The sequence below is a fragment of the Lepisosteus platostomus genome, chromosome 11, assembly GCF_059453375.1.
Source record: "Lepisosteus platostomus isolate fLepPlt1 chromosome 11, fLepPlt1.hap1, whole genome shotgun sequence".
Classification (NCBI taxonomy): domain Eukaryota; kingdom Metazoa; phylum Chordata; class Actinopteri; order Semionotiformes; family Lepisosteidae; genus Lepisosteus; species Lepisosteus platostomus.
Window position 1 is genome coordinate 38,098,616 of NC_142621.1, and position 72,089 is coordinate 38,170,704.

The following is a 72,089-nucleotide window of genomic DNA, read 5'->3' on the forward strand; positions in this document are numbered from 1 at the left end:
TCCCTCATGGCAACCCATAAAACAAATTCTGTGTGGTTTCGATGTTTGCCATCTTAAACTATGGGAAAGAGAAGTGTTAAGAGGGTGTAAAATATGGACCATATAAATAAGCAATGTTACCAAAGCCATCAGCTGTTTGGAAGCTATTTACAAAAAAAACAAAACATAATGAATACCCCCCACCAGCTTTTAAAGACATTGATTAGGAGTGGAAATAATTAAACAGCAATTAGTTCTTATTTAAGAGTCCGTTGAAGATACAGTAATCACTAGTGTGCTTGTGGTGCAATTTGTAGATTTGCCGGGAAAATAACTGCGAAGCCTTTGTTAGATTCACACAAAAAAACAACCATTAAAATGTCTTGTACAACAAAAAAAAGCAAAGCAAAGCTACTACGAAATCAGAACAATAGGTTATATATTTATGATAGGCCTGCTGGTGTTTCCAGTTTTTCAATTACAGAAACAAATTGCCTTCTTAATCATTTACTGTAGGTACTAGCTTAATAACATGTGTAACTGAAGCACGCACCAGGCAGAGTATGTTTTGTCATCATGAGGAAAGATCAAAGTAGATAAAGCAATAATGATAGGTCAATGTGCAATTGTTGAAATTGTGTAACTTTGTTTGTTTTCAGTAAAAATAGCAAGCAATAATGATAGGTCATGATGTATACCTAATAAGGAAAAACTACCATACAGTATATACACAGATATTAAAATGTCTACTGTCTTTTATAGTGAAATGTATTTTCTTATTCATTTTGCATGCTTTTTGTGATATTCTGAGTCAAACTTTGCTTTTATTGTTTTGCTTTGCATATGTACTATCTCATTTAAAAGGTTTTAAAGAGGTTTACTGTATGTTTGCTTCCAGATACTGTACAGTATATAAAAAAATAAAAAGAATATTTTGTAATGTGGAATTTAAGTAATTGTAATTGTAACTTAATTCCACATTACACAATATTCTTCTTATTGCTTTAAAGTATACCTTTAGAGATAACTACAGTCTGAATAGAATATATTTATAACCCCTCTAAACCTATTAATAGTCTTTTGAATAATATACTGTATAATTTGCACAGATAAAGTATAAACTAAGTGATTAAAATAGGATGCGAAAAAGGTTATTTTCAGGTATACTCTGTAAAATTAAACACTCCATTAAACACCCACATGTAAAAATTGCATTTAAAATTAGGCAATTACTAGTACACTAGTAAAAAGCAACACTTCAGGTGATGCAGTTAAGTATACAAAATCAATTGTAAACTAACTGGACTTCCAAAAGCTTCCACTGAAATACTGGGAATCTAACCATAGAACAGCTGAAATGGATGGTGGAAGATCAAATGTAAGGGCTGTGCATGTACCGTAAGTGCAACCCGGAAGACAGTGAGTTGGGAAGCTTGCACAGTAAAGATGGGGGTGTGGAGCCAAAGAGCCTGCAGCGTGCTTCTCACCCCCAACAGAAAGACTGTGGCTGTCAGAAAAAGGCTGAGAAAAGAATCCAGATTCCATACAATGGCTCAGCTAGATCACCTTTGAGTAGTACCTGACCATAATGTGTTTGTACTGATTTTAGCCTTAATCTTTTGTTTTTTTTTTGTTCTTTTTTCCTATTTGTATTTAACACTACTGTATATAGTAAGCACCCTGCTTTTAGCACAGCTTGTTTTTGTAAATTCTATTTGAGACCTCCGACCTAAGGATGTCACTATAGCCTCCTCATTAAGTTATTAATTCAATTACACTGGTTTAATCTTATTGATTAAACAAATCTATTAAAACAAATTGCATGTATTAACATGTATTAACATTGATTAACAATGCAGCACACATGGCTAGTGACATTAAATCATGCTTTCCTGTCTTAGTAATAGATCTGATTTAGTTATATTTCAGAAAATATGACAATAAATTATTGAAATGCTTTTGGTTATCAGGCACATATACTGTAAATAATTTGTTAACATAAGAATTTATTATTTTTAAAAGATTTCCAATTTTTAATTTTTCCAATATTGATCCTTGTACTAATAATATATTGGTATGTACTGTATTAAATACAGAAATCACAAATCAATGCCAGACCACTGCAGTGGCACATTATGAAAATACATGGATGTAATAATAATTACATAAAATAACAATTCACAAGCAACACAGAGATAATCCACTGAGTTATATTTTACTGTTAAATATAAGCAATGTGAGTTTTATAAAATAATGTTCTTTTATGGATTGATGCGATTCAGTGAAACCTTGGCCAAAATACATTTTTGCATGTACAGATTAGGTAATAAAACAGACAAATATCATTCAGGCTTTCATGTTAAATTGGAAAATATAGTTTTTATTTAATGCATCATTTTCATGAATGGTCACAAATGCTATTCATATTTAACTTTATTTTATTTTTAGTCAATGTTCCTGTTCTGAGTTAATAACAATTGCTAGATAACTTCAGCTGGAGTGGCTACAGGGACCCCCATAGGATAACATCTGAACTACAGGTTAGAAATCCATGCTGTGCAAAATGCACAGCTCTTTCAGCAGTCACTTGATGATCACTTTGGATGCTTGCTACAGAAGCTTGGTAGGACAGGGAAGACTGTGCTGCAAACTAGTAAGCATAAAAGGGATCATGGTTTAGGTAAAGAATAATGGATGTGTGTGTTTCTTTATTCTGCAACTGATTCTCCTATCAGTGAGGTTCAAGGAATCAAAAGTGAGATTTGATTCCTCGGTAAACCCACAGACTCAGAGAAGGAGCAAGACACCAGCAGCACCTTCAGCTCTGTGACCATCGATGGTCACCTTAGACAGGGACACTAAGTTTAAGAAAGCATTCAATCATATTTATCATAGTTTCAGCATAATGTTGCTACATTTTTGAATGTATATCAAACAGCCATAATAAGAATCAGAAAAATAAATCTGTTCACAAAGCCTTTTGTTCTTAACAAAAGTCAACAATTAAGTCAAGCATGGTTGTTGCCATTTGTTTTTTGTTATCACACCATATAAACTTACACCTGCTAAAGAACAACTTGTTACGCCAAGCCCCCGGAGGAATTGGCATTCCACCTCGCATTCCAGCAACCCACTATCCCAATTAGCCCATTTACCCCTGCCTATTTAATGCTGCTTCACACTCTCCACTGTATTAGGTATTCCTAAGTATTAAGGTTCTTACTGGCTAGAGCTACTTCGATCCTTGTGGTTATTTACTACTTGGTTTTTGGCTTCCTGATCCTGGTTTGTTTTCGACTACGTCTCCTGGTTTTTGGTTTTGATTCGCATTCTGGTTTTGACTCGCGGCTTCCTCATGGTTTACGGCTTCGTTTTCTGGTTTGTACTTTTGCACCGGCTTATCTACCTTCGGCTTTCGGACCTCGGATTGTTCTTTCAACTATGCCTCTGGAGATCGCCCTGGGTTTCTGCATAGGGTCCTCACTACTAATTCCTAATAGAATACTGAGCCATTAACATGGACCCTGCAGAAGGTGATGAGATCCGCGGCATTCTCTCACAACATTCTAATGGGTTGACTCAGTGGCAGGCTTCAATCCAGCAGGTTACTGCTCACCTGGCTAATATGTCAACACAGCCAGCCACAGCAGCGGCAGTCCCAATAGTGCTACCGGAGGACGTTCCCGCAGCTTCCCATTCTTCCTGAGTAGCACCGTTTATCAAGCCGGTAACATATCGCTTAGCCTTCCCTCACCCATTGAAGATTCACCCCACTTTTCACATTTCCTTTCTCAAACCTTTCCGCAGATCTCCCCTTTCTACACCCCAGCTAGAGCTACCTTTTGGTTGTGGTGAGCCTGATTTGGGATCCAAACTTTTAAAATCCCAAATGCAATCTTAAAGGAACCAACATCTCACTGGGGCAGCACTCTAGGAAATAAATTATATATCAGTGAGGTACACAGAACAATTTTTAAAGTTCTTTTCAGTACAGAAATATTTGGTCAAATGCTTGTTCTAGAGACCATGACAAGTTGACAGTTGTAAAAAACTAAATAGTTGTTTTAAAAATGTTGCATCTTCAAATTTGGCCTATGCAGTAATTAAATATCTGGTGTGTTGTTATCTCATCTTGAAACCAGAAAGAACTATAACATGTTGAGCAGCTTTGCAATTCTGCTTCTAGAGGTAGCCTGACAGTATAGCTGACGGTGAAAAGGGATAATAATAAAGGAATCAAAACCTCTACCTTTAATTAACTGGTACGATAGGAAATAGATACTGTAGCGCTCTCAGGTTCACGTGGGTATGCGTCCTCACCACTGCCACCTCAGGTCAGCCCCCCACCACTGAGGACTCAAACCCAGGCCTCCGGCATCACTCAACATGGACCCAGCCTATTGAGCTAAAGGGAAATCTCCCTTCAGCCCAACAGCTGCGGTCCCTGCTATTCACAGGGAAGGGCGGTGACGTCACCGCACTGGTAAGCCAGCTCGAACAACCTGCAATGGTGGCCATATGCGTTACAATACTATGCATGCTTTAATATTACCACTAGACTAAACATGATGTGAGAATTTCAAGCTTCATGTTTGATAATAAGATATAGGGAGTCTGTCTCTGTCACAAAGCTTAGACACAGTTCAAGGGGAGAAGCAGGGGTTAGTAAAGTAGAGAAAAGGGCACCTGGACTGCACGGGGGAACCGAGGTGGCCAACTGGGTTGGCTGGCTCGGCAGCCTCTGGGGCATGAAAACATGAACACCCCTGACTCGCGGAGAGTTGCTTGAGAGGTGCTGCCTCACGATTGGGAGCTGGGCCCTCAGGGGATAGAAAAGGAAGAGGAAGACTCCCCTGACTCCATTAAGGGTTGCTTTGAGAGGAGCTGCCTCACGACCAGGTGCTGCCCTTAGGGGACAGAAAAGAGGAGACGGCCCCTTGACTCTCTGAGAGTCACATGAGAGGCCCTTCCTTAAGACTGGGAACGAATCCCTCAAGGGGGAAGAGAAAGAACCTGTGACTGGAGGAATCACTTAAGAGGCGCTGCTCGAGGGGATGATAATGAAGAGAAAGCTGCTCGAAAAGGAAGCGAAAGAAGTCCCCTGACTTGCTGAGAGTTGCTTTGAGGTGCTGCCTCGCAACTGGGATAAACCCTCAGGGGACCAAGGCAATGAGAATTAGTAAGTTAGAGTTCCCGGGAATAATGTGGCTGGGTGTCCCCTCTGGCTCATGCTTGAGAAGCTCCCCAGAAAGGGTCAAGGTGGTGCTGCAATCCTGAGGTCGGGGAAGTGAGCTTCACTTACTCCCCCAGAGGGAACCTTGATGCAAAGGCAACACGAATGAAAGAGGAGGAGGAAGGAATTCAAAAACTCTAGATTTGTGTTTTAGCAGGGTTAGGGTTTAAATAGGAAAGAGATAATTGAATGATAGAGGAAGGGGCGGAGCACCCTCCACTTCTCCCCAAGAACTCCACCTGTCAGTTTCCATTTAATGTGTGCTGCAGTATGTGTTTATTTATTTCAATATACAGTATTAAACAAACTATTAGCATTGTAACGCTTACGGCCGACAGGCACTGTGTAAGAGCCGGCGTACCAGAGCAGGTGACATCACCGCCCTTCCCTGTGATAGCAGGACTACAGCTACTGGGCTGAAGAGCCCCCGTTGCGTTACAGCATACATAATGTATATATTATTTTACAGGTGGAAACAGTTAAACAGGGATCTGGTTGGGTATGAAATGAAAGCTTTATTTATAGAAATACATCCAGAAGAGTGAGAATCAGATCAAAATGGAAAGAAAACAAAAAGGTCCAATAACATAACAAAGGAATGCACTTAGAGCTATTGTCTCTCAGTGAGTCTTCACAAATAAAGAGCAGTGAAGGAATTTAAATCAGGAGGTGGGTCCACAGAACAAGTTGATTGGCTAGCTTACCATGCATGGAAGAGACAGGAATGCATCTGCATTCTCATGCTGCCAATCAGACTGTCATTTTTTTTCAGTTAGGGCATATTAGTTTGCCAAATACTGTACCTTCACTCCAAGGTGAAGGCCAGTCTCAATAAAGGGATTTTCAATATCCAATATTGTTGACGTTACACAGAATAAAAATGAGTTCTGAAAGTTATCCTTTTTTACAATAGTTCATTTTTATTATATATATTTTATGGGAGAGATATTTTCACTGTCTTTTCATACAACTTGTTTTGTGTCTTAACAATAATGAATGAAGTACTGTTAGTCAACTATGAATATAAATTGTCCCTCTGGATTTATAGTGTCTGCAACAGGGACAATAACATATTTAAAAGATAAAATTAACAAACAGGCAAAAAACAGTTAGTGTCACAGTAAATTGCAATTACTTTGCTTTCCTGTGTTTGTACAGTAAAACAATTGTGAGGCAATTATGAATGCAAATTTAGTGACAAAACAACTATCCACTTTACATGTACTGTAGCAATAGTCAAAATTCACTCATATTTTTTAATGAAACTCTTCATGGGGGCATTGCAAGACATCCAGAATGTTTTTGAGCCATTTTTTTCTGTCTCATATTTGTAACATACTGTAGCAAAACAATCCTAAACCTTTGCATTGCTTCTTTCACGTTGTACTGTGGATTTTATAACTTTTGATGAAAATGATAAAAACCACCAGTCTTCCTGCAAAAGCTGCAAAATATGTACACATACTATATAATAATTTCATGAGACTTCAACACAAAATACTTTGTTGGTGCCAAGTATATATACTGTACAGTATATATTTCCCATAAAAGAATCATGTATGAACATTGAGATTTCTGAGGTTCCAGGTGCTTAATTGGAGCACAGGTGTCTCTCTATAGTACAGATTTTGGCTGTACTCCCTTGAGTTTAGGATATGTCACTAGCAGGAATTATTGGGAAATGCCGTTAATGCAATTACTGCTATTCCCCAATTGGCAATGGATGCTTTTTTGATTTACAGTATATGACTGAGAAGAATGCGTTGACCAGAGTATTGTCTTCTTGCTGAGCAAGTCCATTGGCTTGTTAGGTGCATAAGAGCGTGGAGTGTTGTCAATGAGAGACGCATCGCTACCTCTCCCCCAGGTGCTCCTGTGGGATAAGCAATGAACAAAATGATAGATGACACTGACTAGAAAATCTTTTTGTGGATTATGCACATGAACCTTATCACTTGGATGTTAGCATTATGGCTATAGAGTAAACCCAAGTTAACCAACAGTTGGCAATTCCAAATCAGGCACAAAGCAAGACTTTGTGAGAAAGATGAATTTGTTTTTTATTTGACGAGTCAACCCCCCTTGTCATTTGCTGTTTGTCTGGTTTCGTATAATTTGTGATGATAATAATAAGAACAAATAAATAAACATCTTTTTATTTAATTAACTCAATAACTAAAACTCAGGCAGGTGATAAAAACAAAAAATACAGTCATTATCTTAAAGAGATATTTTCATTCTGAAAAAATACTTTCATTTCCTGTTTGAACAATATTTTATGTCATAATAAGGCAGTATTCTGGGAATTTTGTAGGCTTTATTTTGTTTGAAAATTACTGTTAAGTACTGATACTATTCATCAAGTTGGTTTTAAAGTTTTTTTTACATCGTAAAAAACATTATGATGCAAAATATTGAGTTATTAATTTTTAATGTTGCATTACTGTGTTGTCGTGTTTTTGCTACATACAGTATATTACCTTATTTTGTTTCACAACCCAAGATAAGCCAGACTCCTAAGTATCTATTCCTCAAAGAACATCCTAATATTATTGCTTACAGGTGTCTGTGAAATCACTGGATTATGTAAAGTATTGCAAATAATTGGTTATAAATTTCATGTTAGAATATTAACAAAAACAATGGTAAAGTGTTACATTGTTATTATTCTTATAATTCTTCTTCTTCTTATTATTATTATTATTAGTAGTAGTAGTAGTAGTAGTAGTATTATCACTAATGTACATCTGCACTACTATCAATTTTCAGTCTTTTTGTCCTGTTGAGGTTTATGGAAAAGAAATAATTAATTATAATTGTATTTAAAATCAGCCATATTTTTAAAACTGTATTTAAACCAATTACAATTGTAAACATGATTTATAATAAAGGAACGATGTCATTAATAATAATACATCATCATAATCATCATAAAATCCTAAGAGTGTTACCAGATAAATTACATTTCATTTGAGGTTGTATTTGTATGAAAATTTTCTCTTGAGTGGAATTAAAGTGGATAAGGAAACCACTTTCCTTGAGGAAGGATGTTATCAATGCCATCGTCTAACTAGAAGTCAGAGTGAATTGCAATTACTTTACTAAAAAACCTCAGGACACTAACTTCAGGAACGTAGTTGTCTGGAGTAAACTTTGTTCCTTTATTTCCGTCTCCAAATAAACTGAATGTAATTTCCAAAAACTAAGGTACTGAGACAATATTTATTCTATTTTTCATTAAACTGATGTGTTTAAGCAGATTTTAACTTTTTGGAACTGCTTTAAAAATAGAGATCTGAACCACAGTTTTGAAAACTTTAATACTTATGATTTTATAGAAAAAAAGCATTTTGGATCTAAATCTTTCATATAAATCTTACTCCCAAGCACCCCATTAACTAAGATGAAGGTGCATTAGTTACCTTTTTTATTTTGGGGACAAATACCTCCTTTAGCATGTGCATGGAATGTTGTTTCACTAGTCTAAAATATTAATAGCTCTATCAACACTACTTTAGAACTCCTCTACAAACAGGACACTCATGCAATTATTTCAGGTGAAAATTATTATGGAGTGAATAGATGAAGTGTGTGAATGAAGCATGATTATAATTATAAATGAGATATACAATTATTACATTATTAATTATATTTATTTTATAATTATTAATTTCAATTCTTTAAAAAGACTTAATGATTAATAATGATTGTGCAAAAAACCACAACATTTACAATAAATGTATTTTAAACTTCTTTACTTCATACTAATCATGTAAATAAAAAGAATAACTTCTATGAATCCAGCATCACTATTTAGGAAGATTTCTTGCATTTATGTACTATTTGTTAATAGTAAACAGCTGAACTGGATTACGAATAGTTGCTATTCCTGTTATCAATTTTAAATTTTTCAACCACACAATGGTATTGTGTTATTGAAATTGTTCAATAATAAATCCTTTTAAAACATTTGACATCTCCAGGACTATTTTTAGGTTCAGAATAACATTATATTTATTATTTATATTTATCGGGAGAAAACAGAATTAATTCAGTTTTGTATTAATAATTTTGGAGCAGCTGAATTCTGCTTTCAATCAATAGATTAGTGTTTCAAGATGGTATCACTCATTATATTTTCTAATAAAATACTATTTAGAATATCACCCCAATATTACCATTCTGGGAACGTTTAATTTGAGCACGAAATTTATGACTCATAATATTCCACTGGCATCACAAAAAATACAAGGTAGTCATGAACTCCTTTTCCCTACTTTTAACTAAGCTCTCCAAAATAGAACACTGCTGTTAGAACTACAGTATAGCAGTTCTACTTAAAACCACTCATTTTACAACAGTAAAGAGCTTTCTGGCTAGATATTTTTGCTGAAGTATTCCAAAGCTCTCACTACTCTTCAGTAGACAATTATAGATATATTATAGCTGATATGCCAGAGTTAAGTGTACTTGTAGAGGTCTAGACTGGTGTGCAAATGCATTTGCAGCATTCTAATATGAAAGGTGTTATTGAAATGTGTTAAACGTGCCAGCAATAAGTCGGAATTGTGCTGCAATGACACTGTACATTAAAGAGCACCCTAAATGTAATATTCTCCTTACTCCACACAGGCTAGAGTTTCATTCAGAAAGATAAAAATGCAGCAATCTTACCTCAGAAACTGTTTTTACCTCCGGCAATGTGTGTCAGCACAAAGGTCTCGGTACAGTGCTGGCTGCTGGATGACAGGGATCTGCGAGGGGACCTCTGGAAACGGTTCCTGCGGTTGAAATAGCTGCTAGTGGCCCAGGCCTTTTGTCGTTTCCGTAGGTATTCTTTGTAGTTCTTGGTGAGCAGTGTGTAGAGGAAGGGATTGATGCAGCTGTTACTGTATGTCAGGCAGGTAGTCAAGTAATTAATGTTCTTCTTAGCCTTGGAGGAAATAGGGAAGGAAGGATGGAACTGGTCTAAAAGTTGCCATATCCAGAATGGCAGGAAGCATGCCCAGAAGAGTAAAACAATGGTGAAGATTAGATAGAGGACCTTTTGGTTGGGCAATTTCTTGGTTTGCTTGAAGGTGGCTGTCTGGGAGATCCAGTAAGTCCTTGCCAGGCGGATGTAGAGGTAGCCTATGATCACGCCAGGGGCAACAATGCTGGTGCAGAAGAGGAAGGAGATATATGTCTTATTAGAGAGTGGGCTCAAAGTTGGGAGGCAGATATTCTTATCACCAATTTTCACCAGCTGAATGCTTATGATCATTGGCAATGTGAGAATAAAGGAGGCCACCCACACCAGGAGGGCAATGGCTTTCCTGTAGCTCTTGGACCTCTTGACAGTGTCTAAAGGCTTGAGGACAGCAAAGTACCGCTCGGTGCTCATCACAGTCAGTGTGAAAATGCTGGCATGCATAGTGAGGAAATCCAGACTGAAGAGGATTCGACAACCCACTTCCCCAAAATACCAGCCTTTGATAAAATAGGTGCAGACGATGAAGGGAATAGTGAGCAGGTAAAGGAGGTCAGCCAGAGCCAAGCTGATTATATATGTGTACATGGATGCAGCTGACCTCATGGAGTGGCACATCACCACCAAGGTGTAGACATTGCCTGTGATTCCAATCAGGCACATTAAGGACAGGATGGCCCCGATGGTGAAGATGGCTGCTATATCCTCCAGTGAATTGGATCCCTGAGGATCTGTGGTGGTTCCATTGAGGGAACTGTTTGTGATCTGCTCCCCCAGCAAGAGATGCTCATTGGATTCTGTGGCCATTGCTTGAAAAGTGCAAATCAGAACTTCTTCAGCGCGGTCGAAACATACACCACTAAGCTGAGCTTTCCTCTCTGTGTGGCAAGTTCACCTCAAACTATGGTGATCAGCAAATCTTGGAATGCACGCATGATGGTTTCCAAGAACTAGGATGTCTAAAAGTAAACTCATGTGACTTATTCTAAATTTTATATTGCCACCAAATAATTATTCTTTTGGGAAAGAGTTTGCCTTCCCAAATGGTTTTTGATAATGTTTTACTTTTATTATTCACAATAGTAAATGAGAAAATATACAATGGTCAAAACCGAGGACATAAAAATACAAATTTAATATGATGAATGATATATTGATCATTTAGACATTCTACTTATCATTCATATTGTGTGCTACAATCTCATGCATTCCTTTGTAACTAAATAAAATGCCATTTTATAAGTCATAGCTTAACTCCTTACCTGAATAAATCTGCAAATATAATTGGGTTTCAAGCAAAAACAATCACATTTAACTTACATTACTCAAACAATCCTGCAGTTCATTCTATATTTACCCTTCCCCCGCTGTTTTGTAGCATCTAGAAATTCAAAATATGTTTATTTAATTTTCCAAATTAGGTCCAACGTTGGAATTTAAAAAAGAGAGGTTGCAATATGATTAACTTTTCTTTTTCTTCACTCCCTCAGTCACCTTGGTAATCCCAATCCATGGAGACCAAAGTCAAGATGTAGATTGTTTTTTTTTTAAGTTTTAAGAGGAACAGTCTCAGGCCAAACTCTGTAATGTACTGGAAGAGATCTAAAAATCCCTGCATTTCACTCAGACACACTGAGAGAGAGTGAGAGAGAAGCACCCGCACAAGCACAGAGAGGAGAGGGAGGAAGGAGGGGTGGTGATGAGAGAGGGAGAATGGAACGGAAGGGGATGGGGCTATGAAGAGGTATGCTGGAAATGTGTGTTGTCCCCCCCCCCCCCCCCCATGCCTGCTATATCTGTTCTTCGTCGGGTGACACAGAAAGTGCAAGCAAGGGACTCATCAACACTGCTTTGCTGACATATTATGCAAATATCTGTTAAAATCCTAAGATGAATTCATTCAAACATAAAAGCAGTGCATTCACATTTGCAAATGTGAGACACAAATACAAAAGATCCCAAGTAATAGGCATGAAAATTCTCCACACTCCTTGACATCAAGATTGGAGTTAATTTGCCAAACACTATTGGAACAGTAGTAGTGGTACAAGCCACGTATCCACAAAAATGTAATGGCCTAGAGTGATATAAAATTTTTCCAGAAGAAAATCTGAAGCAGGTCTGGGGGCTAATGACATCTGCCAACATTTCAGTTCAGTCAGTTCAGTTGTTTTAAAGAAGATTTTGATGTATTTTTCAAATGTATGGTCCAGAAAAAAATAGATAAAGATAATTCTGATCCTAATGCTGAATTACAGTTTTTGTCACTTATGAATTACCCTGATTTACCTGATTTACTTGGTAAATGTTATGTTTATGGACTACATGATCTCTGATTTTGAGCTTATCTAAAAGAAAAAAAAAGATAAATCTGTAAAATCACTAGAGGCTTTTCTATTCTCTGAGTAGATGCCAGCTCATATTTATTCAGTTTCCTTTAATCTATTATGCAATAATGTTATGTCCCAGTCTGTGGTCTATGTGTGTTTTTGTTATGTTCCACACTGCTGACTTTGATTGTTCTCCCTCCCCCATTGGTCCATCATTATACCACTGTTTCCATGTGACATCATCTTCAATTAGCTTCTCGATCAATCACAACTCATTCAGTATAAAACATGGAGGCTTTCAAGAGGAAGGAAGGGGCCTTTTGTTTGAGTTCGGTCCCACTCGGCTTCGCTTTTGGTTTTCACTTCAGGTTTGTTGTTTTGCTTTGTGTGTGTCTGTTTTCGTATAGTTTAGATTTGTTGTTTTGTTGGTTTCTGTTCTTCTCTTTGTACTTTCGTTTGTTTGTGTTATCCTTATTTTGCCATAACCTTGCCACCTCTGTGTTCTTTTGTACCCTGTTATTTGTCTACTCTAGTTTGTATTCATAGTTCACTTGTGTATTTGTGTGAACTTTTGTGTATAGAGTTAGTTCAGGTTGTTGGGTACGTTTTGCACACACATAGTTGATTCTTGTATTAGTCGCACTAGTTTAGTACGGGTGAGTGCAATTTGTCTAGTATGGTGTTGGGTAGTCAGTGGAGGTTAGCTAGGGTGAAGACGCCGAAGACCGTGTGTTTTGGGTTTTCATTTGTAGTCAGGTTAGCTTTCCCTCACTTTCCTAGCCAGCTCCATTTTATTTCTTATTTTCTTCTCTTTGGCACCACTCTAGTTCCCTTACCCTGTGTGTTGTTGTGTCTTATTTCATACCAGTCACTTATTCAACTTAAAATCATCACTTTTGCACCGACCCTTGTTATCAAGCTTCCTAGTCCCTCACCAGAACCCACCTGCTTTCAAAAATTATCCTAAATGTTACACCCCTTTACCCCTAGACACTTGGGGTCGTAACAAATAAAATTAGTGTAGCTGTGTAAAAACGATTATTTCTTAATAAAATTGTTGGACACATGAAGAAAGCCAAACAAATGGTAAGAAATGACATTTTCTGCTATTTTAGTAGCATAAACACTATCAAGTACAAATTAGAATATACACTCTTGTCTTATTAAAAGCTGATATTATATATAATATATACTGAATGTATAAATATCAGATTTCATAACAGAATTAATATTTATGAATACAAATATGCTGAGAACATATTCAGGAACAACAACAGTAAATTCTCAGTGGGCAATAAGTACCCAGAAGCCTCATCATCAAATTAGTGTCTGTACTGTTTTTCTTTCTGTTCTTTTGAATTCAAAGAAAGAAAGAAAGAACAGAAGAAAGAAAACATTGTAAAAAGAAGCATTACATGTTTTAAAATAAAAACAGTGGTAAAAGAACCACTTCTTGACTCTATTGTGCTAATATAATGTGTTTTTAAATTATTAATGGATTCAGCTGGATGAAGCTTTACCCTACAGACTGTGGAATGGAAATTACATTCTTAAATGTGGTCATATAACAACTCAATGATTTAACTGGGAGTGATACTATGGCTGTAGAAATTAATAGTAAGACTTCTTAGCTAAGAACTGAGTTCTTAGCAGGTAACTAGTGCAGAGAAACCAGGAAAGGTTTAATACAAGTTCCTAGTTTAAAGACTGAATATACTGCAGCTGACCAAAGTCAGTCTTTAAAGCAACAAACAGTAAAATATTACCGTAACAAAATCTAAAGAAAATATTATTCAAACTGCACCTAGTTCCTAATCTTGGAAATATATTTAATTTATATTCCATCAAATATCACAGTAACAATGTCCAAAGTTACCAACTGCGAAAATTGTATCTGAAATACTGTATGTGCTGAAGCTTTATTTCTCATTTACTATATCATGAATACAGTGTCATATTTCTGTTTTAAATCTTATTAGGCCAAATGTGTTTAAGAATCAAAAACCTATTATTTTTATTTATTTTATTATAACTCTATTCTGTTAGTCAATATACTGTATAACTCCCCAAATCACAATTCAGTTAGTTGCAAAGGAGAGTCAATTAACATTATCTCAGTTTTGGTACAATTATGTGATGGAAAACATTGTCTGATCCATAAGTTAACTGCAGACAAGTAAAAACAATTCAATTCATACCTAAAATAATTACTTTTGCCAAAAAAGTATGTTTTTCCTTGGGACAGCAGACCACAGTCCCACAGTAAAGTCAAATGACATTGGGGAGAGATAATGACTACTAATATAATAAAAGTATCCACCAAGATCTTTTGCACAATTTAATTCCTTCCTTGAAGATTTGTTTTCATTGGGGTTGACAAATCGATGTTTCTCATCTGTTCATGTTGTGAATGGCTATTTTAAGTCCTACAGTAGATGTGAGAAAGTTGTTTAATCACACACCATAGTGTCAACATTATTTATTGTTAACTAAGCATGCATTTAGTTTATAAATTGCATAAACTCTCCTGAGAGATGAACTGTGATTTCTGTAGCTACACACAAGAATAAATATATAAATAAAAACTAAAACTCTAGGAACTGTAGTTCTGATTGTAAATTGGAATGTACTGTATAATTACTCAATAAATAAATTCTACACTGTAAATGTATTTTCATAATATTGGAAAAAAAAGTTTCAGAATATCTTAATCTCTTAATACTAGTACATTCCCAATAAATAAGCAATATTTTCATTGTGATGTTTTAGAAAATGTTTTATGTACTTATTCATTTCTGTTCAGAGCAGACTTAAAACATGTATTATTGTTTATTAACCTTAACAAATAAAAGAAGTACCCAATACTTTAATAAATTTGAGTTGTCATACAGTAATTGTGAAAAGTCTTTTACTACTGCATTTTTATACCGGCTGATTTTGTCACATCTCAGAACTACAGTATAAGCAAGGGTGGGCAAATTCAGTTCAGAGCTGAGACCTCTAGAAGAAACAAAGTTGCTGCTTGATTTTTCATCAGGCTGAATTTACAGTGTGAATTAGATCCATTCTTGAATTAGTGTGCACACAGGATTCTCCAAAGACCTTGGCTGGACTTCTCTGGTTGATTTCACTTTATAAACTTTCATAATCATAACAATTATTTCCCCCAAGAACCACAATCCCAAAATCTTAACATTAATTGGAGTTAAGGAATATAATTTCAAATGTAAGACTTTAGGAATATAAATACTACAGTTCCTTTCAGCACATAGCTAAATCTAGACAAGGATTAAAAATGAAAAATTATTGCAAAGTCTGGAAAACATGCCAGGTTTTTTGGCAGACAGATGCCTATGAAACCATACTTGCTTTTGAATAAACCCAGAGTGATAACATAACAAAGTGTGTATAGTTACACAGCAGTGCCATCTAGCAGGAGGTTTACTGAAAACTCCAAGAAGAGAAGACAGAGAGGAGATTCCCCTTTTGCTTAACCACCGATACAGTTCCAGTGCATTTCAAACAAGTGCTTGCAAAGCTTTAAATACTTTTGATGAACATCTCTAATCCAATACCTTGCTTCTGCTCTGAATTCAGCCAGTGACAAAACCATATTCTGTATAACAGTGGACTTTATATTTGAGTTTGCTATACCTGTTTTGCATGGCTTTTTTTCACTTTGTTGAAACAATCTGGGGTAATTTCACGTTTTTTATACTATTGTTCTTTTAAAGAAAGAATGGCTGAAGCAGTGCAAAACCCATATCTATTAAAATTACATTAACTCTTAATTTAAATTTGCTGAAATTAAACAGAGCACATTAAAAACGTTTCTGCATACAGAAAGAATAACTGAATGAAAAGACTTTTGCACATTAGTGTACATATATACAAGGTTTTCCATCTCACTTATAAGAGGGTACAGTCCTTTGAGTCCAAACACATAGAGCAGAACATTCAGACTGATCTAAGAGAAAATATAAGATCCACCATAGCCCCACTATTTAAAGAATCACAAAGCAAAATCCCTAAAGTAAGTAATCCTCCATGAAAAATCCCAAATTCCATTGCCTTCAGGAAAACTGAAATCTTAATTGCCAGCCACAGAAAAGAATACAATTTTCCTGCACTGGGTTATGTTTTATTGTTTGTCATAGCAAACTTAAATAGTTCGGACAACCTTTGTATTGACATTGCCAATATCAAAAGCATTGTGTTACATTCTTTGTAATGAAAATGTTACAGTTTTCATTTTAGCATAAACTATAAGTAATCAGAGAGACATCCAAATAAATAATTTTGCATATCTAATTTTTGAACATGTTAGTAACAATGTCAAAAGCCAATAATATAGCATCATAAGAATGCCAATGATATATTATGAAGTCTAGCTTTTAGTGCCTACTGGAGCTCACCTACAGTCTTTCATGAAATATTTTAAGCAAGACATCAAAGTGAGAATTTATTTTAATGGACTAACTAACAGCTCTGCCAGGATTCAAAATATGCTTCAAGTCTATAAGCTATAAGCTTTATATGTTCAACTACATAATGAAAAAAATCAAACTGGAGGGAATGTTCAAAGCTCCCAGATGGTGTATAAAACATTATTAAGTGGACTAGGTCGTGATCCTACTCTAAAAAAATGTGGATTCCACTTGTCATTCCCCCAAATTGCCATTTTTAGTCATAAGTTTATATTGGGAGATTTATTCTGGCTTTCGAAAAAACAGAAAACAGGGAATAAAATGCTATATTTGTTGTGGCTATACAAAAAAAAAAATCCTTAAATGGATGTGCCTCATTAAGTTACAAATCAGCTATTTTCAAAATGTGTCTTGTAATTCATCTGATAACTGATCTTAACAGATACCTTTTTTGGAGACCTGAAAAAACTTGTAGTCAAAAATAGATCTTTGTTCTACAAAGTGATGTCCAAGTCATTGTGTTAATGCACTGCATATTCAAAAGTGAAAAGAAACACATCATCCACATATGATGTTTTAAACAGTATCATGTCATTTCCAATAATTCCAATAATATGTGTAAAGAGATTAATTCTAAAGCGGTAGTTTGGAGAAAAAAACATTTTAACATCCCCAGTTTGCAAAATCTTTTTCATTGTACTTTATTTCCAGAGCTATGGTTCGTATGAGAAAGAAAGTTGATCTGTCTGAATCAGGATTATTTAACACAGAATTCATATATACTGTATTATTTTTCATACACAAATCACACACCCTTTTATTCTTGAGTTGAGTATTCTTGAGTTTTAAGGTAACAATATTCTGCTAAATGAAACAAAAGCAAAACCCACATCAGTAGTTTCACAGCTTCCAATTATCACTAATCCTAAACAAATAATACCTTACTGTAATTGAACATGTCCTAGACTATGGCTTAACAGGGTCTGAAGCTACACTTAAATGTACATCCAATGTTTTTAAAACATTTATGCTTGAAACCATATTAAATTCTAAGTGGTGTTTTGTAGTAATTTTTGACACTACCCAAACTCTAATATCAAGAGTGCTCAATTGTACTACCTAGAAAATAACACAGCCTTATCTGACAATGATGAAGATACCAGTAATGATAAAGAAAAAGATTTTACAAAATCCCATCTTTTTCAATTACATTTACAGTACTTTCTTTAGAAGCTCCACAGCATCAGGATGTCTGACTGTTAGTTGAAAGAACCTGTTGAATGAGACATGGATGCTCTGAGTAAGTAATTAGTGAAATTCCACATGAGGGAAAGGAGGAGGTGGGATAGGTTCTGAATGTAACTGATAACTCCTCTGGGGTTATAAGAGCAACCAGGAGGAAAAGGGTTTCAGTCTGTGTCTAGACTCCAGGGTGATATGAGAGGGTGAATGAAAAACTGTACTGCTGATAGATTTTGTAGCAATGGGTTGAGCCGGCTTACAGGCCTGTGAAACTCATTGAGTGTAAGATAATTAAGAAAATATGCATACAGGTGGCTGGTAGATTGTTTGCCAGGCTCATTGAGGCTGTAATGCGCTGTGGTGAAAAAGAGTGAACCAGCTAAACCAAGACTGACAGGAGGCATTTGGTCCTGATGGAGTTTGACATGGGTAATAACTGTATCATTTCTTGTTTTATCGGTGAGAGGTGGGGGTCTAGAGGACATACAGTAAGATTAAATCTAGTACTACCACAACCACAAACTGACTGCTGCTGTGTTGGTGGTGGTGAGGGGGAGGTACACGTTTTTATTAGAGTCTTGTCCCCTTTCCAATGTGATCAGCTGGAAGTTTTAGAGATTGAGGTGCAAATCAGTGACGGCTAATGAAGACAGTAAGTGTTACATAAGTTCTAGCATGAAGATGGAGACCAGGGTGTTCAGGGTTAAGCTGAGTTCAATGCACCAGTGCTTCCTTAAGTTAAAGTGAGGATTTTGGTAAATATTGCAAGTGGGCAACATGACATTAGAGTTGAATTCTCCAGTGTCTGTGGTTCTAAGAGGCAGAGTACTGAACAGTACTGTATATGCTGTGCTTTTAGTATTGGATGTTGAAGAGCTGGGTGTTGTGGAGCAAATACAAATGCTTCAGTGCATGGGGATTTTAATGAAGATAATGTAACCTGTGAAAAAAGGGAATGATCTTGAATGTGATTGGTTCGAAATTGTGATTTTAAATTGTGGTTGTTGTATCACTTTTAGCAAAAGCAGCAACAAGAACATTGGAGGGTCATTTTTTTATATTCAAGCATAATAATTTTGCTGTAATTTTTTAAGATGTACTGCTGGCTTTTTAAATACTGTCTCCTCCCAGGAACTAAGTGAGTGAATGTGCAAGTTGTGAGAATGAAATATACCCCTGGATTCTATTGCTAATTAAGCAGCCGCGTTAACCAGCCACACTAATTAAAATCATGGCAGCTCCTGCTGCAATTCTCAGGTATTGAAATACTGTTAAATACTGACAAATGAGCAAGAAAGATGGAATTTTGGATGAGCATGACGGGAGACAGTGTGTTGCTAGTAGGGAAAATGTAAGTTTTCTAAAAATGACAGTGATAGTGTAGGCAGCTGTTTCAAAATCATTCATGCAGAACATATCGACCACTGTTGGTGGCAGCTCATCAACCACTAATAATAACAATTCAGACATGCTGCCAACAACAGCAACTGATGGTAAGGGGCCAAAGAATGATTTCTACTGTAGATGTTTTCCCTTTTGAAATAGACAAAAATGGTGCTGGTCATGGAGTAAACATGAAGCTGATGAATGAAAGTTTCCAGACATCTCACTAAAGCAATACAGTCTTTTAAAGTATTTATTACCCAAATGTTACACTAAGTTTCCCAATATAAGACAATGGGTCTAGCAGGGTCAGAGTTCAAAATTTTGCATGTGTCTCATAAACTCCTAATCCAATATTCTATTAATCCATTCTCTAACCACATCTTCCAATTCAGGGTTATGGTGGAGCCGAAACCTAACTGATGGAAGGCCGGATACAGTACATCCTGGATAGGACATCAGTCCATTGTAGGGTGGGCAGACAAATGCAAATACGCACAAACACGCACACACTCAAACCTAGGGCCAATTTTTTAAAAAGCAAATTAACCTACCAGTATGTTTTTGAATTGTGTGAAGAAACGGGAGCACATGGAAAGAACCTGTGCAAACATAGGGAGAACATCCAAACTCCCTGCAGATAACACTCCAGGTCCAGCATTCAACACAGGGCTCCAGCTCTGGGAGGTAGCAAAGCTAACTACTCTGCTGCTATGCCATCCCATATAACAATCCCATTATGATTATGCTGTATCTAATGTACTGTATATACAGGCTGACTGTATTAGCTGAATGAGGTAAAAGTTTAAAATGCAAAGATTTCAAACAGTATAGGTGGAATAACTTGATTTTTTTTTAATCTGACAGCCAAATTGTTACTTGTATATTCTCTTAAGTATTATATATATTTCACATTTCTGTGCTACTTTTAATGGACATTGGTCATCTTTAAAATGTGAAGTGTTGGTTCACTTGCAATTTCTGTCCTCTGTTCTCCTCACCTCTCCACCAGCCACAACTCTATCACTCTTGCCTGACATGTAAAGTATCTTAAAACTATCATTTCAAATGTTTTGGTGTTCTTCCATTTTGGAGTATACTATAGTATATTATACACTACATTATACAAAATCTCCATGTGGTAATTGTGACAATAGTTCCAATTATTTCAGATGTGTCATGATATAATAAATCATGAAGAACCTGCATGCAATATTTTTCCTGTATTTGTCTTCCAATAAGTGTTCTCTGTTGGTCCTATGTTTCATGATTCTAGACAATGAGGGAATGCAGGAAAATGTGGATGTGAATCAGTAGTTGTGATGTTCACAAGATACTGCACTCATAAAGTACCAAAAGCCTGAGAAAACATGCAGAAATCAAGGCTGAACCAAATCTATCCTACACTTGGAATATGATTTCTCAGAGAGAAATGTCTCATCTTTTGAAATGTCAATGCCATAGGGGTATTCCTAACGTCAAATAAAGGAATCATGACATATTGAACTTATTCAAACAAGTACCCTCTTGGTACAGTTTTTAACCTCCTTTCTTATGGTAATGTGGCTTAACGTTAATGTGACATTATTGTCATTCATGCTTACTTTCACTAATTTGTTTTCTGCTTTAATCTAAAGCAATGTAAATTTTTATACAATTATACAGTTGAGTATTTTACTTGAGCAATTCAAGTGAAGTATCTAGAACATGGAGTTGAACTCAGAACCTTCCATTTATAAGTCCAGAACCTTAACCACTACTCCCCTGTGTTTTCTACTCCACTACTCCCCTATGTTAATGCCCTGTTTGGTTTTCAAGATTAATTAGTACACTATATACTCTTATACTGTCCTCATACCTGAAGAAGGCTCCACATCCGAAACGTTGTGTTTTCTTTCTTTTCTTTTCAACATGGAATAAGCCTATTACTTGTTCCTTTGCAGCCTACTCATGCTGACGCAGCTACCCACCTGAATTACTGTATGCTCTTTCTGCATCTACCCTTTCCGTAATATTACCTTGATGAGCCCTGCAGCACAAAGTTTAAGATTTTATTTATCTTTTATTAAACAAAAACATGTTTTATCAACAATACTTCAGCCCAGAGTCTTTCACACATTAGAGCAGACTGTCCAGATTTGTCACAAACATATAAACCAATTTCAAGATATTGGTATGCTAAGCCAAGGTAGGTTGCTTCAATATACAAGCGGAAGCTGTGTGGGCTTGTTGAAAAATCGAAGCAGATTTGTCATTTAAGATATTATTTTTTGTCACAATATTTTTGCATTGGTTTTCTGAGAGTTTTGAGTTGGCTTTCTAAAAAAATGCTGATTATGGATCATTATAATCAGCATTTTTATAGCATTATTATTAATACTGTAGATAAAAGCTGATGTCAGTGAATGCATTTCAGGTAATGAGGCCCTGCTTTGTACCTAAAAGACACACACACGTAAAAAAGAGGCATTGAATTAAACAAACAGTGAATTAAGCAAAACAAACAGCTGACAGGGATGAATTTAGAACAACATCAGCAGGTGACAACAACCCTGATGTAGAGCTGCAGGAAAAGCTACTTTTCATTCCACCTGATCGCTTTATTTTTATATTGAATAAGATTGCTTCATTATATACAGTAGATGACACCAGTTTTTCTCTAGCTCTGGAAAATAACTAGATTATTAAAAGATGCTAAGAATACTTATTAGTTTGAGGTCTTTGCAGCAACAGGGCTGAAGAAAAAAATATATACAGTATAAAAGAAAATCATTAGAACGTGCCATTAAACTCATCAGCACTTGTTTTCCTGTGTGTGTGATTCTGTCACTGTTGATTTTTTTAAAGACTGAAACATCTCTACTTTCTCATCACAACTTTGCAATTTATTCCATGCATTGCTAAGGCTCTGAAAAAAAGTGTTTTTTTTGTATCAGTGCAAAACACATTTCAATTTATGTCATTGTTTTGTTGTATGTTACTGTACATTTAATTGTAAATAGCTACTGAGTTAAACCTTAGTTCTTGCCTTTAAGTATCAGCTTTCTGCTTCAGATCTACTTCATTCCTACTTACTGTAGTAGTAGCACTTCCAGTCCTGTGACATAAGGATAGATCTTCCTAGGGAGACAGGGTTGTCATTCACATTGAATATGTTACATTGATTAAAAAATGTCTGCACTGATTTTTGTTACTCTAGAGGTGTTAACTGTCAGATGTTCAGGTGGCAAGGTGTGAATACAGTAGCAGTGACTAATTCTCAGTGTCATTTCTTTTCTCAACTCTTGATGGAACAGTTAGTCAATGTCATTCATTCAGTAACTGCACCAAAAAGTTTGGTTTTGAAATGTACACTTTAGAATTCAAGTCTTTGAGTACACTTATTTCCAACATTCTACTTATACTGTACATAACTTCACATCACCAAGTGTATTCAGTCACCTGATTACAACTTTTCATGCTGTTAAGGTGTTTTTTTGATCATGTATTGAACTAATGATGACAGCAGCAGAATGAATTCTGGATTTTAAATATTTAGTGTGTTAATGTACAGTAAAAGAAAATGCTCCCATACTTATTATGCAGCACTTCTCCATCCAGCATGACAGTGATTTAAAACAAGAAGCCAGAAAAGGAGTTTATCAGGAGAAAAAAAAAGTGGCCCAGTCAGTCTCCATATTTAAATCCAACTGAGCTTCTATTCAACATGCTGAAGAAAAACTGAACTGAATTGAAAAAGTTAGGTTATTTCTTCAAATGGTTAAACAACTACCAACTTTTATGTTTAGAAATGTACTCAAAGACAATATATCCCAGTACTTATAGTCACCTGGAATCATGAGGTAGAACACATGGTATTATCTTGTTCGAATATTATTCTATGTACAGGTATACAGGTAATTACACAGCTATAAAATTAATACTGGAGGTCCTGATGATCAATAGTCAATACAAATTAAAAACTTTTACCTGACATATACTGTATATGTAAACAGCTACAATTGTCTAGAACTACAGCAAATGCTGTCACTGGTGCTTGGAAAGGCCAGTTAGTTAACAGAGCTGTTAAAACATTTGAAAGACTTACATGCTGTATGCCCAAATCCTTTTTAGTACAACATGGACTTCCTCAGAAACTTTTAGCAAACCTTAGTCACATAAGATAGGAAAATGTAATTTTCTCCAATGAATCAAGGTTTAATTGAGCTTTGCTGATGGAAATGTTTTTTTAATGAAAATGTTTAATGAGACAGATGGATTTTTAAATTGCTCTTTGAACTGAAATGAACACAAACTGTTACACCTTTACAACAGTAATGCCTAATTAAAGTATGTAACAAAAGTCTCTCTGATCAGCTGTTTCAGATTTCCTGACAGTGATCAGCTGTTCACTTAGTCTGCTGTGATTAAAAAAGAAATTATCTCATAACAGACAATAAATGGCATGTTTTCTTGTAGTCAAAACTTATAAAGTGTTTAATTTTTTATAAATGAAGGAAAGTGTTTTTAATTTCACTTCAGTTCTTATCAAAATCATGTATCTACTGTGTAATTTAATTTGCTCAATAGCAGAAATTTTTTAAAAAAATATTTGGCACTAGATGGTTCATATTATTATGTTTATCACATCATGTTCTACTCATACAGTACATGCTGCAAATAAAGGTTACAGGTTTCACATTATTAAATTGTTTTCTTAGTTAATATTACCTATTATGTTAAGATTTCAGTAATAGTTCATTTAACTATAGATCTAATGCATAGATTGATACATTCTCATAAATACACTTTTATATACAAAATATCCACTTGTATTATATTTAGCACCATGCTTAGTCTCAATATTTCAAAAGGCATTGGTGTCTAAAAGGGGAAAAAGTTTTAGAAATGATCCAGTCAAAATGAATAAATCAGTCAAAAACACATGTACTGTAGACCTTTATTCATGAAGAAAACATTTTTAAGGACTCTTTAAATTAAATTTTTTACATTTATTTACTAATTATATTGAATAATCACAAACATACTGTATCTCAGCCTTCATTACTATTGATTAGAATGTGTCCCTCCATCGTTTTAAAATAAAAAAAAATATTTTTATCTCAGTGAATTTACAGTACATCCATACTCTACAACTTTACATTTAAATACATTTAAAGGAACAATTTGGATATTTTCATTAAAATGTACCATTAGAAATAAAGTAAAAATTTAAATTAACATTTTTCCTCTCCATAAGCAACATACAGTAATTAGATCTAAGAAAATTACTGCCTGTTTCTTGGTTAACACTTCTAACATGTAGAAGTGGCATTTTTAGAAATAATTTCATACTGTAGCAAAAGCTAAAGACCAGAAAAGTCTAATTCATTTATTCAAATTAATTATACATTGTGTAGTTCTCATATCCAACATGACTGTAATATTTATTATCCATCTGTTTTGTGATTTTGTATACTAATATACTTCAAAGTTTGGGTATGATTTTCTTTCACAAAATGTTTTGTAGCTGGAAATGTCATATTTTATCACCTAAATATTTTATCACTGAACTCAAAATACTGCCACGACTTGAATTTTTCACACCACTGCTATCTGAATGTTGCTTAACATCATACTATAGCTGCTATCATGTTCCTGTTCCTGTGATGTCATTTGTTATATCATCATTACAGCATGTCATCTATTATGTTATTCATCATGTGAGGAAACACACAAGTAACCATTTCATTGTACTCAGGTACAGTACATTTGACAATAAACTTGAAACTTTTTTTTCTTTTCAGCTGATACACAATGTTCTGAACTTCTAATCTTATTAGAATAGTACAAATTTGCTTTTTACAGTAAAAAAACCTTCTAAATCGCAATTAGTATTAGAAATGAGATATTAGGATGAATTAAAGATTGCTCTTCGGTATGCAGTTAAAATCATCTGCCAAGATGTGAGAACCAGAACTATCAGAAATATCACACATTCTTTGTTTAGAGCATACAGTATATTAAATAATATTATAGATTGTTCAACAAATCAATATGTCCCTGCCCTAAGAGTCAACTAAAGTTAGAGGACACTTGTCTGTAGAACAATATTGTTACGTCTTTAAAGCTTTAAAATAATAAAGCAGTTGCCATACCAAGTCATTTTATTTTGTTTTGTTCACTACTATTGTAATAAATATAATAATAACTGAAAATACTTTTATTAGAGAAGTTAATGTTTTATTCTTCAAGTCAGAGATACAATACAGTATGTGTCCTAATTTCTCCAGCGTATTTTCATATTGATGTGGTAAAGCAGATATTTTTTTAGATTTGTTCTCTACAGTACATCTCCACAATTTGTAATGCCTATTTTTTCATCCATTCTGTTCTGCTCAGGCTTTATTTAATTCTTTAAGCTATTTTTATTTAATTTCACTATTTCATCATTTTCCAAAGGAAAAAAGGACATTTATTAAGGTTGTTTCTCTGACATACAGTGTCTCCATGAATGCACATTTTATTAATTAACATGATATTTCCAACATGGATTAGAAATGACTACAGTAGCAATAGTTTTTATGTTTTGTTCTTATACAGCAAGATGTTTATCACATTTTTTATGTTATTAACACAATTCTGGAAACAATACAAGTAAATAGGTCAACCATTTGATCATTTTGTAGAAGAAGCATTAAATTTGCTACCATTGCCACAAAATTATATTTTAGTGGAACTTAAAAAACATCTCAATCATTTGAAACCATTGCATGGTATACTTGTGTGTTTGTATTTAAGGCTTAAGGTAAGTCAAGTCCAGTGGGAGATATGAATAGAATACACTTTTTGATTGGGATCTAATTTATTTATCTAACTTATTTAAACCCCCTGAGTTTCAGAGTGTTACAGATGCACCACACAGATCATAATGTTTTATTTTGGAATCATTGGAAAGGTTTCTTTCTATGAGGTCTCAGATACCAGTGAAGCCCATAATGGCCGACATTGCTTTTAATGCCAGGGCCGATGAGAGCCTAATATTAATACAATGCAGTCATTTCAGTATTACAAAGACTTTATTGAAACTGTTATGAGTACTTTTTTAGACAACACTGTCACCTGCTGGAGGCTATTATCATTCTAGTTTAACTTTTGTTTAATGTTTGTGATACAGCATATACAGTAGCTAAATAGAACAACATAAACATTATAAATATTAATATAAAAAACATGTATTTTAATACTTTCTTTCATTATATTAGCTGAAATAGCTATGATAGGTTTCATTCACTCCTTTCATGTATATAATACCTTTCCTCTGAAAGGATCCCAAACAGACTTTACATACAGTACTGTACTGTATATTACATTACAGTATATTAAAGTGGATATTGTGAATTACATACTGAATATTTTTGCCACTATGGAACAATAACTCCACTACACAGCAGATCAGGTATAGAAGTGAAAAGTGATTTACCAGTTGAATTAATGGAACCTTTAGATTGTACAAACCTAGAGTGGAATTTGGCCAGGGCAGTAGAGTTATCTCCTCTACCTCTTCAAAGTGCTATAGGATCTTTGACCAAATAGTCAATCTCTCAGTTGAATGCCTCATCTTATCGACTTCCTCCTGACCCAACAACAGTGTCCCTGGTGACATAATTAGGTTTTAGTTTTGAAATTCTGGTCAAGAGTGAAGAGGAGCAGCTACAGTACATTTACAGTAAGTTTCTTGGGTTAAATATATTGACCTTATATTCATTGGTCACCCATCTCAATTAATAAAACAATACAAATAAAAATTTGAATAACTGAATTGAGTGCATCTCATCACTTTTTTTTTGTTTAATTATTTGACTATATTTCCTTTTGCAACCATCCAGGAGGAAAAATCAGGTCTGTGTCTTATTTTGTGGTATTAAACAGCAAGTGATGGTAAAACCTGAAAGCTATGAAGGGAAAATAATGATTGCAGTTAGTTGTCAAAATGAGCACAAGATCTAAAAACAAAAGACTGATTGTCAACAGTCGCTAATGAGGGGTTTTTGTGGAATGGAACGGGCATTCTGTGCTTCACCTGTAAATTATTTATAGAGTCGAAACAGAAGTCTTGGCGTTTTAAATGTTATACAATAGAATGAATCAACAATTCAGGGTTTAGTCAGGTATCCGTGCATTTTACAACATAACCATTTTACTGCAAATGTCTACATTATATTGATTTAAAACTGTTAAAATAATAAAATTAAATAATAATTCTAAGTTACCATATTCATTATTATGATTTGAAAGTATTGTAAGGGTTGTGACTAGAGAGGAGAACAGAGCTTGGAGCTATTCCGATGAGAAAGCTGCAAAAAGTGGTTCATCTTGTAGTTTCCTTGCAAATCCTTGTATCTTTTTCACCAGGCAGTACAATCAGAAGTGTCTGGATTAATAGTTAGTAGATCCTGCTTTCTCATTGTGATATGAAGAGTGTTGCTGTTTAACGTTTAAGACAGCCTTGTCAGGGCTGACAGTCAAGAGAAGCAGCATCTTTTAAATATTCTGCTCTGAAGACTCAGGAACTGGAGCTAATGGGGAGGGGGAGTGCAAGCTGATCAGCCCCCTTAATGGCTGCATCCATTTGGTAGGCTACCTGTAGAATTTTATGTAGTGATAAATTCTCAGGTTCTATCACCAATCTGTCTCTGACATGTCCGCTGGCCATTTTCTCAATGAGTTTGTCACTTATCTATTCATCATGCAGATCCTCAAATTTTGAGAGAAGAGACAGTTCCTGTGGGGAATATATAGATGTACATACTGATTGACTGATTATCTGAGCTGGATGTAATACAGGAGGACACTTGGAGTCACTCCAACATGAGACTCAAGAACACTGATACACTTATTGTAAGTAGGAACAGGGCCCCAGGTTGGAAAAGTGAACTGGTGTTGAATTCCTAAGCAATGCAGCAGGATGTTTTCTTTGTGCATTTTGGCCTCCAGGTCCAAAACTAATCCTAGTCAAATGATTGAATCTGTAAAACAGACAGATTACCCGTTAGTAACAACGACTTGAGTAGTAGTGAAAATAGAAGCTCTGTGATCCTCATCACTGATATTTATGTCAAAACAATGACAACTTAACTTGGGATGTGTCCACATCCTGATCGTTTTCTTCAACCAAAACTTCAGTTGGTTACATGGAGGACAAGAGTACCTTGAATGGCAAAGCTAAAAGCCAGTAACACAATGTAACTAAAATAACTGTTAATATGGAAACGTACTCTCACTTATATATTACACTGTGCACATACTGTACAGTATAGTGCACTAATATTCCATATACTGTATTCTGCCTTACCTTTTAAATTAAAGTCTTTAATTCTGTGGGTCTGACACTTTCACTGAACATTTTTTGAAATGAAAAGCACACAATAGTGAAGATATAGATATATTCTCCATCTCCCTCACAAGAACGTCCATTTGAAAATAAAACAGATTGTGGACCTGAACAGGAAAAAAGAATACACAACCATATTGTCACGCTCTTAAACCCTCCTCTTAAGGACGCTCCAGCCCTTCCTAGTATTATTCTTGATCCCCTGCACCTGCCTCTAGTTCCTGCCCCCGTCCTATAAAAGCCAGGCGTTCCTGCCAATCTGGGCTCAGCTTTGGAAGATGGACACCTGGAAGCCTGCCTTTCCACGAGTCCAGGAGCAACTTGACGGCACAGGCTTCATCACTGCGTCCTGACCTTCCCCCGTCCCTCCGCCGGATCCCGCTCCAGCTTTTAACTTTGTTCATCTTTGTCAGGATGGATTACCCGGTCTTCAACTATTTCTACTCATGGATTTGCCTCAGACTCCCTTGGACTGTTTGCCTCAGCCACACCTCCCCTGAACACCAGCGCACCGTGGACACCCCCCTGTTTTCCTTCCAGCCCCTTGCATGCTTTTTTCGCTGTGTTTTCCTCACTCCTCCCCGGATTGTGTTGTCTGCATAGGGTCCTGAAAGAATGCTTCGTTACACATACTGCATTTGATTGGGGAGATCTTACATTACAGTATATGATATGATTGAATTGTGATGAGACTGAAGTTGTTTTCAGAAATGCTATTTTTAATGAGAAGTGGAACTTTTTTATTTTAGTTCTATTCTATAAGAAAGAAAAAACTAAGACTGTTTGGTGCACTTACCAAAGAGCAAAATGTGGTCTAAAATGTCACAGAACATTCACTGATGAACTTGGTTCTCTGTTCCCTATGTTGAAAAGTATATATTGCTCTCTTTCTACTACTTCAGATGACCTAATTTTGGCTTACTTTCATGATTCAGAACAACATTTGATGAGTGGCATAACAGTTTCCAACCTGGCTTTGTGGAGGATATTGGGGTCTGTCCCATCTTTTGCAGCATCATTATTTATAGATGAAGATTTAACATAGGCAGTTCAAAGACTGAGGTACAGTATACAGTACCCACATGAGAGGGAAAAAACAAATTATTTGACATGTGTATCTTTTATCTGTGTTTCTGTGGCAATAAGCAATGTTCTGTGGTTGCCATATAATTCTACTAATCAGTGAGAATGTTTTCCAAAATCGTCTGAATCTCTGAATCATAGAGGGTTTTTCAAATGCAAAAAATGAAAAGGCATTGATTTCAAACTCTGTGTGCCAAATATTGTAATTACTTTGAATTTTCAAAGTTTTACTTCAGTTATAGGAAATGGATAGGTCTAATGAAATATGTAGCTACAATAAGTTGTAAATGTACTCAATGTTTACTGTGAGCAACATTCAATTGAAAGACAAATTGCGACCTTTTATGTCTTTATTAAAAAGCATACAACAAAAACCAATAAAATAATTTGCTATCCATAAAACATTTTACAAGTGCAAAAACAGTATTACAGTAGATACAGTATTTTCACACAACACCGTGCACTAATTATAACACAGGTTTATTGTTGACTACACAGTTCTACACTGCTTATTAATTACTTTGGCAGTATTTTAAATTACATTAGCATGGTGGGCACAACTTGTTAACAGACATAAACACTGGTAAATACAAAACATCATTATATGTCTGCCCTTCAAATTTAAAGCAATTACAGATCTTAAACTGGGATTTGATATGTAAGTAACAGCAACTGTAAACTTAAAATGTTGTTACCTTTAGCTAAGAAAGGCAGCTGTATAGTGTTTTATTTTAGTGATCCAATGTTAACATGACATCAAATCAATGGAATGTTTAGTCAACCATTAGAGAAACTATTTTTGGATATTGTCAAAATGTTCTTTTCATAGAGTAAACCAAACCTGGTCCTGGAAAGCCAAAGTTTCTTATGGTGTCCCTTTCAGGTTAGTTCTGAGTAACTTAAATTTACTAATTACCGTATTGTATGTGTTAAACTAAAGCTAGCAAACTTCTTGTTTCTTGGGTCTCTATCCATAGACCATTGAAAACGAATTACTGGTCCTGATGTAAACATTGAACATTTAGCGAAACTATTACCTTTTATCCTTTGTATGACTTAGATATTATTTATGGTACTGAGATATAGGTAAGCCAAAATATCTCACAAGATAAAGGCAGGTATTGTAGTTGCACTATTAGAAGAAACATTTATACATATGCAAGCCAATCTTTTTTTTCTATTTAGCCAGCAATGATATAGCTGCCAGTTTAGTTGTCGTGTCAAGTGGTTTTTCAGTTGGTGCTGATGAAGACCTCATGATTATTGATCAGACATAGGCCTTTCAGGATAAGGGTTTCAGGATTTTAGGGTGCAATCACCTCTTGGCGTTGTTAATCTCCCCTTATATCTAGTACATACTTTAATGATATACAGTATTAGTAACACTTCTTATTTTATCAAAACTGACAAAGCACACATTTTACAAACAGTTATTCTGTTATTTTGTCCTGGCCTTTTTTTTCTTTTTGCTCTGACAATAGTCTGTCTGTTGTACAGCATGTATTAGATACTGTACCTATCTGACTATGAAAGTCAGCACTGTTTTGAAGCCTGTTTCTGTTGATTGATATATTGTGGTTACCACTGAGGTGAAATGCAGTCATTATCTCTTGAGGCACTGGCTCTGTCAGTTCTGAGTATTCTCAATCATTCCCATACCATTGCCCATTTGTCTTTCCAGAGACATTTTTACAGGGCATAGATGTAATCCTAGCCCTCTGTCACCTGTAGGGCCTATGTACTGTATCTTGAATTACCTACTGTAGATGATTGGCTTCATCCTTTGTTACACCAGAACCAAGCTTGGCATCCAGATCACACAGGTACTCCAACACTTTGTGGACCTGGACTTTGCAGCTTACAGCACCCAGCATTCCAACTTGTTGAGGGCTGGACGGTAGTTACTGACTTTACAAGATTCTCTCTGCTACTTTGTTAACTGGATTTACAGCTCCTAATTCCCCACCCAGCTGATGACCACTGACCTGGTGATTCCAATGATACATCTAAGCTTTGGGAGAAATTCTCTAATATTACATCCTCACTATAAGTATGTCCACTGCTAACTTTGGAACTGCCTGTTTTTCTACAATAACTTACATTTATTTATAATAACTTATTGTCATGCTTAAAAAGACACTCGCTTGATATCTGAGATGCACTGAACAGGGAGTTGAGCATTTCCTAAATGCTCAAGACATTCAGCTGGTCAGATATTTGTTTTTGTTTCTCATCTTTGAGTAGATAATTTAAATTTATACTTCTATTCATTTTACCATCCAAATTTAACATACTATATCGATATGAAAGTGTTTTTCAGACATTTACCTTTTCAAAACATAATTTTGGGTTAAATTGCACATAAATTAACTCTGTTACTCTGTCATTTTAAATTGGTCCAAATTGCCCATTCCAAATTTGTCATGAAATGAATGTACTGTAAGTGAAATCATTAGTATAATTTTCTAAAATATAGAAGGAAAACAACTAAGTTAAAAAATGCTGCTAGTCGTTCGAATTTTAAGAGAAGCAAAAAATAAATTCCTACAAAAGGCACTGCACCAATTTTTAAGACTTTTTTTCCTCTATTTAAATCTAAAGAAATACTGAAATTCTGAGCTTTGGAATTCAATAATTAAAAAGCAACTGAATACAAAAGAACTGTTCAGTGCAAAAAAAATTAAGTGAGATAAAAATGAAACATAAACTGTACATTTCCAGTTTCTGTATTTTTTCTCTCACTGTATAATGGCACCCCTTTTTAAGATATAAAATATGCACCAGAATTCTTGTGTTGCCTAGCTGACCTCATTTCACGTGAACAGTCATAGCCCAGTTAATGCTAACTTTTTTGGTTTTTATTTCTTCTACTTTTCACAGCTTCTTTTTAATAAAAGGCAGTTACCAAATAACACATACCTCTACAACCATTTGCTCAAACACTCATACACACATACTGTACACAAAACTACTGAAAATCTGGGAAGACAGTAATGTGCTTCCATATAACAATAAATAATCCTATCTACCAGTATTAAATATTTTCACAGTATTCCTTGAATGATTATAGTAATGTTTGTTTGAAAATATTACTTTAGGTGGACAAAAATATTAGCTAAAAAGTGAACAGAGGGGCCAATATGTGCAGATAGTAGTTGAAAACAATTTTTAGCTTGAGTGCTTAACAATATTCTTCAACCTGTGGATCTGGCAAATCATTGAGATCTAAGAAAACTGAAGTGTTGGATAATTTCCGGCCATTACTTGAGAGGTCTAACAATTCTTCTGCTGTGCTAGGCACAGAGCTAATGTACATGTCCCAGACTTGGTCAGCTGACTCAAAGTCAAGCAGCTTTTGTTTGACTTTAAGATTCTTCTCAATGTTTCTCCTTTTATGCTTGAACTCCAGTATCGTCTTTGTGTACCTGTTGATCGTGGTCACCGAAGACGCCATGCAACTAGTAAAGGAACTCCATGCAAGGCTGTGGAGAAAAATCGGAAAATGCTTTAAAAAAATACAGGGCCAGAGTCTTGAGTAAAACTATCAAAGAATATATTAAAAACGTGAATTATTGGAAACAAAATCTTTGCTACAATCTTCAGTATACAGTATACAATATACAGAATGCTTTTTATGTTGCTTAACCTGTGGTCTTTTTAGCTTTTAGTGTTTTTATTCTTGTTTTTACAATTACATTATTCTCTTTTCTTGTGAAAATCAAGCCCGAGCATTTCAACTAACTATCTGAATAAACAGATAGTATTACATAGATAGAATACAGAATTATTTAGCGGTACTGTGAACATATAATGAAATATAAAGCAACAGTGTAAGTCATACTTGGGTGTTAACTGGCCTGGCTAAGGAAACAACAGCTGTGGCTAAACCTCAGTGCCGTACCCCCCTCACTTACAAATAATGGTTGGAAGAGTGCAGCTGGGGTGGAGGGAGGGGACTTAAAAAACACATGTAGAATTGTGGGCAGCCAGCAAGTGTTTATACTGTAAGCAGAAGTGCAGAAGTGTGAGATGCGAATTTGATCTTGTCCTGAACTTCTGCTAAAATAACACCGTTAATTATTATTTTACTTAAATACATCCTATAAACTGGACATGAAAAATTAGGAAATTATATAATTAATTGTCTTAATTGTATTTTTATCCTTATGATTGTATTATGAATGCAGTGTACATTCAACACAGAATACATATTTTTGACATACTGTATTAAAATATATCATGATGTGTGTGAGATTTCCTTTTAAACTATTATATTTTTCTCCCAGTGTATGTTTTGTGTTAAACTGCTGAAGTTTAAGAACTGTAAGTAAAAGTGTTGGACAAGGTTGTTTAACTGTCACCTTAATGCACAATTTCAAATATTTGGGTGATGAGACATTATTGAAGGACATCAACTTGTTTAGGAAGAGAAATTTCAGATTGGAAAAAAGAAAATCATAGATTACAATATACATCAATATACATTTGTACATCAGTATAGAATTCAGTTCAAAACACTGCATTAATATGCTAGACTTACCAATATGACCACCCATAATCCCATGTCTGAGGCCTCCAGTCTTCAGGCCCAAGACTTACTGTCAACTGGAAAGCAGTGGTGAACATCATATGTGCTACCATACCTAAAAGACCTATAAAACAAGACACAAAATTCAAGCCTAAGATGAAATTTCAACCAGCAGGTTTGATTTAGTTTAGAAACCATCTTAAAATATTGAAGAAAGTTCTCAGTTGGGTATTCTATGGTAGACTACTTCATTCTCATTAAATATAGATGTACAACTGCTTCTCCATAGGACAAGAAAGAACAACCTGGTGTTGCCAAGATTTTACAGTATATAACACTTATGTCACATGACAGGATGCATGTTTGAAAATGAAAAAAAAACTTCATAATTAATAGAAAAACATGCAGGTCTACATCCAGAAGTGTCCAATGATGGTGGTTCTAAAACACGCAGGACACTCAACACAGATTAGTTAACTGTAGTGATAAAAATCAATGAGACATCCATTTGACACACATTGCTTCTTTGTGCTTTTCTTTCATTTGGTGTTAAGAATGCTTTTGACGGGCTTGAGTGGGTATAAGTACTTTTTGTTCGTTTCTATGTCATACATATAGAATCAGGTTAATATGGCTGAAATTTTATATACCAATGGCGCTACCGTACAACAAGGGCCAGTTTCTTTTTTCTCGTAGGACTCTCCTGAAATTTTTCATGCTTCTTATAACCTTACAAATCTCCTTACAACCACTAGCAAATCTCTGTTAATTACTATTTCTTTTGCCAATGCTTGTCATTGCATATCATTACTGATGGTTTAATTCCAAATTGAGACAATACCTTCCAATACTACGTTGATGTGCTTTTTAACTTTTAACTATTTCAGTGCTCTATCAGGGTATAAACTGATTTTTTTCTAATATGCATTACAGCCTTAAAATCATACAAAGGAGAAAACTAAGTTTATTGCTTGGCAAAAGCTTCATATACTGTGATACTAAGATTTTACACTTCCATTACATGTTATCATACTAAAAAAATCTTTAATAACATTTTTAAGGCAGATGTAGGCTTGAACAGATTAACACTTTTAGGATCATGTCAGAATAAAACTGTATGTGCTTCCCCTTTGTGTTTGTTCTAGTTCTACTGTATGATTACTTACATTTCTACATTTGCTTGAAAAGGGCAAAATACATTCTGCACTCTCCACCATGAGGTCTAAGGAAGGACTATATTTCCCAAAACATTACATTTAATTTTTACACATTTGATTGGAACACCATGTTTGTTTGGTTTGATCTTGATTTTCTTGTACCTTAGTTTCCACTTGAAAAAGTTGAAAAGTTTTATATATTCAAGATCTACAGTAATTTACACTATTATGACAGCTTGGTATTTAGGGAAAAAATAACAAAAATATGTGTCTGTCCATGGGGAGTTAGAGACAGTATTTTTTGAGAATGTCCAGATCTACAGTAGTTAAGCTACTGTCAATACTTTTCAAAATAAGGATATTCTTTGCCCTTACATAGTGATTTTGTTAAATGCTAACTCCGGTCTTGGCCTGTGTAGCAGCAAAAATGTAAAGGTGATGGCACTGCGTTAGAAGGTTCTGCAATAACTCCATCATTGGATCCTTGTCTATCTGGACATTATTTACAGTATATAGAGATTTCTATTGCTGAGATTCATGTTGCCAAGGACAAGCACATAGTGAAATCCTGATTTCACGGAACTTCTGGCATAGCTGTCTCATTGTATGTTAAAGGGTATTTTAGTACAACACAAGTTGTACTAAAGTACCACAAGTAAATTAGAAAGACGAGATACAGTACCAATATGATGATGGAAATTTTGGAGACTGGTATGCTAAAAATGTTATACTGTTCTGGTTTGAAAAAGTAAAATGAATATCAATTGTTTCACAAAAAGATCGAAGTGTGTAAGTGACTTCTTCTGGATGTCAAAAATCACACTTTTTTTCTACAGGTCAGGCAATTAACAGGTGTTAAATATAGCATTTAGTACCAGAAATTTTTACTTTAAATTTAAATTTTAAATATATTTTCAACAACTTGACACAGGATATGCTCTCTTAGAGTTAAAATGAGAATAGAAGCATACAGTATGTACTAAAGGCTATAATTCACAAGAGGGCACCCATGGTGCATGTCAGATTAAAACCTGAATATTAAAAACTATTTTGCTCAATATTTCTCTCATTTCACAGCAAGTAGCAGATATATCACCAAAATATTTTTGATAGCTTTCATCCAGTCAAGAAAAATAATACAAAAATGATATTGCGTTATCCAACTTTTGATTTGACAATCACCTACGATGATTCTGAAAATATTCTTACAGAAAAGAACTGACATTAAAGCCTTCTTTGTCTCTTACTAGCTATATCCCCATGAATTATTTAAATGCTTAAACAATTCTCTATTTCATGTCTCTGAAAGTATTACAGACTGGAATAATTGCTCTATAAAATACTTTTAGTAGTAATAAAAATCTGTGTCCTTGGATTACATTGAATTCCTGTTACATCAAGGGAATATTCTGAAATTAACCTGTGCTAAATGTTAATTAAATCCAGACCATGTAATTAGGTATTTTTTTTACTATTTTTATTTTTTCTTATATTTATACTATTAAGGGCATAAAATGTGTGATGTAAAAAGTGTGATGGAAAATTCCAGATACATACAGACACATGGTGTGCTCTGAGAACAAAATAATTCAATAGTATTGGTGCAGAGATATAAAAATGATGTCTGGAAGAATGCCTGACAACTGGAGAGAGGTATCTACACTGAGCAAATACCACATTCTGAAAAATGCAGCCATGTTACCAATCCGATTACTTTATAAAACCACAAATCCTCAGATTGTACAAGTGCAGACTAAATTCTCGATATAACCTGCCAATCCATTGCCCTCAATGCATTCTTTCTTCCTTGTGGAGTTTCTTTATTGGGCCTCCATTTTTTAAAATGTATAAAATTTGTTACATTCATGTAGTTTAAGCTCCTCTTAATCAACACAGTGTTGTTTAGATGCCAAGAAAATATAATTACAAGCATATTATATGCAGTTCTTGTAAACTAAACTAGAGGCAATGTACAGCGATTCCTCTCTAGAGGGCTGGAAACTTTATCATTTTTAAAGTTAAACTTAAACATTTATGAAGCGTTTATGACTGCTAGGGAAGACAGTTACTGTATAATGTAGAAGTCACATAGAAGTGCAGAGTTTAATGGCAGTAACTGATACCGACAATTAGGATAATTAGAATCACATTAGCCTGTTTGGTGTGATTCAACAATGAATGATTTTTCAAATTTTGTTTTTGCAAAGGATTTAGATGACATGAGTGTTAAACATTTCTTTTTAAACAGAATGGAATCAGTGGTATGGTAAGAATTGTAACATCATTTTAAAAAAGGCAATGATTTAGCAACCAGATTATTTCAAATAATAATTAATGCACAACTGATTACTGATTAATAAATAATCTTTCTATTGTGAGCCATTTCTAACTATTGTTTGTCTTTGCGTAGAGTACTGTATGTCAAATTTCACCACAAAAAAAATCAAACAGAAGCTGTTTTAGCACTCTTAAGAAACTGAATTCAATTGTGTGGGTTTTTTTCTATTTCCTGCTCATAACATTCAGAAGAGAGAAAACTCTTAAAAACAAAGTTAGGTCTCCAGAGGGTTGATTAGATGGGAGAAAATACATTTTTTTTTTATAACTAACAAATGTTTTTGAAAACTATATTTGCTTTTTATCCATACAATATGTATTTAAAGAACGCATACTTTTAAGAATTACAGATAAACAAAGAAGGCTTATCTTTAAATGTGTAATTGTGTAATTATATATTGTCTTTATTAAGAGGAGTGTGTTAATATTTCAACATTTTAGTTGACAACTATAAATTGACAGTGAAAGCACTGTAATGCACAGTATGTGTTTGAAACAAACTACAGTATGTTGCCTTGAAAGAAGAGACTCTGAAGTTGAATGCTTTCCATTATGAATACTTTATGGCACACAGCTTGCCAATATAAAAGTGTGTCTTACAATAAATTACAATAATGGAAATATACATTTCAAAAGAAGTAACAGCTATAGGAGAAATAAGACATGTCTCTCAACCTGTCTACAAAAATGTTGAAAGCACCACAATTTCCTGTCCACATCAGATCTGGCTCATCCATTCAAATTCAGAAATCCTGAATGAATTCCGTATAAATTAATGTCAGAAAAAATATGAAAGCTACTGTAGCACTGTATACTCGAGCTTTTCATTGGAGCGCATGAATCGGGTAGCTGATCTGTTAACATCTGGTAACACTGAATAAATAAATTTGAGTAGAATTTAAGAGATGGAGAAAGAAAACCTATTGAAGCATAACCATTTACCTGATAGCACAGTAAATATTGCGGCGAAGGCATTCAGTTTCAAGCCGTCGATGACATTAGCATAGTGACATATCTCTATTGACATAAGAATTCCACCAGTTACCAACAGAGCAATGTACAGACACTCAGCAACGATGCACAACCAAAGGACACCTGAAAAAAATTTAACCAAAGGAAAAGGGGATGAAGAAGATAGGTTAGTTAACATCATATACTGATACATCTATTTCTAATATGAATAGGTAATAAAGGTAGAAGGCAGTACTTCTACAAATAGAAAATATACTGTACGGCATGATTTATATCAAGAATGGTATAACAGATATTTCCAAAATCTCATGAGATTAAATTGACCCAAACCATACAGTATTTATTATTGTAAGTTAACAAGAATTATCGAGACAAAATGGCAGGGAAATATGTTTAATAGAAAAATAAAATTAAAATTGTGCGTGGCTAATAAAACATATCATAACGTCTTGTGAGAAACATCTCTATGTATCTCTTATCATAACTTGTATTTTAAACCTCTTCTCTGACTTAAACAATACAAATTTAACTTTATGCCCTTAAGTAAGTGAATATATTTAATATAAAATGAAGATGCTGTTTTTAAGAGCTAAAGAGACCATATCATACTGTATATTATTACTAAATTGATACAGGAGTTTACCTGTTCTTGTATTGGTTCACTTAATCATTATGAATTCTTTCAGCCCTGTTACATATGCACAAGTTCATGTCACATGAGGCATACGGGATTTATTTAAATTTAAGTGTACAAATATTGGAACCATATGAAACTACATTCATAAACATTTTAACTGTGATTCACACTTTTGGAGGAAGATTTTCTATATTTTTTGGACACAACAATGCTAGATCCTAAACAAGAGATTTAATTATGTTTTTATGTGATATTTCTAAATGTTTATTTTAAGAAGATAATTCTATAAACCATAATGTCCAGATTTGTTCAGTATATGTTGACTAGCTATAATAATAAAAACAACAACAAAAAAGATAGTAATAATACCCTATCTTTACTCTTTTGCAATTTTGAAACATGTAAAGCATGTGTTTAGTGTAATGCTGCACTAACAGTCAACAATCTTCTCCAGTTTTGGGTTAACACCAACAATGTCCTCATCTGTTCACTGTGTCATATTTACAGCCTTATTCCTGAAACTTTCATTGCTGCATTTAGCTAACACCTGTTGCAGTAGAGAGAGCATATCAGGTAGGGAGCATCATACACTACTTTAAAAAGTATTAAAAGGAATGTAATTATTTTGTTTTGTATCTGTAAAGTCATTTCATTTTCCAAAATAAGAGGAGGCAATCAGTTACAGTTACAGTATTTGAGCTAAAAATAGCTTTTTAATAATGCAATTACAATTGGTCTGATTCTCAGAATTCAAACTACTGTCCTATAAAAGCAGAACAAAGTAATTTAGATGACAATTTGTACTTTGTCACATATAATGTACAGTATAGCTAGGAGGACAGCACTGGTCAGGTAGATTGGAGTCACTCTGAGGCTAGCTGGCCAGGGGAAAAAGCAAATTGACATCACATGTTGCTCTATACTTCACCAACAAATCAAATTCTAATATATTTATCATTAATAAATAATATTTTTTAAACTGGAATGCCTTGGTACTTGTTTTCAAATTTTAAATTGGCTTCTGTTTTTGCAGCTACATGCGTGAAGTCTAAATCTGAGCTCAACATTAGTTAACCATTTTCCATTATTAAGGATGGAGGAATTCACAAGAACTATCCTTCTGTAATTACATATTGATTCTCCATCCTTCCATCCATCCATTTTCTATCTGCTTTATCCAATTCAGGGCTGCTGGGAGCCGGAGACTATCTTGGCAAGCAACAGCAAAAAGGCAGGATACACCCTGGATAGGACGCCAGTCCATCACAGAGCGCACACACACTCACAGCAAGGCCAATTTTCCAATTTACCTGCCAGTATGTTTTTAGACTGTGGGAGGAAATGAAAGACCCAAAGGAAACCCATGTGAACATTGGAAGAACATACAAATTCCATGCTGCTGATACCTGTTTTGTGTCTACAGTCCACTATTATGGTAAACCAATAAATGTGCAGAAAAAAATCATTTACTGTAAGTCTCAGTAATTAATCATATTTACTATTGCCATTAATGTTTGAATCAATACATGCCAACGTGACCTCCTCAACTTTGACCAATTTGACCTCTCCAAGGAAATAGAAAAGCTGACAATCAAGGGATGAATTAAATCATTAAAGCAATTCAATAAAGGGTAGCTTATTACTTTAAAAGCCCCTGAAATGATTGACGCGTGAAATGATAGTTGCGTCTCAAGAGGTTTAAAGTATGTATTTGCCATTTTTCTCTGTTGCATTATTTTCATGTCTGCTTTGCAAAGACAAACATTTATACTCCATGTGCAATTTACATTAATTTGTCAAATTGTTCCATCACAGCATCAAATATGCTGTATATTAGGTTCTTAGAAATTAAGCTCTTATACCACCATAATATCCAATATACTGTGGATATACTATACCAAGTTTCACTGTACATGTAATTATTTGATCAAGCTAAACACAGTTTGCTGGCTTTTGAATTATTAATTAACCTCAATGATATTCTCACAAATATTTACATACGGTATACAGTATCTCCTCTGGATGTACTTGTGATTTAATGTTGTTTAACTGCAATCATTTTTCAAATCTGTTTTATTGACAGGCTGCACACTAGCTTGTCAGAAACATAATGCAGTATCTTATTTGTTTTCCTTGCAACTAAAACATTAATCCATAACCTTCCAAACTTAAGGGGTACAGCAAATTATTTATAAACAAGCAGTCTTGCAAGTTAAGAAATCCATAAATTGTATAGCTGTAGATATTGTAACTTTTTTGTAATGATGGCAGATTTTCAGAATGCTCACACACAACATTTACAGTCACTGTAAATATCAATTAAAACAATAAATACGCTGCAATATAATAAAAGAAGCATTATAAGAAAATGCTACTTAATTCAGCCTTTTATGAACACTGAAAAATAAGGTAAAAACTATCATAAAACAGAAAACAATTCTAATATACACTGACTTTTCTTTTAATTGGGCTGAATGGCCTCCTTTACTTTGAAACCTTTCTTATACTCTTATGTCCTGAAAATGTATTTAGTTTTATTAAAACTCTCCAATTTAATAAAAGAAAACTTCCATTGGGCCAATGAGACACAAAAGAATCTAAAATTAAAATGAAAAAGATACTTCACATACATTAATTTGTAGACAAATAAAGATCTTTTAAAAAGGATGATTAAATACTTACCCCTCTCGTGTGATGGTGCAATATTTAGAAAACTTCTACAGCTCTCTCCTGAAATAAATAAAAATTTGTTTAACAAAATCCATACATGCATGCCACAAACATGTTACAACAGATTTCCAATTGGTCCTTGAATTCTCATTTTATGGTAAATTCCAAAGAAGAAAAATTTCATCCTAAAATTCCATGTTTGTTTCTTTCTTTGTAAAAATTTGTGTTTGACCTGTATCATTTTAGTTTTCATTTTCAAACAAACTGCAACTTGATTGTATAAAATGTTTTATTTTGCATGTACTGTATCTGTCAATAATGGATCTAGGATCAGTACTCTTTGTTACAAGGGTAAATTGAATTGCATTAGAATGTTCTATGACAGATCTTTTTATTAGATAAATGCTGAAGAGAAAGGGACACTCAGCTACCTTTACCTTCAAGAGAATGAGGTTTAGAACCACCACCACATATTTTCAGACATTATTGTAACATTATTTTCTAATTACATTAATTACAAATACCATGAAAGCATTTTCATGAATTCATTTTTGTGCTGACAATGGTACATACATGAATATCTTAAATTGTATTAATCCAATAGCATTGTGTTTGTACACAAGGTAATTTCTATAAAATTAATCTCAAAGTAAATTTTGTCCAATAGTTTGTTTCCCTAGTCCTGGAGCCAAGAAACGCCCAGAAATATTATACGGTATATAATAAAAACAAATGAGAAAAATAGAAATTCAGAAATATTACATAAATATTAGTCATTAGTCTTGTTCCAATAAACTGCTGCAACTTTCAGGCATCTGTGAACAACTTTGAAAACTATCCTTTGCCACAGAAACAATTGTTTTTCATGAAGGAGCGTACTGTATTTGTTTATTTATGATAGGCATAGTATATACCCACAGGATTGAATTTATACAGTACATTATGTAACAAAAAATGTTTTTTTTTCTCCATTTCCTGAGCACTATACTTTATTTTTATATAAAAGAATAATAAAAACCCTAAGGAGTTTAATTTTGCAGTTGTCCCTTTAGGCTCCTGTTTTTGCCACACCATTCCTTAAAAATCACATACGATATATTTTAAATCCTGATATTGTGTACCATAATCCAGTAGAGATTCTATTGGATTACATTCCATGGAATTTTTTTTGGTTTAGATTGAATTTTGAATATTGTTATCTTCTTATGTACTCTAGGATTTATTTGAGAATGTATGGATCAGTTTTGCTTTTCTGCAGTTAATCCAAAGTGTTACTTTTAAAGTAGTGATGACATATTGAATAAAGTTGTAAACCATTATATGAATTGGTCCAAGTTAATCATAAATTATGCAGAAAAGATCATGCGATTAAATTTTTTATGCTCAGGGGAACAAAGTTAAATAATTTATCATTGCTCAGCTCACAACATTAAGTAGAAATTGCAACACTCTTACTAGACTAGATATCCAGATTTACTGTTTAAAAATAAGCAGAAAAGGCTTCTTTAAATTCCTTTTTCATTAATTTTTAATAAGCATTTCTCATAAAATAAAAATATTTGAGCCTTTTAAATGTTGCTCTGAAAGAAGAAATAGGAGTCAATCTGACCATTATAATTTACAAACAAAAAAAACTAAAGTAGAAACATTATAAACTCTTCAAGGAAACATTGCTCCACATAAAATCTAGTTTGCTGTGTTTGTAAACAAATGTTTAAAAACATAGTATACTGTACATATTGGTTGTTCTTACCTATTCCATTTATATTTTCTTCACAGGAAAACCAGATGCCAGTATGGAAATGTCTCATTAGGAACTTGTCGTCTCCAGTTTCCCAAATGTACTGGACAATCCGACTGTCGTTGATGTTAGAGCTGTTGAATCTGATGCAGTAGCTCTGCTTGAGAGTCACTGGTCCTTTGCAGAAAGGCTTCACTACTTTTCTGGTCCCCTCACACCAATAGCTTGTGCTGAGGGCAGAGATGGCAAAGATCAGTGCAATGAAGTTCAAGGTGAGAGCCAGAGAAGCTCTCTGCCGTCTGTCTATCCCCATTGTGTCAGGAAAAACTGAAAAAGCCACTAATCCAGAGCTTTCAGTATTCGGCAATGGCTCTTCAAATCCTCATAATCCAGCTTTTCATTAAAATATCCTTTGGTAATTACTGTATGCTGCTTGCCTATCTCACTGCTTGCTTCCGGGATCTGCTCACTTGCTGAACAGATCCTCTCTATCCTCCAGTCCAGACTCAGTGAGTGAAAACGCTGTGTCTCTCTGCCTGCCTGCCTGTCTGCTTGCCTAACTGGTGCTTTCTGTCACTTGAGGGCAGGGCTATTCCAAATTACGGTAAGAGGTTTAGGTTGGGAGGTTTAAAGGAATCCATAGAGGCAGAAAGAAAAAGTGAAGCTGAGAATGACAGAAACACTCAAATTCGAAGAAAGAATGCTCTTACTGCTCTTACTGCTGTGCTGTGTACTCTAGTGAGTAATTGAGGGCTGAATCTATAATGTGTAAATCACTCTTCACAAGGTCATCTGTTGAAAGATTGTTAGGTTAGGAAGAATGGCAGTGTCCGTGACTGTGTGACCCTCTTCAAAAAGGGGCTGTCCTTATCTGTGTTTTATTTCTTTGAATGCCATTCATTTTATATGAGATCTCATCACTGACAGGTCAAACCACTAGATGAAAGCCCTACCTCCGAAATGGTATTTCTTTTTTATTGTCATTTGTCTCACCTACTGTAGTTTTTGTTTCATAATTTTTCAGGATTTATATTCTAGAAATCTGTTTACAGTACATAATGGTTCGTTTTTATTTAAGGATACAATCCTTGCTGCCTTGTGTGGAGGTCCAAAAAGAGAAACAAGCAATTGCTGGAGATTATTTTGTTAAGTAGTTCTGTGTACAAAATCTTTTAATCTTTCTTTAGTTTGCAATTCACAATTTTAGCAACCACTTGTAAATTGTATGGTGATACATTCCAATTTTCTGGATGTAAATGATGATTGACTGTTTTCGATATTGTAACACAAGAAGATCTGAGCTGTCAGTGAAAATTACAACAGTGTTGGGCTAGATGTCAAAGGATTTCACGGTGCCTCAGTGCTCATGTTATCTATCTACTCAGTCATACCCTTTAAACACTGTCCACTTTAGAAATTATCTTTTTTTTTCCAGCACTTCCTGCATTCAACATAAAAATCAGTGGTAGTTTACTGTGCATAAAAAATAAAAAAAGAAACATCCAGCTCAGGATCTCATAGATGGGGTCCCTGAAGAGCTAAGTCAACTTGACTGCTTCTTCTTTTTTACATAGATACATACATTTTAAATAGATATGTGACAAAAGTGGAATATTTGCTTTTGAGACTAGATTTGCAAAAACTAAACAATAGGGCTTCCTGTTGTTTAGATTTTCCCATTAGGTTAAACATTTTACTGCAAAATATTACCAATAACAAATATAAGAATAGACAAGACCCCCCCACCCCACTCCCTGGAGTGACTGATGAACAATTGGTGACTCATTGAGAAAAAGAGTGCCAGGTGACACACAGAGATTCTGAGTTACATAAAATAGGAAAACTCAGGGGGCGAACAACTTCATTACAAAAAACATGAAATAAGCACAGGCTGCTGGAATAAAAAATGTCACCAAGAACATGAATACTTTTTTCAACATGATTCCCTCTTTCTCTCTCTGCCTTCTACTGTACACCTCTCTGCCTACAGCATGCCCAACTGTAATGAAATGGGCCATAAATCTGTCTGTTAGCCCATAAAGTCGCCTACAGCCTGTCACTCACCACACTGCCAACAGGAGTCTTCATTACAATATCAAAACAAGACCATGTTGAGATGCAAATGCTGGGTAGTGGGTACTTGGACAAGGGGCAGGGAGAAACTCACTTTCTGTAGCTACTGTATATCTATTTCATGGTCCTAGTATGTGGCGCAGTTAATTTGAATGTTCCGCTCAGTTTCATCCCTCTCTCCTTTCCTTTCATCTAAGACCAAATCATGAATAAGCAAATCTGCAAATGTTAAATTCACAGATGTTGCGACCATGCTGTATTTAAAATTTGTTATAGCTGCGAAACATACTGGACATGTTCTGAGTACATTAAGGTCATTCAGGAAGCCACTTCATCCTCTAAATGAAACATGTTGCAAAAAATATATATATATTTGTTTTAGATATATAATTTGGTCATTCATATTTTGTATTTTTAAGTTTTTCATAACTAATACAAACTAAACTATATTGTTGGTCTCCTTACTCATTTATTTCCCGTTCCCATGTGAGCAAACATTCTGTTGTGTCTCCACTGCCGTACAAGTTATAACTACTGTTAGCACTACAGCAAGAGATAAAATATAGACCACATTTATTAAAATATGTGTAGTTGTTGCAGTGGTGTATTATGGAATTTGTAAATTGTTTTCATTTTGGTGTGTTGAACAAGTATTTATTTTTCTTTAATGATCACTTGAGTGTAAAAACTAAATAATGTGCATTTTACTACTGAAAATGTGATAGTTTTTGAGTACTGTTTTCTAATTAAAAACGCATTCTAAAATATGAATCACAAGTTGTTTTCGTTAAGTGAAATGAGAACAAGTGTAAAATTGAAATATAATCTTGGGTAAAGGTGAGGGATAAATTGCATGCAGGTTTTCTTGTAAGGTACTTTATGTACAAGGGGATTTTGCTGTCTTTTCCCTTCATTTCCATGACTAAATCCAGCAACTCTGGGATTTTATAAAAGACAAACAACTCTGGGAAATATACTTAGGAGATGACAGATGCTAAGAGCAGACAGATCCTGCTTTTTCTTCAAATGGATTTATTTACATAATTACTATCAGCTGGTACAACAATATCCGGCATGGCAGCTGTAGAATTTTCTGTGGCAACTGTCTCTGTAACACAAGTACTGATGATTTTGCTTTTGGATGTGAAATGTTTTTCCTTTGCATTATCTCTATATATACAATATGTTATACTGTATATCTTTGTATTATCTCTGTATATATATTATAATAAATAGCTATTCAGGCATATCTATACCTATGATGTAGTGTCTGTCATATGAAATCTCTATGTTTCATCAACCTATAATATAAAGAATGTGTCTCGCCATTCATATACTGTACCACATAGCCTTGGCCTGCATCAATGTCAGTTTCTTGTGATGATACAAGCATTAAATAATCTGACAGGAATATCGGAAGCAAAGACGTTACTGAGGTCTGCACCCCAGAACAGTAATGGTCTTTACTAGAATATCAAAATGACCTCTAATCCAAAACATTTTTTTTTAAAGATGATGAACAGTTATATCATTTCTGCCTTTGACAATTACACTTACTGTACCAATATTGCTAAATGGTTTGCAAATTTTCAAAACAAAAAAATGATTCTGCACCATATATTCACCTTGCTAAGGTCAAGGATAATACTCAGAGTTACTTTATAAATTTGATACATATTCAGTTTAAGGAAGAACCTACTAGTTTGTTGATATGTAGTTGAACTGCAATTACATTAACTTAAATGTAAATTTCATTTTTAAGAAAACTTGAATGTAATGCATAATTCATTTGTATTTATATATATGCTTTCTTCATTATTAGCCTTTGATCTGCTGATGTCTATCTTATTTCAGCTTGATCCTTTAAACTTAATGACTTTATCTTAAAAGTGTTGGTTCTCATATACTGTACTGTAAATACAGCATATGAAAGGCTCAGTGGTGCTACCTCCTATAGGAGTATCACCACTTCTGTTAAGGATCAAAGTATGATCAAAGTAACTCAATGCAGAAATCTATGTGAATACTACTGCAATCTGAGCTTAGGCCTGATGAGAGCTGGCTTTCCTCTCCTCATGCAGGTTGCTCTCTGATAGCCTTTCTTGGTATTTTATCCTCCTTTTTTCTAGTAAAAATTGTTTTTGATCAACTAGCAACAATCCTACATGAGGACACCATTTCAACAAGACAGGAAAGAAAAACCTTGCTACAGTCTATAATGGATTGCTGAGGTGTTTTGCAGCTAACCAAAATAAATTACAATGCTAAGCTTGAGGATTCACCGTCAGTGGTAAGGATACAATTGCCATGGCTTCAAACTTCACCACTTACCTTGAGATCCTGACTCCAGTTTCAGCAGCTGTCCTCAGTGTTGGAGACATTGTCATGAACCTCAACAATAATAGATACAAATGACAGCTTCATTGAAAGTCAGAGACCAAAAACTGTTGTTGAACATGAGAATATTATCCAAAGAGGCTGCCCTCGACAATAGGAAACTCCTCAACAGTCTCAACAACATTGATGCATCCTCTCAAAGTCACCCTTCTTAACAAAAGGACAACCTTACCTCGGGAACACAAGAGAGTCCCTACTGATCACATTATCCATCCTCCAAACACAGGAACAGCAAACTACCACATACTGTACATACTCAAAATAGTGACTTACAGTATAATATAATATAATATAATATAATATAATATAATATAATATAATATTTTATATAGTGTGGATGTCACAAAATTACCCATACTGGGTTCTAATAGTCTCTTATTAGAACTGGGCTTAGTTCAGTATGGGTAATTTTGTGACATCCACACTATACTGTACCTCCTTGACATCAGTGTAATGAACATCAGCTCTGATCCAGAGAGTTTCATCAGCTTTAACGTTCCTACCCTCCAAAGTGATGCAAAATTAAAATTTAATCACCCTACACCCAGCTCTTCAATCCAGCCATTCATTGCTCTCTACTTTAATACCACTTTAGAGTCACTCACTTAAGGGGAAACTGAAGCCACCAGGAATGCTAAACACTTCTATAGTAGAATAAGAAGGAACTGTGCCATATAACAGAGTGCCACCAGTGACTTCACATCCTTGACAATCCAAATGGCAGCAGAAACAGGCCACCTTCCAACTGCACAAATGCAAGAGAGGGCTCAGCTGCCCTCTTTCTATAATTTCTTACTATGGGACGGGACTTGTACTCAGAAAAAAGAAAAGCCCTAACTCATGCCACAGGGCTCAGAAGATCAGTATCAGGTTAATTATATTTTCAGTTTAGGGAAGAACAGAACATTTTTGTGCTAAGGTTTTCTCAGGGGAATCCTTCTTCTGGAAAAAGCACTTGACAAGATCTCCATGTTGTCTTTTTTAATGTAACGGGAGCCGGTCCTGACGGTGGTGTGTAGTTTAAGACCCTGTGCAGACAAATAGTTCTGAAGTGACTAGAAAAGGGCTACAGGGAAAACATAGTTAGTAATGGAAGGGATTGAGAACAGGGGGCGGTGCCAACAGTGATCAGGTGCAAGGGGTAGCACAGGTAAACAAGTCCAGGGAAGTCCAAAACGGGAAATCAGGGGCACAGTCCAAAATCCAAAAAACAGTTGATCCATCCAAGATGAGATATGTTTAAAATCCGAAGCGGGATCTGGAACAGGAACAGGAGGTTAAACACAGAATGACGAGGCCATGCGCTCCGAGCCCCGGACTCAGCTAGGTCAGGACGCGGATCGGAAGCCTAAGCCTTCAAGCAGTGGACGTAGGGCGACTTGATGCTAGGCAGGCCTCCGAGCATCTGTTTTTCAAAGCAGAGCCAAGAATAGCGCGAGCACCAGGCTTAAATAAAAACAGACAAGAAAGGGGGCAGCTGCACGTAATCAACTAAAATACGAAAGGGTTGGAGCACCCTTAAGAGGAGGGATGACGATTGTGACACTAATTTGACCTAGTCTGTAAGATCTTATTTGAAGAACACAAAGAGAAATAATAGACAACAGAATCTCTCAGTTTAGCAAATCAAGGTATGTTATGGTTTTAAATTTGTTCGGAAGATAATTACGTTTTACTCGTTAATCAACACCTCAAGTTATTGTGTTCAACCTCATTCTGTCAAAATACAGAACTCCATCTACCCTATTTACTGATAAACACAACACAAACTATTCTTGAACAACAAAATACTTAAGGATACAATTATGACTATTACTGAAGGGGAATACAGTGCAAATATTAATACAAATATTAAATTTACCCCTAGCTTAATAACAGAACATGATTGAAGTGGGAGTGAAAGAGCATTTTCTAGTTGGAAGCCTTACTTTATTACCTGAAACAAACAATGCAAAAAAAACTGCATCAGGACGCAGGTATCGTTATTCATGTCAAGCTCCAGGCCTTACTAAAGCAATATACAGTGTGTCATCAACAGCATCTCAAGAAATGACTTTCTAGATGGGGGTGACTTGAGGCACTACTATAATTAATTTCAACATTCAAAGCTGGGTTTACTCCTGGTCAAACCGAAGAATTAAAAATGAGCAACCTACAATATGCTCTTAGGTCACACTGGAAATATAAGAACATAGATGTATTTATAAAAATTCTAAGAGATTTTTTTAAACTAAATTATTGACTTTTTTGCATTCTATTCCATTATTTTTTTATACATTGGTAGTTGAAATTATGGTGTTACAGGACACCCTTATTTAAGAAAAACAGCAATGAGAATAAATGCAGATATATGAAGACGTTTGGCAGGCAGCACTATATTGCTTATTTTTCCACATCAAATTACTGTAATATAAGATACACCAAAAAGAGGCTTATTATTGATTTTATCAGGTGCATGTCAGTGCTGAAATACAGTACACTACATAATTCTCAGGTACTTCAGGCCATTTGTAATATATACTGTACAGTATACTGCATCTCATTTTCATTTCTTAATTTTATTGAGGCTGAAACTTTAGAAATCTTTTTTTCACATATGCACAGTTTTTATTTTTGTCTGTAAAACCTTTCCCTGACCCCTGCCTTTTCCCTCGCACAAAGTAACAGCAGTGAAAAAAACATTTTATCATAGAAAGGATGAGGCAATCTGACATAAAAGCATGTTGTTCCTTTCTAACTTTTTTCTAATTTTAGCTACATATTTGAACAATTAATATGTGTCTAGGTAATTCAATATTAGTTTTAATCTGAAGTAATCAAACTTGTAATATATTACTGTGCACACAATTATCATTAAAAGATTATATATCCAAATGGAAACACTTTCTAGAACTTCTAGAAAAAAATAACTTTAATAACAGTTTTAACATTTATTTCTGTGATTTATTTTTTAAAGTTGAAATGCAACTACTAAATACAAGGTAATATGTTGAAATTTTTTTTCTCCCTTATATCGGTGACAAGATGCTTCAATACTCAGGCAGCAAAGCTAAGGTTTTGAAGTTCAATTACTGTACATCTTCCTCAGAACATACAAACAGTGGGTATATGCTACAGCTGACATATATCAAATCTACAATAAGTATGTGTAATATTATTTACATCTATTCATAGTTAAAATACTCTTGTAGGTATTGATTATTTGTAAGGATTAATAAAGGACTAATGACATTTGATTTACTGATTAAAATGTATTATAAAGTGTTTTACTTCATTATAATAATAGATAAGGTAATTCTAGAACAATCAATATTATAAGTGAACTATTTTATGTTCTATAATATGTTGAGGTATTATATCTAATTTTCTGCAAGTGGGACTGGTTCTTCTATTTCAACCGTACTGTAAGTAAAATATTACAGATTGAGGGACTGTGGTGAAAACTAAACACATACAGTAGCAAATTATAAAACAACTACTGTAAGTTACAAGTGTGCTCAAAATGTTTCAAATCTATATCTGAGCCTACAGGTGGATAAAAGATAGAATGCAGAGGGTCCAAAAGAAAAAAAAAGCTTGATAATTAACCTGTCTTTCAATTCATTTGTTAACAACTAAGGCTGTCTGCAATGTTTTTTTAGTTGAGTAAAACAGTTTTGTTCTTTGAAATGTTTTATAAGTAAATCATGTTTTTTGGTTGTAATTGAATGTGGCAGCTGAGCTGACAGGCAATTTATTTTGATTTGCTGCCATTTTGATGGAGTGCTCAGAAATTAGCCCCATGTCTGCTATTCATTTTAAGCCTGCATCTGTGGTTTGGAGATACACAGAAATTAGCATAATATATTACTTCAATTTTTTAAAATAAAAAATAGGGTGGTGTTTGTGGAACTGCATTTCAAAATGAAATATGTACAGTTACAGTACCTCTTTATCCAATCATAATGCGTTCTAATGTTTTGGTTCTCAAGCTATCCATCCTTTTAATATTACTTGCACAGATGAAGATCCACATACCCTAGAAACTCCTGATTCTCTCACCATTGTTGTAAGAATTTGAAAATAAATGCCCACACTGCCATATGAAAGAATACTAAGAGGTGAAACTGAAGTTTTTAAAAAGGTAGTGACGGTGTGAAGCACTACAGTGACTTCAAACTATCAACACATTGTACTGTATACAGTATAATAAAAATGTATGAATTAGTAATCAACTCATATAAAGATATACTGTATAATATTTTATAAACAAAAATTATTAAAGTCTTGCTAATGTGAGTTAATGTTCATTTAATTTACCTTCACCTACCTTAAAATTAAAATATCAAAAGATTAAAGTCACACTCTGTTAAATTCACCTAAATTTTAACATAATTTAGATAAAGGGGAAAGACAATTTCAGGTGTGTTCAATGTGGACATACTGTAAGAGGGGGAATAAACATGCTTGATAATTTCTGTTCTTGTGTCTGGGGTTCACAATAAGAGCCTGGACAGTATCTTGGAATTTCAAAAATATACAGTTTTAAATTCCCTACTTGTAGAATTTTAGGAGAGACAAGACCAATCTATATAATTTAAAGGGGATGATATAGGGAAAAGAAGAATGCACATTCTGCAAAAATATCTAATTAAGACCTCAGTGCCCCAAACGTGTTCCCTTCTCTCAAGAAAACTGCAGCCCCAGACACTGCAAGCCCAGCTGAAAATGAATATGAATGAATATGAGAATATGAATACTCAGCATCACAGCCTCTCCCTGGAATTTAAAAAAGTACAACAACTGTCACTGAGGCTAAATCATTATCATTATCATAGTCAAGAGTGTACTTGAGATCCTGAATCTTATATACAGTATGATGGGTTTTCAGTTTTTTTATCAGAAGTGAACAGTTGTTTAGACTAGTCATATTCCACATAGGAGTGAACAACATAGAGAAGACAGTATGAAGCTCTACAAGACAATTAAGTGTCTGGACACCATTTTGAAAGAAGAACCTCAATGGCAGTTTCCTTTCAAGGACGATACATTTCTATTACTTAATGAATCTATAATGCACAGAAGTGAGAGGTGCCATTTTGAGGAAGCAACCGTCTTGGCTTAGATGCTATCTTGGCTACATTCAGGACATGGTGGAGCTTGAGCCAATATGGCCACCTTGTAGATGGAATGTGCTACAGAAATAGATGCACCCAAGTAGAATTAACTCACAGGATTGGAGAAAAAATGTTTTTTCATATAGGGTTTCTTGTGGATTAGTTTCCCACTCTTAGTATAATCAGGAGGCTTTTAAGAGTGCAGCCTGAAGGGAGAAGGAATTGGTCTATGGCTTGACTCCAGCAGGGAAGGAATATCAAACCAGCTGCATTTAGGTTTTTTTTTTCTAGAGCTCTAATGGATGGCTACCAGGCCTGTGGGACTGAGCAAGCTGAAAGGTATCTAAAAACAACAAATGTTGTCCTGATATGTGTCGGAAATTCTGGAAAGCCAGATAGTTTTGAAGCTTGTTTGCCAAGCTCAATGTCTATGAACAGGATTGATGGACCAGGGCACATAGGAGGCATAAGCACTGGAAGGAGTGGGGCATTGTCTGGCAAGGAATAAGCTTATCTCCATACCATTGATAAGAGAGTAACAGAGTCTAGACACCACTGAGTGTATCATAATGAACCCTATATTGTAACAGCTGCAGATGGATAGGCTGAAGAGACAAGCATTGAAGAGAATGAGAGAAGTGATGAGAGGGGCTTAAAGTCCTGGAAAACAAGAAGGTATTGATAACATTACAGTATAGACTGAGAGACCCTGAAAGTGAGGACTTTGAGAAAGTGTTTTAAGAGAACTAGGCTCTATTCAGTAAATCTCATTTGAGATGAAAACTCAGTTTTCATTCTGAGAGCATTAATTTATTTCTAGAATGATTGAGTTAATGTATGGGTGCCACAGAGTGACTGAAAGAGCAATAACTCATTAGCAAACTATATCAAAATATTTATTAAAAACAATAACATGAAACTAGATAAAACTAAACACATACAAGATAGAAGTTACAAAACAAGTCATCTACTGTATGTCCTTAAGAATGTAAAAAAGCCCAGACTGTTATCCCTGTAATCTGAAAAAAAAAACTGTTAACCCTGAAATATTATATAATTCCTAAACAGAATATCAAGAAAAATAACCCAAATTAACAGAATTTGACAGTGCTAATCTTGCTTCCTAAAACCCAGATGGCCAAACATGAATGGAAATCTATTTCCCTATTCCAAAAATACAACATCAACTAGTAGAGAATGTTTTCCACACTAAAGGAAAACAGACAGCAGACTGTCTTAATCAAGGTTCAAATTACTTAGCTAGTTCTGATCTGATGTGAATAAGGTCCTCTTGCCTGGCATGCTTCTTGTCTCTTCAATTCTTTCCCTCTCTTCTTCTCTCTCTGTCTTGTCGTCTTGGTGTCTTCTTACAGTATGTATTCTGTGTGTTGAAAGTTTATTCTTGTGATTAAACAGAGTAATTCCCCAGAACCCCTTTGATCAATTATGCTTACCAGCCTGTAACCTCAGCTGTAACTAAATAAACTGGGACTCATTGTTTTTAAATTTTATAAGCTTTTACGTCCTGACAATATAGTCAAATATTATTTTGATGTTAGCATATACAGTATTAATGGGTGTGTTAAATAATATTGCACTTTCACATAATCCCCTACTAGAATTACACAAAATACTGGCAATTCTTTGTGCAGTTGGGCATGAAATCTATGGGAGGGAATTTGTGTCATAGCTCTGCTGCTTAGCACATAATGAGAAAGAAATCCAAACACATACTGTACTGTATGATTGTAATACACTAACAACATAAAGAGAAGATTTCACAGAAAATATTTATTACATACATCAACAATATTTATCAGTCAAAAAAAGTCAAAATCCAAGTACTTCCTTAAATTATTTATTTATAACATGTATTTGTTAAATAATTAAGAACAAATTAATTAATCAAGTCTTAATAATCCCAGAAAAAATAAACATCCATGCTGTCTACTGTAGGTATAATGCTTCATGATTTATCTAGTTTACCCTAAAATGATCAAGCAAGGAGTTAAAATTGATTAAGGGACGAAATATACATTTTTATATTTTTTATGGAGGTTTGCTAGAGGAGAGAAGCTGATGACCTATTTATGAGGAGATTTCAGTTACAGAGAGCTTTTTTATTTAATATTCCAGTGCAGTAAAATGTGAAATATTCACTGTGTACAACAACTGCTTTTTAATCCTTCATGTTCTCCCAAGTACTGCATATATTTAAGATGAACATCGTGTGTCAGTGATCTCTGGTGATTTATTATTCGCTGTGCTATATGTGTGCTTAGAATATCTTGTTACACATCAACCAGTCAATGTAATTAAAAGCCAAATTAATCCATTTATAAACTGTAGTTATGGCACTTTCTTACATTTTCTCTATGTAAATCCTTCTGAGGAAATTTGTTTTTTGGGGGGAATGCTTTAGCATTGATGAATTCTTGATTTGAATATACTGTATAGTCAAGGAATCAACATCAATCTAATAGGGAATAGGCTATGGCTGTACATAAGAAGGAATGCTTGGCTTTTTAAGGTATTGACATACAGTAAGTATACAAAACACAAAAAACAGGCCTAGGTATTATAATGTAATTTTAATTAATTTACAAACCTGCTTATTGGTATATGTTGTTTTCCTTTACTTTTGATACTGTTGCAGAACTGCTTTTAAGAAAATACAAATTAATGTTGAGCTGTAGGTTAGGACTGAGCAAGCTTGTGTATTTCTGCACCACATTTTTGTTTTACAAGAACAAAACCATAAAAACCAAGTTGAAAAAAAATTAAATTAAAAACACATTCACATGAACCTCGATTTCATTGTCCAACCTTCACCGCAACACTGACACTCTTTCTCACAGACTCAAAAACAATTGAGAAGCAATTTGTTGTTTATTTTACCAGGACCAGTCCTTGATGGGGAAAAATAACACACACAAACTTCACTTTTATCATTACACATTTTTACAACTTGGATACAATTCGAAGCTCCTTGTATTTCTGTGTCAAAGAGGATTACAGATTTTTCAACTCAAAAGAGCATTTGCAAATTAAGTGTTAAGATTTGCTGATGTGTTTCTTTCCCTACAGCAATAAAAGGATCACTGAGAGGGTGAGGACAGTGATGTGGTTTCATTCTTATTCCTATTCCTATTCCTGTGGGAACATTGTGTCTTCTCATTTTCATTCCAGCTGTGACCTTTATTAACGAGTATTAGTTACCATATACTGTACTACCATACCATTTAGTGAAATGTATCCTACTGTCATCATCCTTATTCTTTTTTCTTTTGGTTGGAGTAAAAAATCAGTCCTGATCCTTTTATTTTCCTGTAATACGCATTAAATAAATGTTCTGTGTATCACAAATCTTCCAATATGCCTCACTTGAGTTTTTGTTTGTAACCAATTCTTGATAGTATTTGAAGTAACCAAATCTAGTTCACAGGCTCTCAATTTAAAAATTCACTACTCCTGAAAACAACTCTACAACTTCTCAGAAACCATAGGCCAGTATTTCCTTTTCTGTATGCCACATTTCTCTGATCACATTTTCATTGCTCTGATACTATGCTTGAAGTTCCTACTCACTCAGATACTTCAAATTTGTTTCTCTGCAAACAGTTCTTTTAAATCTCCTAAAAAACCTTACAGAAAGTTAAAAAATGTTCCGCTATCATATAACTGGGAATAGGATACATGTTTACCTGGGAACGTTGTATTGCTTGATACATTATATTGGGGTACATACAGTATTTAAACTGTGTCTTCATTTGTAGAGAACATTTTTTATAAAACATTTTAATGAAAAAATGTAAGAATATTTAGAGGAAAATGTGTTGAGAAACACTATGTTTTATAAGCAAGTGCTTTAGTTTTATTCTGTAGATCAGGCAGCAAATTAATTAGTAGAATAAGATCCGTGGATCAAATAGCTACTAATGTATTAAGTAGTTACTGTATATGAGCTGAATGGCCTCATCATATTTTAATTATTGTTATGTTCTTATGAACAATATTTTTCTTCTTCTCCACTCCCTAGCACTCTGTACATGTACTGTAGATTTTAATTGTTTCAACAGCACTCAATTAAAGTTTTCTTTAAAATACACTATAGATTTTCCTTAAACTTATGCAAATTTGTACACACATGTGGGATCTCTAATAACTTTTCTGGTAGTGGTATACATGCATTCCTAATAATACCTTTGTGTTTCTAGTGTATATACTGTACCTTAAAACAACTTGTTTGTAATACTGTAGCTTTATATACACTAGATCTTAAATTTCATTTGTCTTTGATATAATTGTGTACATGTACAGTATGTTTATATAACTTTCGATACTATATACCACCAAAAAGCTACTTCATAAACTATAATTTCCAAAGAGGGAAAACCACGATGTGTTATTCAAGCTTTCTTACAAATAATTTAACGATCTCTTTCTCAATAGCAAGTCCCTCAGCCCCTTAGAATGCATTAAAAGAATGCTGGCAACCCTTCAAATGAAATGACTGAAATAAACTCACATTCTATGCCTCCTCTAAGAACTGTCCTATTATATTTGTAATACAAAAATCTTTACATACTAAAAATATTGGTCTAATTTAAGTTTTTGATGTCTTGACAATTTCCTTTGAAAACAATTAAATAACACTGGCTTCTTGTGAATTAATGCATATGTTTTGTTCCTACTGTATTATTAAACAATTCCTGATTGGACTATCAAATGTTTTCCAAGATATCCTTCAGTGAGAGACTAAGATCAAAAATAAGGGCACACATTATGCTTTCAAAAGTGAATGGCAAAATGGACCAAATTTGACTTATGCCTCAGGCATAAACAGTACCCAATAAAAGAGAAATTCATTTCTGAAATACACTGCTCTTTATTTTGTGTTACTTCTGAATATGAAGCAGGATTAAAGCTGAAAGCCTGAGATGACAGAGAGAAATAGAGTAATATACTGTACAAAATTTAGGGTTGAAAAATCTGACAAGTAATTCTTCAATTACATTTACAGTAACTTGACATTTAACTCCAGACCTTGCTTGGCTTACCTGAGCCCAGTTACAGTGTGACCAGAATATATGTAACATGACAGCTGACTGCAGTGTAAGACAGTGTCATACTGTACAGAGACAGGGAAAAGAAAGAAAAACAAATATCTTTAACTACGGTATTGAAAATGTGTCTCTGGTTATACTGTATTTCCTGTGTTTAGTGAAACAACTGTTTCTTCATATGTTTCACAAAATTCAAAGTTGAGATAATGTGATTTAAAATGAGGGAATCTATTATCAGATATCTATGGAAGAAAAAAGACAATTACCACTTTAAAAAAAGACAGAATTAAGCTAAAAAGGAAAAAAAATGCTGAAAATAAATGTTCAATAAAGCAACAGAAAAAGAGTAAAGTTAAACACCATGAGATTAAGACAACAATGATGCTGATGTTACAGACTTATACAAAAGAGAGGGAAAAGGGAATAGTTTTGAAGATGAAAGCAATGCCACAAGCACTGTTGTAAAGCACAGTGCTCCTTGATGATTCACATTTTAAGTTAACTTTTTTTTTTACTTGAAAATGAAGGATAAATCCTTGGGCTAGCTTGTGTATGCTGCAATGAAAGGAAATGATTATTAGTCCCTTATCCAGGGTGACATACTGTACAATCTAGACAATCTAGATCAAATAAAATAATGAAATTAATAATGAAGCCTGAACAGACTAAACAAGCATTAGAAGTGTCATGCAAACAAGGGAAATAGAAAGAATTAAACAGCATATACTGTAGATACTGTGGATGCAGAGCACAAATCCAGAGAACTAAGGTTCTGAATTGAATGTGTGCTGCAATTAAAAGACAGCGCAATTGATTTTTAGAGTGACAAGGAACACAACAAGGATATCGACTCCCCCGCTATTAGTGACTCCCCTGTATAAGTGACTTAGAAGCTGACGGTCTGCTGTGAATGCCCAGGAAATACATTAACATTACCTTCACCAAGCTTAGCAGATGAGGTGAAGAATAAATTCTATCCTTTATTTCCACACTCTAACCTCTCTATCTCTAGGTTTATCTTGGTCATATCTGTCCACAAAACTTGATTAACTTTAGTTATCTACTGAATAAAGAACTTTCTGAAGAATTGAGTTAATTATTAAGGTGAGGCAACATTGGGGAAGGTTCATACAAACATCATATACAGTACTTCACGGCTTTCTTATTAATTTTATTTCTGTGTAGTGGAGTGCTTATCCTTGTCACGCAACAGTTCTTTCCGGACCCTACGAAGACGACACAATCCGAAGTAGTGAGGAAACACTGGGGAAAAAGTCATGCAGGAGACGGGAATGGAGACAGGGGGGGTGTCCTTGGTGTGCTGGTTTACGGGGAAGGTGTGGCCGAGGCAAACAATCCAAATATTAAGTCCATAGGCGGATCCAAAATACGGGCAAAAGTCGATGGCCAGGTGATCCATCCAAAACAAAGGATTAAAAACAGGAACCGGGTCAGAACCGGCAAGGGGAACAGGAACAGGCACAGAAACTTAAAAACATAATGGAGCCAGCCGCAACCAGGTCCCGGGCTTGCACAATATGGATACCAATGCAGAGCCTCGATTGAAGTCAGCATCTGGCTTATAAAGGAGGAACTGAAAAGGGGCTGGAATAAGGAACAGGTGCAGGGAATGAGGCAGAACGAGAAAGGGATGGAGCACCCTTAAGAGGAGGGGTTTGCGATCGTGACAATCCTCCATTGGATACACAGTCAACTGTATTAACATAATAGAAAATAAATTTAAAAAAGTAAAGCCAATATTTCCTAAAGTACATAGTATAATTTTTTTTTTTAATCAAGAATGAGAAATCTCATTCCTTTGTGCTGTTCCTTATGTTTTAGTATGTTCCTTATGGGATAACAAGTGCCTCAGGACAAATGTGAGCATCCAAATAATATATAGTCATGTTTCAAGAAAATTCTAAAATATATTTTTGTTCTTGGTTCTCATGAGAGATTAACATCTTGGCATGTAGCCTTTGTAAATTTGTCTTCTACAAACTTTGTATTTTAATACTTTCACTCTGGAGTTGGCAGAGTACAGGTGATCAACGGTTGTCCTTATCCACTATTTTTTTCATAATCAACTGCAGATACTGTAGCTATTTGTGGCTGTCTAGTAATTATACTTGTCATTTTTTTATCCTTCAATATATTCCAGATTGATATGCACAATTCACCAGCTAAAATTAACTTTGTTTCTTTGAAAGAGATAACATCCTTAATTTTAAACTATTTTAATTCAATTAAAAACATTCTGTTTGCCCATAATTGTGCTGAACTTTAAAATATCTACTGTACTGTAAATGTGAGTACTAGAGATGTTCTCCCACAGTTGGAGAGGAGCCCATGCTGCCAAAGCATGTAATGCAGTTCTTTCATTAAAGCATACAATAATCTATTGTAGAGTAGTAATCAGTTTTTATAAAATACAGGAAATAATGTATTTTCCTCAAAAATGACTGGTAGAGCAGTTGTTACAGAGGATTAAGGTTTAACTGGAGTGAATATTCCCAGATCTTTGATTCTAGATATTACCCACACTGACCACAGAACTTGACTGCTATCAGGCTTACAAAAGTTTTAAATGAAAGGAAAAGAAAATGCATTTTAAAGCGAGGAAAGCAAGAGCAAGGAAAGGTTATTCACTGGTACAAAGATTAGTAATTCCAAGATATGAGAAAAAATTCCCTTTCCAGACTACTAGAGATGTTTATTACAAACGGAGCTACTACCCCCTATTTAGTAGTGTTGAACACAAAAGGCTTTTGTCTACTTTATAGGGCCAGAGTTTGTGTTTATGCAGATTCCTCATTGTTGAGGGGGGGTAAAAAAGTCCAAATATATATTTCCCCCCTCATGCCTGAAAGAGGTTTAATAGCTGAAAGCTGAAACTTAAGCACCTGTTTTGGATGAAGAAGTCTTACCACATAATAATCAGTAAAGTAAAGGACTAAAACCTATAGGTTTGGAGGCAGTTTTTTCATGTCTTAACATCTTCCCAATTGAAAAAATCAGAGGGATTAAGAGTTAAGAGTTAAGAATTAAAAGTTAAGGGTTAAGAGTCAGTTTTCAGAGTTGTCTTCAGGAAGTGGCACAGAGTTGCTGCCTTTTCTGGGAAGGAATTTCTTGTTCTATAAAAAATAGGAAGGTTAAAGGTTATGGTAACAACACAAGTTTTGATGACATAAGAAGATGCAGGAAAAAAAAAGTAAATTTATATAATTTAGTGAGTACATTAGTAGTACAAGACAGTTGGTAGAGCAGCTTACTACAAAAAATGATGTGATGCTGTTGTCTGTGTGAGCTGGTGAGAGAGTATATCACAGAAAGCATTATTGTCTTTAAATAATTAGTGAAGAAGTCTTTATCTGTTGAGCTGATGAGTTCCAGAAAAATAATAATTTTATGTTCCTTCTTTCCATTCATGCTTTGTAAAAAAATCTGTTACTGCTGCCCTTTACTTTAAAAATTGATTGGCTGGTGGAATATGCCAGACAAATCATAGCAGTATTGACAGCACAATCAATACCTGCTGTTTGACTTTAGTAAAGTACCACTGCATTTTTGGTTTCTCATATGAGTGTAGAGCTGAATTTATCAATAAGGTGTTGTCCATCATCTACAAATCAAAATTGTGAAGGTGTCTGCTCTTTGCACTTGCCTCTTCTGTTTTGACATGTATTAACTTTGCCACTACTGTATTTGTAAGGCTCTGAAAACAGTCTTGACGTACTAAAAAACATATTTCTGAGTACACCTCCAACAGAAAAGAGATCTGCCTAGTAATTTCTTCTGTAATGCTGCTAAATATCTTAATACAGTAAATAAATAGACTTATTAAATAAATATCTTAATAATAAATAAATAGACTGTAATGCATGATACGTATGAAAACAAACACGGGGTTAAAGAAGTAGAGTTTATTACATTATGGATCTGACAGGGATTCCTATCTAAAAATGTCTATCTAGTTCTTCAAAGAACTGAATTTTATGTAAATCTACTCTCAGCAGCTTAGCGAATATACTGTAGCAGTTTTACAGTGGGTGTTCAGAGAGTTTATAATTTGTTTTGCTCTTTTTATTTATACAAAATTAGACTGACAATTGTGTAGTTTGCATGCATTATTGAAGCTGTATATTCTGTATGTGTATCATGTACGGCTGATTTCAGAATTCTTTAGCAATTTACAAGGCACTAATACCATTACGTTCTTTGTTCTATTGTTATTGAATGATGGTCTATTTTAAACCTGAGTAACATGTAATCGTGAAATTTTAGCACAAGGGTATACACTGTAAACAAATCCATAGACTAATGTGAAGTTGCCTCTTATTATTCCACAGAAAAACTATGGTTAAGGGAGTTGCAAGTGTTAGTGAATCAGTCAATGCCATTACCAAAAGGCACAGGTAATGTGTCCTTCTTGAGCTAGACATTTTGATAGCATTCTACTGTACAGTATATCCTAGGAATCATGAAAGAAAGTAGAAAGATCAGCCATCTACAGACCTTTTGGTTTAGGGACAGCAAAAAGTCCTGACGATAATTAAACCAGTCATGGAATGACCTTGGGAGACATGTTTTTAACAAGAAAATCCTTTTGTCCTCTGAGTCACTTTCAATTATGATGACGTGATTATACAAAATCAATGAAAGCAACCTTTGTTTGATTTCTTGATATAAGCAAAGTAGAGGCTAGAAAGAGAGAGAAAGATATGAAGCAATTACACTTTCTATAGATGTATGCTAGTAGATTACAATGATACATAATACACAAAAAGATTAATGATGACTGTAAAATCTGAGCCTGTTTGTAATCCCATAAACTTCAATTGTGAAAAGTGACAAAAAAGATATTGCTGCTGACCCAGAATAATAATTACTACCATTGTATCCTCAAGTACTGGCTGGGACCATAAATTGATTTTCTCTGAGAATGTGAGTATTGTCATTTGTGACATACTGTATAAAGTACTGTGAAGGTGTTTCACCTCTTCCTTATAAATAGCAAGGTATTTAATATTTCTTATATAAAACACTTTATTAAGAACTAACAAAGTACAATAGAGAAATGTAAGATACTTTTTAGGGTAAAATAGGCTTAATTATTCTTTACACATTTTGCAATCCTTTCCTCTACTTTATTTGTGAGTTAACATTATTTTAATTACTACAGACTACTGAAAAATTGATACTTGGGGCTCATGGTGTTTCCTCCAAGACCTGTAGCCTAAAGCCTCTGGCTGTAGTTTTGTCTTCCACAGTTTCCCTTGTCTTCCTTCTCTTTCCCAAAGTACAGTGGGTTTATGAACCCCAGATCATGTGATGCAAGTCCACCAATCAACCCCTACAAGCAGGGCCGACAAATTAACAATTTCACATACATTTCTATGAAATGTGTATATATGTTCTACAATACGAGGGGAAGCCAAGAATTAGAATTCCATGACAAGTGCTTTGGCATTTTGCAATGTATTTTGAACATACTTTCATAAAAGATCACAATGTTGTTATTTCATTTTTAAAAAACAACAGCTGTGCCTTTTAGAGATGATGTGAGGGACACCTGAAGTCTGAATCACTGTAGAAAAGTATGATAAGGAAATGATCAAGCAGTGACTGTGCATGGCTGAGGACTTGGTGTTGGATTATGCCAGCAAAGTAATCAAGTGTAAGCCCATTTAAGCTCTTAAAATTTCAAATGAAGAATGTGTAATTGATTTTCCTGGGAACTGGATGTTAATGCAGATTTGATATAATCGGAGTAATATATTGATGTGTTTTGATGTGATTAAAAGGCAAAGACAGTATAATTCTGAGCGAACTGGAACTCTGGCAAGCCTCTGATTTAGGAGATAAGTCTGGAGTGAATTACTGCACTGAGATTAATAAAACATCTCTAAGAAGTTAGGAGAGTCATTGCTGTGAGGTAACCAAATATACTCATAAGAGTAAAGTATCTTTGACAGAAGTGATACAAAGTAATATTTAGGAAAAAAAACAGGGCAGATTAAACTATCAACGGCCTTCCCAGCCAATCTAATCTCAATTATAACCTCTTAGTACAATTCCAATATTGTATATGTGAATGGCAAACGTTTATACGTTTATTTCATCATATTGCAAGCACTGTACCTGCTGTAATACTTATTTTTAGTTTAAGCCTGTATTGATTTCCAGACTGTATGAAATTGAAATCATTACATGAGCAGGTTCAAAACAGTGTCGTAGTTATATACTGTAGGTTGAGAGGAGACATTAGAGGAAGCATTTTGACACAAAATAGGGTATAGGATCAGATTGTAAAGTGATATAATAACAGGAAAATATTATCACCTCACAATGTATACTGTCTGCTCAAAGCCTTGCCTTTAGAGTACTAATAGTCTGCAGAAAATACTCAACCAGGTCACCTTCAGAGCGGCTTCATTAACCACGGTGTCTCCGAATCACAATCCATCATCATCTCCAGACCATGGTGTGCTTCTGGTGATTCTCTATATCACTGAAAGAGAATCCTCATAGGCACGAAGTGCACAGAAAATAAAATCATGCCACAGACCTTTAATATGTACAGTAGCTCTTAACTTATCAGAAAAGCTAAAAGGATAAGGACTTAACAGAAATTCTGAAACAGTTTGAATCTACAGTAAGTCATAGCAGACAGCTAAAAATAAAGGGGAGAAATAACCCCAAAAAGTTTGTTAGCTTTACAGTAACTATCCCGCAAAGCAATATTTAGTGTGGGATATATTTGACTTTTACAATACAGTACACTTTTTTTATTATAGTACTTATATTAAAATGATAATAACTTCACCATGAATATTACTTTCTGCTCTAACATCTGACTATGTTGGTTTAAATCAATGATCTTTTGAGATTTTAATTTATTGGGTTTATTTTAACTCACATTATTTAAAATTAATTAATTTTATAAACTGAAAAGGTAGACTTATTATCGATATAAACTTCACTTATAATGATAACAAATGCAAAATGTACAAAGAAACTTGTTGTATTCCTCTCAACAGATACCCTAGATACCTCATGTCTTTTCAGTTCATTTTACCAATGTTCAAAGGAACTCAAGCAAGCATAGAGACTAGAAAATCCACATAAATGTTACATTCTCATCTTATAAGAAAGCATTTACTCAATCAGAAAGAGTATGTGCATTATCCCAATGAAATCTAGAATGTGGGGATCATGTCAGGATGGTCCCAGAAAAAGGGAAACAATTGGAATTGATCAATGTAGTGCCATAGTTTCCATCAGTCACTATAAGTGGAGTTCTGTAGCACCTAGATACTTCTGCCTAGATCATTACAGTTAAAGAACCCCATCTTCTGATCTGTCTTACACAATCGGCAAATCATTCTGGACATCTTTGCAAAACTTTATGGTGTTCATCTGAGTGGTTAGTACTAAACCTTGATTGATTGCTAGAGAGAACTCTGTTTCTTTTCTCATGAATCCACATGAGGTGTGGTTAATTCCAGCTCTCTCTGTTGTATCAAAGAGTATTGATGAGTACTGAGTATTGATGAGTGTGGTCATCGGGCCTGTAAACATTGACTGGTTGCAGCTTCGTCGTTTTTGATCGGCTGTTGTGCAGGATGTTGTGATCTAGAGGAGTTATTATAGTAAAAATTCTATTGAAAATGCAGCACGATGATGTCTCAGTCTTGATGAGGTGTCATCACTTGTGATCTCCCAAATCTCTACTTGCAGGCTTCGTATTATGTAATCAGTTGACTTGTTCCATCCTCCATTATATTAATGGCACAGAGACAGTGTTTAATTGATAAGAAGGCTCTATTGCTTCCTTTCTATCTTACAGTATATATTCTTAATTTTCAACAGCCTTTACACCATGCGCAATCTGCTCTTTCAGTTGGTTAAAAAGGTTAACTGCACAGGATCCCAATCAACTCACCTAGTAAATGTATTTGTTCCTCAAGTGATGGCTAGATTTAGTTGACTAGGGATCTTTGTTCCCAAGAATACTCACTGACTCCTGCAACATTCTGGGTGACTTCAGACTTGCTGTGATGTCAGTCAAGGAAAAGGCACTTCACCAATCAGTGATTAACCTCTTTGGTTGGTCACTGTGGAGCTTGCGGGGTGTTGTCTCAATAGGTGGGAAGCTTGCAGGAGCCTGTCTTATTTTTCCCATGCACTACAACACAATTGGCAATTCCAATGTACTGTAAGTGGTTGATCAAAAGCTAACTCCAATTACAGTGCTGTTCCATCCACCCAGCTATCTATCTTGTAACCACTCTGTTGCATCTTTTTTTAAATTTATTTCCTGTAAAATGTGGCCTTTTGTTTTTATTATAACTAATGTTTATCCTGGGATTACAGTAGGCTATAAAGGCAACTAAAAACACGTGATTACAGTAGACTACACAGGGCTACTAGTTTTGCACTGCCAATAAGCGACAATAAATATTGGAGAAGCTGACAGAAAATCTCCATTTCTGTGGTAACATTATTCCCTGCGCTGAGTGACATAAACGTGATTTTGCATATCTGTGCACAACAGAGGTGGATTTAGGAAAATAAGTAAAGACAGAGAAACCAATGTGCTCTTTTCACCTTGCACATTTGCTACTCAGCACTGTCTGGATTTGAGTGGCATAAAAAACCCCACTTGGCAGATCATTTGCACCAGTGTGTGTTTAAGAACTAAAGTCTCTAGATCCATTTACGATGTATAATTAAACAAACCTAAAGCCCCCTAGTAATTCAATTTTTAATGTGTTTCCTTAACTGTGAACCATCTGGGAAGTTATAGAGCACTACAGTGGGCAGAAAAAGGAATTAATATTACATATTTAAACTCAGTGTTGGAGAGAATTTATTATGAATTTTTAAATTTGCCATGCCATTAAAGCATAGGGTTATATAATGCCCTGTTATTTCATTTTGAGTAAACATTTCGATACTTGAAAATTCAAGGTTTCATCTTGTTTTTGTAAAGTTCTTTTTTGTTAAAATGCTGTTTGATTACTAGCTAGGGCCTGCAGGGAAAATTATTTTTGGGGGAGGAGGGTACATAAATGAGTTGCTTTGAGCATAATTAAAGTTAATCTACTGTCACTTCCCCGTGAGAAATATAATTGCCTCTTCAGCAGTTTTTACTTACTGTATGTAACTGTTTAACATTTTTTAACAACTGTTTTGATGTCTGTAAAACTATTTAAGTCAGCAAAGTAAAATTAAACTAAACTGTTACTGTTTCAAACTTTTCACCAATTCAGTTATTATTTTGCTGTTTTTCAGGACAAATGACCCCTGGACCAAAATGTCTGTAACCTGGTATTAGTAAATGTAAAACTTTGGACTTGAACTTTGTGTGTAAATTATATAGATTTTTAAATATGTTTGTGATTTATTCAATCTAAACAAACTAAAATAAATGTATACACTTTTCAGGTAATAAACAAAGGCTTGTATTCAATTGTACCAATTCTTTCTGTTTGGATTTTTTAAAAGCCTCACAGAATTGACAGTTAAAAAGTTAAATTAAAAAGTGGAGGACTCACTCCCTTTTTTGTTTCCACTATACCTTTAAATTGCAAATCCCTGACACGTCAGAAGCAAGGCTATTCAGTTCTGCTACATTTCCACAAAGACAGGTGCGAATTGCTTTGGTGAGCTCCTCCTCCTCTGTTTCAGGCTGAAGGCACCAGCTGTTACTTGAATTCAAAAGTTCATTGTAATTCCAAAGACATTCTCCTAATGCATTTCTGAAAACATTTTGCCATCAATGAGAATATAAATCTCACAGAATACACAGGGCTCCTTGTCTTAGGTTAGGCATGGATGATAAAGAGATAAAGAGTTTTGATTAAAAAAAACATACTGTACCATCCATTATGCTAAAAAATACTGTATTTTTTTATAAATGATTTTTTTCCCATTCAGTGTGACTTATGGGTAACATTTGTCTAAATGTAGGTCAGCATTTACTCTACTAAAATAAATATTTTACCTAAGGTTAAACCTAGTGTTGTTTCAATATACTGTAAAGTATACTGGTAATAAACAAGAATTTAAAAAAATGAATGTAAAGTTAATAATGTGCAGCTAATATGGACTCTGTGCAATGAGGAATTGAGCCTACTGGTGTTCACAGTTTTGAGGAGAGTTATACTGTATCACCAGTCTACCATGAGAAAGTCAATCAACATATTGTGAGACATCGAGAATTTGTCTATTTAAAAGTGCCGTTTTTGCTCACTGTGCGGCAGCAGGACTTGAATCTTGGTCATGGATTTTCTTGTACCAGCACTTGTTGAGCTACAATGTTACTGCTGCAGTAGAAGTTTCCTCTGTCTCCTCTTTACTGTGCTGCTGCAGTGATTTTCATCCACACCTGTTTTCCATTATTCTTCAACACTGCTATGGAAACCAGCTTCTCTTTGCAGTCACTGTTCAGTTTTGAAGCTCCTGCTTCTGTGCTTTCTCTGCTCCTGTTGTGTTTGTTTACTGTGTTTTGACCCTTGCTTCTTGTTCTAGATTCTGATCATTGTCCTATATCCTGGATTTGTTTCTCACTTGGTTTTTGACTATGCTTCTTCCTAGTGTTTTTGTTTGTATTTCAGGGACTCTGAACAACACCTACTGTATCTCTGCTGATGGCTGATCCTGTAAGTAGTAGAATAGGTACTACTCAACCAACAGACTCAAGCCTTGCAAATGAAATCGTAAAATGCTTTCATTGGTGATGTTCCAGAGTATCACATGCAGTAAATGCTCAATTGGGTTCATATTTAGTGATTAAGAAGGTCATCAAACCACTGAGTGACCATGCGTGTTCTGTGGATCTGGATATTTTCATCCTGAAAGACACTGCTGCGCCTGGTAGATAAAAAATGAAGTGCAACGTGGAAAGAAGATGATCACTCAGTAGCATTAATAGTATTATAACAAAGTTATAATAGAAATTTGAGAGGTACTGTAGGTTAGATCCTAATCTTACACTTTTGCTCACCAGCATATCGCACCAAGGGCTTTGTGTAGTGCTTTTCTTTCATTCCCTCCTACCATCCTATCTACAACTCTGCAGCGACTCTATGGCCTCAATCCCCTATGAGTGCAATACAGGGGGGGTCTGGGAAGCCTCATCCCTCCAGCGAGGCTACCAAAATTCCCTCAGCCAGGAGAGCTACACCTAATATATTGTGCCCATCTAATCTCTCTCATCATTATTATGACCTAGCCGAACTACTAAAAGAAGAGATCAACATTGGCCTTGCCTTCTAAAGGAACGAGTGCACCCAATACACATCATATTTTATTTAGAATTCACATTTTTTTCAAGCTTCCTAATCTGTGTCACTGGTCTACTAAACCATGTATAGGAATAAATACTGTAGATGAACCCAGCATCGGAATAATGACTGTAGGACTGTGTTTCTTTGCTTTCATTATCCAGAGCAAGAAAAACAAAAATAACCAGAGATTTACTTTTGAGATGCACAGTCTGCGACAATGGCATTCTCCTTTGCTTGTGTTTTGCTTTCACCCTGGAAAAGCAGCACTAACAATGGTCCATGGCAACAATATTCCATTATATTTCCTTTCTGCTCGACAGACTATGTAGGACTCTGCTGAACCTCCACTCATTTTTTTGATCTTGTGGTTCTTGTGTCTACATTTTAGGAATCTTCTTTTTTTGTCTTTTTTACTGATATAGGCTACAGGAAATTAACTGAAAATGTCAAAAATCAAACACCATTGATCCATGTAGAGCTTCATGTTAATTGTAAAGAACAATGTACAGTTTCCACTAATATAATATAATGTTATAATGTTTCTTTATTAGCCCTATACAATTTCTTGCATTAGGAATTCGTCTTTTCGCATACTATAAACCTTAAGCATATGTATAATGCAAACATATACATATCCATACATTAATCAATTAACTACATACAATAAATTACATTAAGATCTCTAGGCAACATATTTTAAACTACTCATTTATTTAAAAAAGCAGTGAGTGTATATCTTTATTTCTTATTCTGTTTTCATCAAACTGATGGGTAAATATTAATTTAAATTTTGTCCATTTCACTAACCCTCTGTTTGCATTTGGTACAGAATTGAAAACAAATCAGGCTTGAAAAATGCCACCTACATCAACAAGTTAAACCACATCTGGTAGATTATTTTGATCTATTAATAGATTCAAAACTGTCACATTTTCTTCCTTTCAAAAACTGAAAATGCAAATGATCAATTTTGGCATTTGTGCTCCAATGATAGCGAGATAATTCTTCTGCCCTCTTTGGTTCATTGTCAGTAGAAGATTATGTAGCTTTGGGAAATTTTAAAACACTACTTTATTAAAGGTCATTATTCTGAGTGACTTTCAGTGTGTGTTAGTCAGCTAGCACAATGTAAATTTACAGAAGGGCATTTACTGCAAAGCACTTTAGTAAACAGTGTATTGTGTTTGAAAGTCTGAATGATAATGCATCAATTTCCAATACATTTAGCAGTATGGGGGAATGAGGCAGAAGGATGGTTATACTTCAAAAGCATAGTGTTAAAGGCTTAAAACAAATTGATCCTAAGACAAACGATTCCAAGTCTAGGATAGTCTAGATAGGATAATCAATATGCCCTAAATGATTTTTGGAGAAATAAGGAAAATAAATCAAAGGGAAAGTTCTACAGATTGCATAAAAAGGCACAAGATTCAAAGATAGAAAAAGAGTACACTGAAGTGCAGGTGCAGCTAAAAATCCTATTGAATGCTACTGAAGGCAAAAATAATGCAAAGCATTTTATCAGTACTACAACAGTAAAATAAATTTTAAATGCAGTTAAAGTAAGTGATTAAGTATATAATGGTAGGTTAATAACAGAAGATGATCAGGAAATTCTGCCAAAATTGAAAGAATGTTTCACGTATTTAAAACAGAAGACCACAATATCATGTCTCCTGTAATGGAAGCAGCTCCATAAATGTGAAGTAATTTTAATATAACTTACAGTACATGAACATTTTACAGGGACTTGAGCAGCATCAGAACTAAGTTGTTGGGTTCGGGTGGTATTTTCCCACTAGTACTTTAGGAAATAAAGTATGATATTGATAGATCCCTAGCTTTAAATTATATTAACCTTAATACATTGTAGACCCTTAGGATATTTCAACTGTCACTAATGATAGTCACATAATAGAGAATTGCAAATCTAAGAACAGTTCACAAATCTAAACCAAGCACATATAGGATTATAACCTATACAATACAATATATAAAATAATAACATTTTAGAAACATGGCTTTAGAAGGGAAAATGTTGTTCAGCTAACTATTTACATGAAACAACAGCAAGGAGAGCTGATAATATCTAAGCACTGTAT

At 34.6% G+C, this 72,089-nt stretch overlaps 2 protein-coding genes across 3 annotated transcripts in view; both read right to left on the reverse strand.

Moving 5' to 3' along the window:
• uts2r1 (urotensin 2 receptor 1) overlaps nucleotides 1–11,802 on the reverse strand; it is a 23,903-nt gene extending 12,101 nt beyond the window's left edge. Inside the window, exons 1-2 of one of the 2 annotated variants that reach the window (XM_088599558.1) lie at nucleotides 9,887–11,802; nucleotides 5,708–7,085 (exon numbers count right to left, since the gene is read on the reverse strand). In XM_088599558.1, coding sequence (XP_088455684.1) covers nucleotides 9,888–10,988 — 1,101 coding nt within the window. In that variant the 5' untranslated portion in view covers nucleotides 10,989–11,802 and the 3' untranslated portion in view covers nucleotides 5,708–7,085; nucleotide 9,887. Of the gene's footprint in view, nucleotides 1–5,707; nucleotides 7,086–9,886 lie in introns of those variants that run through there. The other variant, XM_088599559.1, reaches the window with a different exon arrangement.
• An 18,553-nt stretch (nucleotides 11,803–30,355) lies between these two features.
• gsg1l2b (gsg1-like 2b) lies at nucleotides 30,356–44,879 on the reverse strand. Its single transcript, XM_088599560.1, has 5 exons — nucleotides 44,074–44,879; nucleotides 42,333–42,380; nucleotides 38,984–39,136; nucleotides 34,560–34,671; nucleotides 30,356–33,501 (listed from the first exon to the last, which is right to left on the reverse strand). Exons 1-5 carry the CDS (start codon nucleotides 44,372–44,374, stop codon nucleotides 33,201–33,203), a joined length of 915 nt encoding a protein of 304 aa, XP_088455686.1. The 5' UTR covers nucleotides 44,375–44,879; the 3' UTR covers nucleotides 30,356–33,200.
• Nucleotides 44,880–72,089: the final 27,210 nt, after the last annotated feature.

What these genes read in the sequence shown, in the direction of transcription:
- gsg1l2b (XM_088599560.1), bottom strand. Translation starts at nt 44,374, where the DNA reads ATGGGGATAGACAGACGGCAGAGAGCTTCTCTGGCTCTCACCTTGAAC. An exon ending in AGAAAATATAAATGGAATAG is followed by an intron (nt 42,381 to 44,073) that starts GTAAGAACAACC and finishes TATTTATTTCAG; the next exon opens with GAGAGAGCTGTAGAAGTTTT. An exon ending in AATATTTACTGTGCTATCAG is followed by an intron (nt 34,672 to 38,983) that starts GTAAATGGTTAT and finishes CTTGTTTTATAG; the next exon opens with GTCTTTTAGGTATGGTAGCA.